Genomic DNA, 72,089 nt, shown 5'->3' on the forward strand with positions numbered 1-72,089 from the left:
AATCATGCAAGGTAGAGTTATCATTCTTGTGCACTGCACTCCTCCTCAATGAGGTCTATCCACCTATGAAGTTTCAAGTTGATAACTCAAATACTTTTAGAGATATGCTCCGGACAAAAATGTCGGACAGAAGGAGACTATTTCTATATCCTCCGCCGAAAATTTTCGGCGGGGGATAATCAAAACATTCCACTCATGTTATATAAATAAGGATATATGCAAAATAAATATTTTTGCACCCATTACATTATTTAGTAAGGGCTATCTTGGCAAATTTAACATTATTTAGGCTGTCAACACAGATAATAAGTGTCTAGCTTTAGCTTATTGGCCACACAGTGTTCAACAATTTTAAAACATTTACTAAACCTTCATGAAAATTTGCACAAACCTGGAGATGTGTTGCTTTATAATAATTATTTGCATCAATATGATGCAGATAACCTAAAAGTTTACAATTATGTGTGTGTCATCATTATGCCTAGTGCATTATTAAATACAATGTAGTACTGGAATATACCAGTGCCCTTTCTTACAATACAATAGAAGCATAGATAATGCATTCTGTTGTAAATAAGTAAGTAAGGTGTTTTTTCCCCTCCTTTAATCTTGTAATAAAAACAATAATTTACAGAATGTGCAAAGTCCATACCAGTATAACTAAATAATTTTAAAATAAACCATAAATCATATGATGAACTCGAGACATTTGTTTACATATTTTAGAGTAGTAAACTAGTATATTCTTGTTCAGTTAACCAGTCTTTTCTACATCAGTTAACTAGTTCAATAAATTAGTCTTTTCTAGATCAATTAGCAACTTAATTCTTGTTTAGTTAACTTGTCTAATTAAGACCAGTTGACCAGTTTACTTAAAACTAGTTTATTCTAGACAAGATAACTATTATATTCAAAATTAGTTAAATTTATATTTTAAACCTGTTAACTTGGATACTATAATTACATTAGTTAACTGTTATATAGTAGACAAGTTAACTAGTATATTGTTGACTAGTTTATTGTATTTCAGTTAACTAGTATATTGTTGACTAGTTAACCAGTTTATTGTATATCAGTTAACTTGTATACTCAACATCACTAATTCCGCGTCATCATTTATCTCACGGTAATGGCATATTTTCATGTGACCATTGTTATAATTGGTCAGAATTGACATATTTTATTCAAACACCTTAACAACAAAGTTTTTGTGCAAAATAATTTAAATCTATAGATTTTTACGTAAAACTGAACAACATTTTACAAACTTCTGCAAAAAACAACAATAGTCCATTAAATTTGTGCATATGTCTGAAACAATCATCATTTTCTAAATGTTCTTGTTTGTTGAAAAAATAAATTTTGAGTTACAATGTAAAAATACTTTTAATATTTAAAATTATGCAAAATAACTTAAAGAAATTTTAACTGAAACATGAAAAAACTGAAATAAAACACCATTATCGCGAGGTAAATGATGACATACTGTTTTCAAAATGGCCGACACATGGTTTACATCTGAAAAAATTAAAACTAATATTGATTGAATATATTGTTGTTACCTTGTGTCATATAGCAGAAAAATGACTAAATGATACAGTTTATGACAGTTTTTGTAGTGTAAGTTTATTTTTTGTGTTCTTTACTGTTTTAAAGTGTTAAGTACCGTGAACTAAGAGGAGCACAGTATATATATATTATAACAATACACTAATATATTGTAGAATACTTAACTGGTATACTCAAGACCAGTTTACTAGACAAACATGTATATAATCTGAGAAAACAACAGAATTTATTCACAAAACAAAACAACTATAAAGACAATATCTTGGGGAAGTAAAACAGGCATATAAATAAATGAGGACAAACTAAGATTGCATATTACCTACAAAATAAAATTACATCTTGATTTGCATGAATATACTGATTTAATACATAAAATCAAATGTAGGAAACCAAACTGCAAAATTCTCTCCTTATAAACATCATTAGCATAAAATGACAGTGATTCTTCCTATATTATACGATTGCTGTTTAATTCTAGTGTTGAACCTTGAAATCAACGTTTGCATTACACAAGCAAAAATGCACACAAGACTTTAATATTAGTATTCATTTAAACCAAATTAAAGTATATAGATATGTTCAATATTAAAATTAACGCTAGAAAAGTGTGATATTGAGTTTTAGTCAACATTTTATCAATCTAGGTATGATATCAGATAACTTTTATTGTTTCGCATCTGATTTGTCTTGTTTTTCTATCAATCAAAACACATATCTGGTCATATCTTGTCCGTCCAGCTAACTGGCCTTACCAGATAACTTATCAGTAATGACCAACATCTATGTAAGTGACCAGATACTGACCCTACATGATATTGTTAAAATGATATCAAAATATGAGCCGCGTCACGACAAAACCAACGTAATGCGTTTGCGACCAGCATGGATCCAGACCAGCCTGCGCATCCACGCAGTCTGATCAGGATCCATGCTGTTCGCTTACAAACCCTATTACAAGTAGAGAAACTGATAGCGAACAGCATGGATCCTGATCAGACTGCGCGGATGCGCAGGCTGGTCTGGATCCATGCTGGTCGCAAACGCATTATGTTGGTTTTGTCGTGACGCGGCTCATATAGACAAGACAATCATAAGTTAATTTTGACTGATGACAGATGTACATACACATGAACTACAATATAATTAGGGGTGTCACGTTTAAACGGGTATGGTCGTTTTTTTAGCTAAAAACTGGATAGTAAATTCAACAACCGGTAACCGAGGTTAGTATTTGAAAGAGGAGAAAAACTTTTAAATTGATTTTCACGATAACATTAGTTTATTATAACAAGATATGACAATTTGTCTGTAATTTAGTTGTACTAAACAACATATTTTTTTTCCCGATCTGACAGATTACGTTACGACCCTATCAGAAAATGATCATTTTGAGTACATAAAATGCGAACAAAATGTCAAATCTTTTCATAAAAAATCAAATTTAATGCTGAAAATCTAAGACTAAGAATTATATCAGTATGGTCGGTTAAACACGGTTATCTGGTCTCCATTTAAATGGTTAGCATTTTTTCTAACCGTGACACCCCTACATATAATGGAGATCTTGCACATTTGAGAAATTCATGAATTAAAGGAACTCCACTCAAGGTCCAAAACCCTAAAAACATAAAATTTGAAATTGTTACATAGATCAACAAGCAAACTTAAAAGAGAGTACAAATATGCAAAAACTAATACAGAAATATACCCATAATTAAACTGAACGTCACATTTACTGCAATTATTATCTGACTTTAAGTAACTCATTAAATGACCTTAGTGCAGTAACAGGTTAAGTCCTAAATCTAATAGGAGTTACCCAGTTACTGCACTAAGGTGACAAAATTTAATTCTTTTTATAATTTCTGTGTAGATTTGCATGATAAAAAGGATTGTTCTGGAAAAATGGAGTAAACGAATGATCTGAACTTTCATCAAATTTTGCACATATCTCAAAGAAATATTTCTCTTCAAAACCTCAGTGGAGTCCCTTTAAATTCAAAAACAGCTTGTTATATTTAAAACTATGCATCTTATTCAAATAGTTACACTGACAACAACTTCAATCCAAGTCGGTCTTTTGCAGTTTTAAAGTAAACTAATTTGCATTTATATTGACAATAATGCATTTTGCTTCATTTAGAAAGCATAAAAATTACCATTCAAACAATTGAGCATTAAACCAACGTTTAATCTTGTCAGATATCTAAACAAACTTTATAAAAAATATGCAATATTTAAGAAATAGGATATCCCAAACTGTGATCAATAAAACCAATGTTTGGAGTTTGGATGCGATAATTATAACACGCGTGTATCCTAAAATACCCCACAGATTTGAGTATATTATTTTGATTCTAACACAACATAAACAAATAAATTTTGTCATATCTGATTTTTAAGCTTAAAATTACTGGGTGATATTCTTTTCCAGGATGATAGATCAAAACAACACCATGTGATGTCACATTTGGCTACATAGTAAAAAGTTTACGCGAGGTACAATAAATATCTTACTGAATACCTTAGGGCATTATTTTAATATAATTAAGAGACAGTCACTAGATTACATCTATAATTACTTTCTTAACATTTTTTTTGACAATTGACATTGCTTTGCTTTGAATGCTGAATGGATTTCAATTGTGAATAACCTAATACGGAGCCCGTCAAATTGCACAACCATGCACTGGTACTATTGTCTGATACAGGCAAAACTACGGGTGTAACAGTTAACAAAAACGTTAACTGTTTAAATGGTGGCCAAACAATTGTGTAAAATGTTAAACCCCTTGTACTAGAAGAATTCTCTTCTCTTGGCGCTTGCAATGTCTTGTTTGGAGCTTTCAAAATGTTTTAGTCAGTGCAATATGATTTTAGACACAAAATTATACTAAGTTACTAACACTAACAGTTCATTTTTTAACTTAACATGTATAACTTTATAAGCTTGGTTCACACTTTTTTACATGTATAAAAAAATTGTAAGGTTTTACTCTTAATACTATAGACTTACACTTAAAAGCAAAAAAATATCTAAAAAGAAATCACATAATAAACAAAGATTTTAACTTAACTCAAAGACAGATAAAGCGAGGTTAATTTCTATGCAAGCAGTTGTTCCTTTCAAGTCTATAAGGAACTTGAAATGTTTCAAAATGAAACAAAACATTGAATCGGGACTTCGAGTGGAGAGCATTCTGGGAGATTACGTCACGGGTCAGACTGCGTCATTTTATCTGAAAATCTCTGACTTCATAAATCCACAAACAATTGCAACTTCCTCTCACTGGCAAATTAAGGAAGGTATCACAAAATTTACTTCAACCACATTTGCCCAATCACCGAAATAACCCCCCCCCCCATTTATATCGCATAATTACCCCATTTGCCCTATCTGGCACCAACATGGAGTGGGGCAAAAAATTGCCCCAATATTTATTTTCCTGATAAAAATGCAGTCTTAAAAAAATTTGTCACAACATACATTGAAATGTCAACATTATCCAAATTGAAACGAAAATCCTCCTGGGAAGCCCCCACCTGCCCCTGAACCGCCTCCAAAGCTAAACTGTTGGCCGCCTCCCCCTCCGAAGAAAGACTGGAATATCAGATTTGGGTCTATATCTGAAACACAAAGAAAAAAACATTTTAATTAATCATCTTTACGTAAAAAAATTATTATTTACAGCATATTGAATGATTACATGTACAGGTTCAATACTGAACTTATTGAAGTTTTTTCAGTAAATATCACCTCATATTCACCAGCTAAATAGTCCATATTTGTATATTATATCCTATTATACTAAATAAAATTAAGTATATATTTTTAAGGGAATATATATTAAAGTTTTCAGAAAGAATATAAGGCCTTGAAAAAACAATCAAGCCTTCGCATCTTTTCTGCAGTCTACACCTCTTTTTGATCTTATTTTGCAGATTTGTGTCATTGATGTGTTAATAAGCTAATCAGAATGGCCGTTTCATAAACACTTAACAATGCCTCCCTTACATCAAACTTGAAAGAATTTAAAACATGAATATGAAAAATTTTAACAAAAAAAAAGATTATGTGACACTCATCAAAATTGCAGTTACCGTGGAAACCTCCATGCCCCATGCCGTCTAAATCTTCGATATCATGCCCAGCATCGTATCTTTGCCGTTTCTTCTGGTCGGATAACACAGAGTATGCTTCACCAACTTCTTTAAACTTCGTTTCTTCCTGTTTCTGTACCTCCGGTGTATCATGTGAATGCCGGTCTGTAACCGAGTAGAGAACATACAAATTAATTCCGCCATTTCATGATTTACACCTGCTTATTTTTAAGTTTTTCTGATACTATGTTCCATTTCCATGTTTACTTTGACTTTCTTTACAAATTAGTCCCGCCATATCGGGATTTAAACGTGGATTTGTTCCATTTCAATGTTTTTTTGTTGTTTTTTTGAAGAGTTTATTGCTTATGGGTTTTAAAAAAGGAATATTTTTTTTTGCTTGATTTTGAATCGCACCAACAAGGTATAGGTCATATGGTCTGTAACTGACTAGAGAACAAACAAATTTTTCTGTCACTTTGTTCATTTTTTTCCATGCTTTTTTTAAAGAGTTTATTGCTTAAAAGTTTTAAAATCTTTTTTTTTTTTTTGCTTGATTTTACATCGCACCAGCACAGTATAGGTCATAAGGCCATGAACCGGCACCCAAGTAGAACCACCAATGTTCCTTAAGTTTATAATGATAAAATAAAGAAATGAGCAATTACAAAGTGTCTTAGTCAAATTATATCTATGTGCAGTCTGGCGTGGCTCTTCAATTTTCTCACAGACACATCAATAAAGATATTACATATCAAATATCAAAACGAAAATAAAGCTATTTTTGTACAAAAGGCAGGTATGTATTTAATAATGAAAACGGATTTAGAAAATATGTCATGCTTATCACCTGATGAAAGGAGCGTTGAAAGTTAAATAAATTAGACTGAAGGTTGTAGATTCGGAAGCTGAACGCGAGATCAAAATTAATGGTGATAGGGGTGGATGGAAATGTTAGCAAGGAAAAGTTTGCAATATTTACCAGGATGGTGAACTAGAGCACGTTTTCTGTAAGCTTTTTTCACTTCATCGTCAGATGCTGTTTTGCCGACACCAAGTATTTTATAATAGTCCTTTCTCTTGCTTTTCTTTAACTCTAACTTTGCATCTTGTAATAATCGCTTATTTTCTGCAAAAAAGATAAATGAAAAAAATGCATTGATCCATTGTAACTGACGATGTGTGGGGGCAGTCTGTTGGTAAAATACTCCTAAAATGTTCCTGGACTATGTTTTGGACATATTCCCACGTTAAAAAAGGTCGAGATTTCCCCTTTTCTTTATCCACTATCAAAACCTTTGTGGGGAAGGAATAACCAAGCTTACAAATCCCTGGTACATAACCACTTTGCCTAACATCCACATCGTTTTTGATCACTATGCAACTGTTAAAGACAGGGCATCCCCTAATACAACAAATATAAATACAGTAGAACTTCTATGAGTCGAACTTCGATTAGTCGATTTTCTCGATGTGTCGAAGAAAAATGAAAGTCCCGATTCTTCCCCCTATATATTCCTTATAAAAACCTATTCATGAGTCGAGATTTTATGTGTCGAATTTTTCGATGTGTCGAAGTTTTTTCGTGGTCCATATAAAGTAAATCTAGTGTAATTTACCACAAATAAGTCGAAGTTGTTCGATTATTTTGACACCTTCGATCTCGAGACATTTTTCACACCTTATCTGGCTGCGAAGACGATTTTCAATCAACCTGTGTGACAGGTGTTTATTACACAGCCGTGTGTTCAAACAGCCTTTGTTTGCGATAAAATGTGTGATAAAATGCTTTAATCGTTACTATTTTAATTGCCATAGTGGTATTTGAAAGTAAACGGTAAGAACTACTTTCATTTGAAAGCATCAGGACCCGGTGTCGCGTGAGAATAACACGCGTAATATTTAATATAAGCTGGTTTAGTTATCGCCCTTTCGTATTGTTACGCCTTTTGTAACTCTATTGTATACGTATAATTAGTCGTGAAAAAAGTTATTTAACATTCTATATTTATCATTGTAAAATGTGAAATATCAGAATTATGATGGAAAAATATAAAATGGGTTTTGTTATAGATCTTATAATTAGGACTAGTCACGGGTCGAAATTTTGTCATGGAATTGAGAGCAATTCATGAGTCGAAGTCCCGATGTGTCGAAGTTTTTACGCAAATCCCTTCAACTTCGACTTACCGAAGTTCTACTGTATAAAAATTCCCAAAATATACCAAAGTTACAAATATAATTATATCTTTAAATATACACTACCTCTAGTTTTATCTAATTGGCAAATCTTCTCATAGTCCCTCACTGCCTCCTCAAACATTTCTGCATCCATGTAACTGAAAATATTCAATCATTTCAAATATCAAATATAACTGCACTCTGTATGCATGTATGTATTACATCCAAATTTTAACAAGGACCTTTTTCAAAACAAGACCTGTGCCCACACAGCACACTCTATTTTATCTAACTACTGGATAGCAAATCAAAAGTAAAAGTAGAAACAGGGTCAGAATTTGCACATGTGCTTGCTAGCCTTACCTGCCCTTGATAGTGAACAAATGTTTGAAGTGTAAACCTTAAATGTTTTAAAGGGACTCCACTGAAGTTTATTGACATGATAGGACTGAAAATATTTTTTTTGAGATCAATGTTTCATAATGAGTACAAAATGTCAGATCATTCGCTTCCTCCAAATCGGCTAAAAATAGCACAAAATAATAATTTTCAAATTTTTTTGAGTATATTTCTTTACTATCTTTAATATAGTTCTCTTTAAAGTGCCCCACCAAGCTGATATAATAATTTCGTACGAATTTCAAATTTTATGTTTTTAGGCTTTTGGACTTCAGTGGAGTTCCTTTAATAATTTTTGAGCTCTCCCTATTGAGCAATGCAGACAGATTGTACAAGAAAATGACTGTGATTCAGTAGGTCTTAGACACAAGATCCTTGGGTTGAAAGGGCTGACATTAATATTCTGAGATAATATCTTAAAGGAACGTAACCTTAGGCCCAAAAGCCTAAAAATTTCAAATTTGCATTTTTTACATAGATCATATGGGGCACTAAAAAGGGCAAATGTGCAAATGTAATTTGGAGCTATATTTGGAAATAAATAAAAAAATTGTATTTTACGCAATTTTTTAGTCTGATTAGAACGTAAATCGTTTAATTTTCAATTTCGGGTCAGGCTGGTCTGGATTTATGCTGGTCGCAAACACATTATGTTGGTTTTGTTATGGCGCGGCTCATATACCCATGATGTATATTTTAATACCTTTTTGCCCTCCTCATGTAAGCTTTTAAATATGTATCATCTAATTCTATTGCCTTTGTACAATCTTCTATAGCCTGGTCAGATTTATCTATCTGTAATAAAGAAAGTACAACAGTCCTGGTCAGATTTATCTATCTGTAATAAAGAAAGTGCATTGGTCAGATTTATCTATCTGTAATAAATAAAGTGCACTGGTAAGATTGATCTATCTGTAATAAAGAAAGTGCACTGGTCAGATTTATCTATCTGTAATAAAGAAAGTGCACTGGTCAGATTTATCTATCTGTAATAAAGAAAGTGCACTGGTCAGATTTATCTATCTGTAATAAAGAAAGTGCACTGGTCAGATTTATTTATCTGTAATAAAGAAAGTGCAACAGTCTTCACAAGCTTTTAAAACATCTATGAAATTTCATCCAAATCAGCAATATGGCTCTTAAAAACAACATATTAGGTGTCTGAATGTATAAACAACTTTTCAAATTTTAGTTATGATAAGATAATCTGTCCTACAAGCTGAACATACAATTTTTTTTTTTGAAATTTGAGAGTTGTTCAAAGCACTTGCTGGGATTTAAGCCCACAATGTTGAGGGGCCAGTGATCATAAATCAAGTGCTTTAACACATGAATATTGGTATCATATGAAGTTGGCACCCACTGAATACCTGACCAAGTGTTACCAGTAAGATTAACTATGTTGAAATTTTTCCATTTAAAATGACTACTGTTACGAAACTTAGTTTAACCCTAAGTACAAAAATAACAGCAAAGACCAAATAAAGAACACTCACTTTTGTGCACACTGTTGCTCTATTGCAGTACAGTTTCGAGTTTGTAAATTTATTATTTGGGTCTATAGTGAGGGCTGCTGTGTATATATTGAAAGCTTCCTGAAACTTGCCAGCTCGAAATTCTTTGTTTCCTTCTTCTTTCTTTGCCATCAGCTGCTTGGCTTTCTGAAAACAAGTTAACAAATTCAACTTAATTTTCTGGAACACGTTTACAAATTTAACTTGGTTTGCTTAACAATATAACAAATTAAAATAAGTTTTCTGAAAAATGTAAATAAATTCAACTTAAATTTCACAAATTCAACTTAATCATAGTGCATGATCAGACTACAGGGACATGCAGACTGGTCTGGCTCTATTTTGGCACTAAATGCAATATACTTTTGGTTCTAGCATATTAAATGTTAAACTTACTCTGTATGTGTCTTTGGCCTTTTGGTGGTCAGGGGCCAGTCGTAAAACTTGCTGGAAGTGCTGGAAAGCTTTCTCCATGTTGTCTTGGTAATATAAACACATTCCACGCACGTATAGTGCATCAGCGTTCATCGATTCACGCCGTAAAATGTCGCTGTAATTTGAGAAAATTGTAACAATAAAGGTATTTAAACAAGAGGGCCATGATGGCCCTAAGGTCGCTCACCTGTATATAGGCCCCCCCCCCCCAACGTTGCAGGGCCAATTTAACCCAAGGGCTTTTATTTGCACAAACTTGGTAGACACCCATAAGAAGATGTTTCATGCTAATTATCTAAGCTCTAGCTCATTGGGCTTTCTAAAAGAAGATTTTTTTTTAAGTTTTTACTATACACATATAGTTAAAAACAATGACACCCCTGGGGCCGGGCCAGTTTTGACCCCAGGGCTTTTATTTGAACAAACTTTGTAGACACTTACTAGAAGATGTTTCATGCTTAATATCTAAACTCTAGCTATTTGGGTTTTTTTCAAAGAAGATTTTAAGTTTATGCTACACACATATAAAGAAAATCAATGACCCCCGGGGCAGGGCCAATTTTGACACCAGGTCTTTTATTTGAACAGACTTTGTAGACACTCACTAAAAGATGTTTCATGCTTAATATCTTAACTCTAGCTATTGAGGTTTTTTCAAAGAAGATTTTTTAAGTTTTTGCTATACACATATAAGGAAAATCAATGACCCCCGGGGCAGTGCCAATTTTGACCCCAGGGCTTTTATTTGAACAAACTTGGTAGACACATATTAGAACATGTTTGATGCTAAATATCTTAGCCATAGCTCTTTGAGTTCTTTAAAAGAAGATTTTTTAATTTTTTACCTTAGCATATAGGGAAAATCAATGAACCCCGGGGCGGGGCCAATTTTGACCCCAGGGCTTTTATGTGAACAAACTTGGTAGACACTTATTAGAACATGTTTCATGCTAAATATCTTAGCTCTAACTCTTTTGGTTCTTTAAAAGAAGATTTTTTTAAAGTTTTTACTATATGCATATAGGGAAAATCAATGACCCCCTGGGGCGGAGCCAATTTTGACCCCAGGGCTTTTATTTGAACAAACTTGGTAGACACCTATTAGAACATGTTTGATGCTCAATATCTTAGCCATAGCTCTTTGAGTTCTTTAAAAGAAGATTTTTTAAGTTTTTACTATATGCATATAGGGAAAATCAATGACCCCCGGGGCGGGGCCAATTTTGACCCCAGGGCTTTTATTTGAACAAACTTGGTAGACACCCATTAGAACATGTTTCATGCTAAATGTCTTAGCTCTAGCTCTTTGGGTTCTTTAAAAGAAGATTTTTTAAGTTTTTACTATATGCATATAGGGAAAGTCAATGACCCCCCGGGGCGGGGCCAATTTTGACCCAAGGGCTTTTGTTTGAACAAACTTGGTAGACACTCACTAGAAGATGTTTCATGCCAAATATCTAAGCTCTAGCTCTTATGGTTTTTTAAAAGAAGATATTTAAAGTTTTTTCTTTCGGTTGCCATGGCAACCAGAGTTCTGCATGGAATTGAATTCTTTGAACAATTTTTAAAGGTGACCACCAAAGGAACATTCCTGTGAAGTTTGGATGAAATTGGCTTAGTGGTTTATGAGGAGATGTCATTTAAAGTAAAAGTTTACGGACGGACGCCGGACGGATGCCGGACGAAAAGCGATCACAAAAGCTCACCCTGTCACTTTGTGACAGGTGAGCGAAAAATCAGTGGGCATGCTGGCATTAACTTGGTCACATCGACATTGTTAAGGTCTTATGACTAAATGTAATTCCAAATTTACAAAATACTTTATGGAAACAATTTTTAAAGAAGCAATTTTGGCTTTAAATATATATAACAACCACTTTAGCTGACTAAATTCAAATACAAATACAGTAAGTCTTTATTGGTAAACAGGGCTCATCCGGAAGGGCGATTTAGGCGAAAACTTCGCCTTGTTTATTCCCATTTCGCTCTCCCCATTGATCAAAGAGAAGTCAACTTCGCCAATAAAATCTTAAATCCCAAAGAGTAATTACTTGGCGATGTAAAGAGCAGAGATTGTATCTCTGCCTACTGCTAATCAGAGCGTCGCTTTATACTACGCTTATACCTGTATGCAAAGCGATAGACCGCCTACTTTAAACAGTAAGTAATGAGAGCATCGGCCCAAGATGGGTATAATTGTGTGACAGTTTTGCGAGTTTTATATGGGATTAGGCGATAATTATACATTGTTTCTTCCCGATTATCTAAACACATGCAATCTTCCCTAATTGATATACACAATGCTCTTCGATGGCAGTGTTTAACCCAAGTAAAGGCGAGGTGCTATAGAGTTTTCATGGCTACCAAAGAACTGTTATTCATTAATGATCAGCGACCAGATTAAAAACTTAATCATATTTTTGAATGATTTCAGCCCGTTAACATCAAGTTTTACTGCAAAATTGTTATGTCGCTCACGCCATGGCTACAGGGCGTAATGCCCAAACTTAGCAGTAAAAGAAAGTTAGAAGAAGATTCTGATACACCAATTACAGATTTATATTACTTAATATATAAATCCCTGCACCAACGCGAAAATTTAAGAAAGCCAATTCACAAAAATCTTACGATTGGTTATGTTGTAGACAGTGAGGGAGTTTGGCATTGTTCTGTGTGTAGAAATGCAAAATTTGACACAGCTTAAGCACGTAGGAATGACATCCCGACTAAAACTATGAATCATGATCGTCATGCTACATAAAAGTTGTACATATCGGTCGTATATCATGTGATGTATGTAACAACAAAATTTGTCCGGAAAGAAGTGTTCTTATTGTTTCAATGTATGTATTTGTTTTTTATGCCTGAATATGATGCTCAAATTAAGATTTATCAATATTGTAAGTTTCAAAAGTCATTGATTATAAAGATAATACCGAATTTAACATTTCACGAAAATAAAGGGAGGTAATTAGAAATTTATTTTCTATAATGTCTCAGTCAAATTTATCAATAAGAAATAAATGTATATATTTTAGTGATTAAATATAATGTGCACAAATATTTGCAGTACATTTTTTACATATTCTTTGATGTTTGAAAATTGTTTTATAAGAATAATTATATGCATATATAAAATTTCACTTAAATGTGTTATTACCGTACTCGACAGCGAAAGCTGCATTTTGTGCCCAAAAAGGCGGATGGACCCTCATAAAGCATAGACTACATACATACATATGATATTACAACATTCAGTATACATGTATATATACATATATTTATAATAATAAAATTAATTAATAAACTGTGGAAATGTTAGAAGTGTTGTTAATTATATTAACATAATGTTATTTATTATAGTTAAAGGATGTATAGCCATGCATGTTAATGCATACATATTGGGTTGTTTCCCACCTCCCTAATTTTCACGAGGAAGTCACTTCTCCCTAAAATTTCCCCCCAGGATGAGCCCTGGTAAAGGAAAATGCTAAAAGGGTGCTTGTTTTTGGACACAATTATCCTTCTTTAAACTATTATTATTCTTTTTTCGAAATATCAAGTTTCAAAGAATACTTCTTATTAAAAGAACATTTATTAGCTTAATATGGTATTTACAAATAGCGACTTTCTGAAAACAAGTGTTTATTTACTTTAGATAAAAAATTTCAACCATAAATCAATAAATGTTTCAATTAAAACAGTCTCTTATCAAATAACAGGAGGAAGTCAAACTTACTTGGCTATTTCCTGGGCTTCCTGATATCGGCCTAGTAAAGTAAGAAGTTCAGATTTTCGTATTTTGTACTTGCTACATGTGGCAGACTGTTGTAAACATTGGTCTATACAATAAAGTGCCTGGAAAAAAAACGCACATGAGCCGCGTCATGACAAAACCAACATAGTGCGTTTGCGACCAGCATGTATCCAGACCCGCCTGCGCATTCACGCAGTCTGATCAGGATCCATGCTTACAAACCCTATTACAAGTAGAGAAACTGATAGCGAACAGCATGGATCCTGATCAGACTGCGCGCATGTGCAGGCTGGTCTGGATCCATGCTGGTCGCAAACCCATTATGTTGGTTTTGTCATGACGTGGCTGTCATGATTTTACAGATATACAATGAATTAATAATGGATAAAATTATTCAAAAGCTTTTTTGTTTGGTGTTGAAATGATAAAGATTTCAAGTTAAACTTACACTGTAAAGTGCATATGGCAACTTTTCAGCTTAAAGCAACATGCCGCCAGATTCATGCTCATTTTCATGAAAATTTTGAAAATGTTTTTATAAGTAAAATATTGTGAAGTAACCAAAAGGAAGCAATTTATACATTACAAACAGCACACAACCCAAAATTACCAAAATGAGGTCAAAATATTCGGAAATAGCCTTTACTGCGTTAGTAACGCTGTAGATAAATGCTTATACATACTTGAAAATCTATCATTAATTGCATAAACATGTAAATTATACTAAAGTCTTGAATCTTTTTACTTTTCCTAAAGTCTTAGTACATTTTTATCAAGTTTGATTTTATTGAAATATTCTTGCTCATCTGCAGGCAAGCAGCTTTAACTGGTGGAAAAAAAAGAAAATTATTCCAATTGTGAAAATTGACCCAAAATTAAAAAGCTTTGCAACACTTTTTACTCAAACTGGGCGGTGAAAAGCAAAAACATGCGATTGTTTATTTATTTCGGCATATAAACCTTATTCTAACACGACCCGCATTTTTCCCCATTGAATATAGAAGAACCGAAAGTGTGTGTTATTATGCTATAAAATCACTGTTTGACGTTCTATATTTAGACATGTGACTATTCATTATACACGTGACGTAACCACTAAAAATGTGACTCGCTGACAATAAGTACAGCAGCATTTATTGGTTGACGTCGTGTTAGAATCGAAATAATATATCCAAATCGGTGATTTTATTGCTTGATAACATCACTGTTTGTCGTTCGGATGCGTATCATTATTTCACTCGGGCTACGCCCTCGTGATATAATTCCCCGCATCCGAACTCCAAACAGTGATGTTATTGAGCAATAAAATCACAGTTTTGGGATATATTATTTCTTAAATAATCTATCAGTTTTTAAGTGTCAAAGCTGATCTACAAGAGAAATTTAAATTTTATGTTTTCAGACTTTTGGACCTCAGTGGGGTCCCTTTTAAGTCTCAAAAGAAAAACCTAAGAGGAATAATTTTGTTCAGCATTATTTTTCTAATAACCATTAATAAGCAAATGCTAGAAAATTCAGTCCAATAGAAGGAAAAATCGTTTTATAAAGTTATAAAAAAATCTGATATACAGTGATACAAAAATATATACCTTTCTAAAATCTTTTTTTTCATAATCGACTTCAGCCATTTGTTCAAATTTTTGCAAACTTTCTGCTATATGGAGCTGTAATTAGAATAAAACACTAATTAAATTTAAGTGAAAGTAACAATTTTAAAATATTCAAAACAAAAATATGTGACCTGGATAAAAAAAGGGATCCCTGATGTGTCCAAGGGAAAATCCCTAGTCAGAGGTCAATGTTGTCAAAGGCGACCAGAAAAGTCTGAAATTATGTAAAACAACAATAAATTTCCTTTTCAAAAATTGAAGCAGATTTGCATGCAAAAACCATACAATATAAGTAGCTATTTGAGAAGTACACACATACAGATGTGCTACACTGTTTTTACATTGTACATGTAACATCCTGACTGCCCATTAAAATCGAACACAACATACCCTCAACAACAAAAATAACCTGCACCGTCCGGGAATCAAACCTGGGTCACCCAATTTATAGTCCTACCTATTGAGCTAACTGGACAGTTCCACTCTGACATGCTGCCACACAAATTAAATTATTCAAATATAAAGAAAGGACTTGTTATTAAGAAAATAATACATATATTATGTTTATACCTCTTTTTTGGCCACTAAATTATCACTTTCAAGTTGTAGAGCTGTGTTGTATGATCGTATCGCTGCTTGAGGGTCTCCTAGAGCAATATGGCACTTCCCTTCACGTATATGACCCTAGAACAAAAATTATATATTAACTTAAACTGAATGAACAATTTCTTTTTACTAGTTTCCTTCAAAAATGAAAGTATCACAAATTAAACCAAGAAGTTTTTATCAACATTTGAAATACTAATTGTAGGCTCATCTACTTAAATTCAAATGCTAATACAAACCAATTTTTTTGAAGACCAAGTCTAAGGCTTACTAGAATAGTTTTAGTTACTATAAAGTTGTCACTAGGGGTGTAACAATACAGCAAAAACCGTATTGCAATATATTGCCATTTTGCTGAAGCGTATTGCAATATATTGCAATATGTATTGTCTTGTATATGTTTTGATGTAAAGATGGAGTAACATTTATATATTATTATTATATGTATATATTTTTAGTAGAAACTTAATAAAAATGTAAGGAATAAATAGAAAGTAAAGTGTCACACAATTTGATAAACAAAACTAGTCGCGTGTGACCTTTCACATCTGGGCCGCTTATGTAAATTATGCGGCCGCTTATTGACTTTTAAGTGTACTAGTTGTCGGATACTTTTATCTTACGTTGGCACCAACAAAATTGGCCAATTAAAGATTTTATGTGAAATTTGTACAAAATTAGAAGGCAATTAATTGAAAATTATGATTTTTATAAAATACCGGTTTTCCAAAAATCGTACCGCGGTACTAAAATTTATTTTTTCATATTGCAATATATCGGTATACCGGTAAACCGTTACACCCTTAGTTGTCACAAGATATAAGTACATATTACATTTTTCTTCTTTCTTTAAACACATTTACATTATTATTTTGAAATTATAATACATTGTTAAGGCCCATTACCAATACAAAGAGGTTATTTTTTCGTTTGAGTAAATATGGAAAATATTTTCATGAAAAAATGATAAAATTCCATAATGGACCATATATTTTTATGAAGCGCAACTATAGTTTGTATTGTACTTGGCAGGGTTGTCATTAGGAGGTGGCTGTAACCTATATCGACTGTCTCAATGCATTTTGGGCTGCCTCATAACTTAAAAAATACTCCTTGTTGTACATGATAAAGTTCATAAATAAAATGACCAACTCAATTTCAAAAAGGACTGTCTCAAAAACCTCGAATGACAATCCTTCCTTTGAAGATTACAGTCTCAATTATCCACTATATAAACATGCATATTCCTTTTTATAAACAATGGCAAGTAGATTTCATAAACTGACCTTTACAAATTTGTCGTCTATTTTAATGGCTTGTCTAGCATCGTCTAGTGCTTCCTCAAATTTATACATCATCATATAGCATGCTGACCTGTTCCCATAATATGCTGCACATGTTGGACATAAACCTATAAATAGAGCATTACACATAAACCTATAAATAGCGCATTACAAATAAATCTATAAATAGAACATTACACATAAACCTAATATAGCATTACACATAAACCTATAGAGCATTACACATAAACCTATAGAGCATTACACATAAACCTAATATAGCATTACACATAAACCTATAGAGCATTACACATAAACATATAAATAGAGCATTACACATAAACCTGTAAATAGAGCATTACACATTAACCTATGAATAGAGCATAACACATAAACCTGTAAATAGAACATTACACATAAACCTATAAATAGAGCATTACACATAAACCTATAAATAGAGCATTAAGCATAAACCTATAAAGCATTACACATAAACCTATAAAAAGAGCATTACACACAAACCTATAAATGGAGCATTACACATTAACCTATAGAGCATTACACATAGACCTATAAATACAGCATTGCATATAACCTATAAATAGAGCATAACACATAAACCTATAAATAGAGCATTACACATAAACCTATAGAGAAATACACCTTAACCTACAGAGCATTACACATAAACCTATAAATAGAGCATTACAAATAAACCTATAAAAAAGAGTATTACACATAAACCTATAGAGCATTACATACAAACCTATAAATAGATAAGAGCATTATATATTAACCTATATATAGAGCATTACACATAGACCTATAGATAGAGCATTACACATAAACCTATATAGATAGAGCATTACACATAAACCTATAGAGCATTACACATAAACCTATAAAAAGAGCATTACACATAAACCTATAAAAAGAGCATTGCACAAAGGTTTTAACCATAAAGGCACATTATGCTCCAGAAATGCTTTTATATTTTCTTTATTCTCAAGAGCTTTTTATTTCTGTTTTTGTTTCTGAAAAGTAACTTGAGTACCTAATCATTTTTTGCTCGTGACCTGTTGCCTTTCCCGGCAAAAAATACAGTGACAATGTTTTATTATTTTGAATGGATAGCTGGATAGCATCCTCACATGAACAAATCCCAATCCCCAGTGGATGAGCTACATGTCAGTTGGTGAGCTACTAACAATAACTAACACTGTCAGATGGAAGCCTGGCCTAGCTCTTTACTATTTACATAGGCTATGCAGTCTGCGTTGGTCAGTTGGTTAAAATCAGCAAGGCATTGACAACAAAATTAGACCCTATTGTCAAGCAATGTATACTTCAGTGCCTGCAGTGCTTTGATTTGTTGAGCAGCATGTAAAACCTACATTAGTGTAAATATATGACTTACTTATTGCCTGAGTATAACATGAGATAGCCTCTGTGTAGTTTTTCTCTTTGTAATGTGTATTTCCCAGCTCCTTCATTTCCTCTGGTGTACGGATGACAAGTTGTCTGTAATTTAATAAGGAATATGATCAATGTTGATCTCTGGATGTTCTAGGTAAAATTCATTTTTTTCATTTTAAACTGCTAATACTGAGAAGAAAGGTCAAGATAATAACAAGGAATTTGCAATGGGCTTACACAAATTCTACATACTATGTTTGCAGACTTTTAAGTGACATAATGCTCAATTTTTTCATTGCCAAGGTCAGCTGAATTGACTATATATGAGTAACGATTTTGAAGATTGAATTATGATGGTGTAAGGCAGAAATCGCCCACTATCCCTGGTAGATATCTGTTTTTTTTGTTTTTTAAAAATTAGCAAGATTTAATTTTTCAATAATAAACTTAAGACACATAATCCCACTTAAATGCCTCAGGGCTCGAGCTAGTGGGCGATTCGGGCGAAATAGTCGCCGACATCCTACATGAAAGCGAAGATGAAGTCGCCCGATTTTATTGATCCATTATTGAAAATTACCAACAATAACAATAACTGTGAATAACATGTTGTGTGTGTTTGCTTTGTTTACCCTCGCCGCCGGAAAAAGGGACTGTCATGCATCCCAATCAACGCGAAATGTCATTAATCCGTTTGTTTACCAACATGTCATAAAAGTCCAATTAACAGACACTCGAGGAACAATTAGACTCAGCCCATGGCGAGATTACCGATACGTGCGAGAAACCAATCGTAATTCACGTTTTAATTGAGGCGACATTTTTAAACCAATCATTAAATCGCTAACATATAACTACCCGTAACAATTATTTCTGATGGTCGGATCAAACGTCAAAGAGGACCGCTCGACATAATATTATAACTGTAACGGTAATTTTAAATAAAAGTTATGATAACCTTTTTTGTCGACGAGTTAAATTTGATAAAATTGACGGCGTATTACACTGTATTTATTACAAATGAAGTTAAATTAAAGATCGTTTCTTTCGTTATCTACTTTCATTTTCTTTACATAAGTGAATATGAATATAATCAGGGCTCGACATTAACGGTTGTCCGACTGCCCGGGACAACTAAAAGTTTGGTCCGGGCAAGTTATTTTGAAAAGCACTTGTCCGACAGGGCAAGTGAAAATAAAAAGCATCATTGACAAAATGCATGTACAAAATGAATAGAAATAACATCTTTTCATTTATAAACATCTTTAAAACAAAATACACCATGAATCATTATCAATAATGTGAATATACTACGGTCATGTACATTTGTTGATGTAGGAAACGGAAGGAAAAATATGAGCATGCGCCGCGGTAAGGTAATTCCCCGTTCTAATAATAGACTATATCTAATTTTGTACAAGGTAATTCCCGGGTTATGCTGTTGTTTAAATTTTGATGTTTGCATGTAAAGATATCATTAAAAATATGTAAATAATCATATTGATCTTTAAATATAATTGTTGAATAAAGTTTTTGCATTTAAAATGATTTATTGTTTAATCTAATATAACAACATTATGAACACAACGAAGACTCGTTTACGGCTGTTGACTTGATGATTGAACAGCTGCTGAACGCATTGCAGGGAATTACCTTACCGCGGCGCATGCTCATATTTTTCCTTCCGTTTCTTACATCAACAAATGTACATGACCGAAGTATATTCACATTGAATAAACAGATGAACCGATGTTTTAGAAAAACTACTAAATACAAAAAATGTTTGTGTCTAACTAACAATCAATTTCATAAACAAAATGTCCAGTTTATTACCTAAAACAAGAAGTATTTAATAATGTATGAGCTTGTTTGTTTTTCTGATTTATACATTTTTACCATTTTTAGGTCAGGACAAGTAAGTCTTGGGTCAGGGCAAGTAGTTTTAAAAACTACTTGCCCGACAGGACAACCTGATTCAAAAGTTAATGTCTAGGCCTGATAATGTCCGGCGCAAGCTTTTTAATAGTAAATCAGAAGGAAATAACTGTTAATCCACCCATGATATGATCCATGATAGGAATCAACTATGACTTTTTTATCTTCATTTAATGCAATGGTTGCATTACATGATACTCATTCTTATTACTTGTTTCTAACTACTTTTAAATTAAAATTGAATATTCTGTTGTAACACAAATCCAATTCATTTAATAAGATATGTACAGTGAGTCAACATAATTGCGATAACATACAACAAACATCGATAAATGAATCTCCTCACTTCTCCCTAAAGTCTCCCCACTTCTCCCTAAAGCAGCTGGAGGGAGAAGTGACTTCTCCCTAAATTTTGAACCTAGCTTGAGCCCTGTGTCTCTCTCAATGTTAAGTAATCAACTTTTCAATCTACCATCTCTAATCACAACTGGTGCATATGTAAAATTTTACCCCCCCCCCCCCTAATTTATGGTCACCTTAGGTCTATGCAGACCTGTAAATATTCGTGACTTTATCCGATTCGATATCAATTCCATTTTTTAAATATCGGATATCGAATGCACACATATTTCTAGCTAAAGAGACTTCAGCAAACAGGTTTTATAGTACTGATAGACCAAACGTCAAAATAAAAGCGACATATAAAGTTATGGAAGCCAGAACTAACATATTTCAAACATTTTTTTTCTAAAACGAAAACGGAAATCAACACCAGAGTTACCTCCCAGTGTCTCTAACAAATGCTGCTGAATTTCACTGTAATCTCGCATGTCTGCTAAGTGAGGGTCAAGAACCCCCAATTTTGATTTTTAAATGGGAAAATGCCAAGAAATTTTTTGTAAGTGTTTCTTAGTAAAAATCAGGATTACATATGTTAAACTTTAATAAGCCCATCCTTAAAAAAATGTATGTTTGCAGTAACGCGACCGACTCACAAAATTTGCCCCTTCTCAAATTTTTTTCATGGTCTGGATAAAAAAAAAAAATTTCTCAGAAAATTATGCCTTGTGCTTTGTTTTCGTTCTTTTATAGGTTAATAGAAGAAATAAAATGTAGTTCTTATTAAATTAGAATTCAGTTATCAATTTATTAATTGTTACCAGATTATCAAAGCATAATAATTATATTGTCTTCCATGTTTATTTGGGAAGTACAGTTCAATAAAAAAAAAAAAAAAAAAAAAAAAAATCGACCTACCTACCCACCTTGAAAATTCTGGGTCGGGTTACTGCAAACATTTTTTTAAGGATGGCCTAATCATTCTGGTTCTAAACACTATAATTTGTCAATTAAACCCCGCCTTACTAATGGAACTGCAAGGACGGGATTAAGCATAATCTGTAACTACGTAATAGCAACAACAACAACAAAAGTAAAATGGAAAAGGCTTTAAACATTATATAGTTACTAGTCATTAGTTGTCATTAAAAGTTATGATGATAGAACAGAAACAAATTGTTCACTTTTCATATTTTATTCATTTTTTTTGCGTGTGTTTAAATATAACTACATATTAAAACAAATTAAAAAAGACTTGAAAGCTTAATTTTGCCTGGCAATCGATATATCGCTGTATCTCTGATAATTCATTACCGATAATTATATTGATACAAAAGTCCTTATCGATGACACCCCTATGAGGCACTGTGAAACAAAATTTTAAAATTTGTAATTTACGACAAAATTTACCATAGCTGATGTAAACAAGTTCTTTAACACATTTCTTTGCATCATCGGCAACTTAGTATCACACAGGTCATTGATATTATAAGCGTCTTGAAATTTTATTCGAACATGAGGACTGACTTTTATTCAGCCAGGACCGATGGACTTTTGCACAGACTGATTATTAATTGACATGATAAACAACCTGTTAATCCGTTATAACATTGCTGATTGATGACCGCTGTGTTTTTTTATTTATCATCATCTCCAATTCTGCATGCACTACACAAAATTGTAAACCACTGATAGGGATGGGAATTACAAGCACCACGATTTTATGGCACAACGGCGAGATTGATTTGGAGATAATGGCAAAGTGGGAGCGCAGCAGTTAAAGTGCCTGTGAAAAGCCCTGAGCCATTGTAAGGGCCCATAAGGAAAATCACCGTCTTCCTACATATTAACATAATCAAGTTGGACTAGGAAGTAATGAAAAGTATTTTCTGATTACCAAAAAAATAAAAATAAACATAGTGAGTCTAAGAGTGTAAGTTAAATGTGGACAGTATAATTGTCAAATATGACTACTACGGCAGGTATCAATCACTGGTCAGTGGCTAGCCGTACGGGCCCGTACGGCTAGCCAAAAGTTCTAGCCGTACGTGAGTCACGTACGACTAGCCTGGACACACTGTATTGGCTAGCCGTACGGCACTTTTCAAAATTATATGGAAGTCGAAAATGCATATGTTATTTTGTGTCTTTAAACGACGATTTTAATCAAATCTCCGCATTTGTCCTAGTGTCTTCACTTTAACAAAGATGCTCCGCAATTTTGCACGTACAAAAAATGAATACGAGTAAGAGTTGTATAATCTATCTTAATAACATTAAGTGTCAAAGTTGCATGTTATAACGTCCTTATAATTTTCATGCTTATGATTTGTATAAAAGATGAATTGTTAAATCTGTTAATTAAGCACATGGATCGAATAAATAATGATCGGAGGGGAATAAATAAATAAATAAAAAGAGTATTAAAAAAACGGTGAAAAGGAAAAATAATTTAATAATGCAAACTTTCCTTAATGATGGACGATGGACAAACTTCTATACCGTCGGTAATTGACGCAATTATCAGAGCCCGACAACACTTATTTTCGGTGTTTTTTTTTTTTTTTTTTTTTTCAATTTAAAAATTAAACTTAATGAAACAAAAAAGGATTATTATCAAAATTTTGTAAACCATTTCAATTGATGTTATTTAACTGCAACCAAACGCTATTTTTCTCGACGTCTTGAGATGACAAAGTACACGTACATTTTTAACTGTCGCCAACACGTCGATTAATCTCTAAAAAGTAAACATTCTTGACTAAAATCCTCGCTTAAAGTCATAATTAACATATGCACTTTCGCCTTCCATATATTTTTGAAAAGTGCCGTACGGCTAGCCAATACAGTTTGTCCTGGCTAGTCGTACGTGACTCACGTACGGCTAGAACTTTTGGCTAGCCATACGGGCCCGTACGGCTAGCCACTTCCTTTGTGAAAATGGTGAAATGGTTTGTTGTTTAACAAGCATTTAGTTCACAACTGACGATTTTGAGAAATTTCGGCAATATCCGGTTATCTGCCCCCCGGGGCAGATAACTTCATCCAAAAATCATGATCTCGTGGACGCTTGTTTTTTCCGTGAATTTCATTGGTTGAGGTCACTTCCAAGGAAGGGCATTAATTGTTACTATAAATTTCGCTGTTTCCTGCAAGATTTATTTTCCATAAATTTAAGCATGTCAGTACATGTGTACATTACATATCTTGAAAGATTCATTCACTATAAAATAAAATCTTTTCACAACACTTGCAAAATGTTTCATATTTATTATAATTTTCTTTGGCTTTATTTTAAAGTGGAAACAATCATGAAAATGTAATTGAACGTTTTGTCATCCGTGTAACTTAAATTACTGATAAATTCATTTTTACGTGACTATACAGCAGTATAGACAGTTAGATATGTAAGGGCTACCAAAAGGGTAATATCATCTAATCACACGCATGTAGTTATATATAATCCGGTTTTCCTTCCCGGGGCAGATGCGTACTGAGCATTAATGTAGTGATAGTTTTTAATTAGAGTTAATAACGTTCAGTCCGTATGAAGTAATTCACACACAGTATCCCCCCAAAAACATTGCCAAGCCCCATTTTTTAAAGCATGAAGGCCCCCGAAGAAAACCCTCTTCCCGGGGAATACTTCCCCTTTAGTAGCATTTTAATATTGTTAGTAATTTATTTCGTCGCTATATATATACTCCGGTTATCAGTCCCGGGGCAGATACGTTCTAGGTATTACTTGTATGAAGCCTAGTACGTATCTGCCCCGGGACTGATAACCGGAGTATATATATAGCGACGAAATAATTTACTAACAATATTTAAATGCTACTAAAGGGAAGTTTTCCCCGGGAAGAGGTTTTCTTCGGGGCCATCATGCTTTAAAAAATGGGGCTTGGCAATGTTTTGGGGAAGTGTCTTAATAAGCATTTATAAAAGGAATGAATTTATTTTTACTGTCATTAAAAAGTAACATTATGAAAGCCTAGTACGTATCTGCCCCGGGACTGATAACCGGAGTATATATATAGCGACGAAATAATTTACTTACAATAATTAAATGCTACTAAAGGGGAAAGTATTCCCCGGAAGAGGGTTTTCTTCGGGGGCCATCATGCTTTAAAAAATGGGGCTTGGCAATGTTTTGGGGGGTACTGTCTTAATAAGCTAATTTATAAAAGGAATGAATTTATTTTTACTGACATTAAAGTAACATTATGAAAGCCTAGTACGTATCTGCCCCGGGACTGATAACCGGAGTATATATATAGCGACGAAATAAATTACTAACAATAATTAAATGCTACTTAAGGGGAAGTATTCCCCGGGAAGAGGGTTTTCTTCGGGGGCCATCATGCTTTAAAAAATGGGGCTTGGCAATGTTTTGGGGGTACTGTCTTAATAAGCATAAAAGGAATGATTTTTTACTAACATTAAAGTAACACTATGAAAGCCTAGTACGTATCTGCCCCGGGACTGATAACCGGAGTATGTATATCGGCGATATAATTATATGCATTAGGCTATATAATACGGAATGAACGATGAACTGAAACGATGTTAAAAGTATATAATTATGTACAAGTTCATTACGTCTGCTATTTTAAAACGGTATGATGAAATTATATGAGCAGTATCAATGTATAAGTTAATTCTGTTGGCTATTTTAATACGGAATGAACGATATAATGAAATGATATAAGCAGTATCAATGTATAACTTCATTCCGTCAGTTATTTTTTACGGAATGAATGATATACTGAAGTGATTTTAGCTGTCTAAATGTAGGAGTTCATTCCGTAGAGGATATTTATTATGTAAAAACCCGTTATGAACCCCTTGCTAGATGATGCTAACTACGCAAGCGCATGGTAGGTAAATATTTTATTTTTTTGCGCATGCGGGTGTGATATGTTTTAAGCGCCTGAATGATCCAGATCAGTAGGGCTGACCACACGACTGTCATAAAAATACAGATAAGAATGTTTCTGCCCCGGGGGGCAGATAACCGGATATTGCCGAAATTTCATGAATCAAAATAGAAACGGAGAATCATAAACTTTGATTCTCATGTAAAACCTGTTAAAAAGTTATTACACTTATTTGAAAGCGAAAGCGATATCGAACTTTCTGGAAAACCATCTTGTCGTTCTTTGGCAAGTTTAACAGGGTCAAATATTTAGACACAATTATGAAATTAACGGAATTTAGTCCGATCGGTTAAAACAGTAGGTAGAGGATTGTATGTGTAACTGAATACTAACTCATCCTGTTCCATAACTTCTTCCATTTCTTCACTTTTTTCGTCATCAGAATTCATTTTTTATTTGATGTTTCCAAACACATGAAAAGACACTTGACGGGTTACAGTATATTTATTCAATTTCTTTGCGTTTCTAATCACTTCACAGTGTAGCAGTCTCCAAGGTATTTTGATGTAGCGAAAAGATATAAAAGTACCAGAAAGAGAGGAAACAGATAAAAATGCAAAAACACGTGACATTAATATATTAAATTTAGGCCAGGCACTCACATTGATATTACCATAGACTTACATTAAATGAAATGGTCCATAATCCTACCTTAAAATTGAGTTTTCATGCTCAAGAGGTGATTTTTCTAGCAGAATGAAATGCCTAACACATGAAAATGTTCCTGTTATATAGCCTCATATATAGGGGTAGCCAACCAAATTTTTGCAAAATTTCTTTGAAGAGGATTTCATTGAAATTTTCTGCTGATCACAGGACCGACATACACTTTTTATAACAAACTCCACAGCGGTTACGTCACGCTTTGCTACTTTAACTGATCAGGGGAAGTAACCGCTGCGGGGAGTATGTTTTTATAAATGCAAATATCCAAGTAAAAAATTATCATAGAGACTCATGAAATATTTCATTTTCTTCAGAAAACAATGTAGTATTGAATGAATGAAGTTAAAGCTTAATGAGGGTCCATCCGCCCTTTCGGGCACAAAATGCAGCTTGCGCTGTCGAGTACGGACCCCGGACATGTCACCAGTCATGTCCTTAAATAGTTAATTTTGAAGCACAAAGTGGTGATAATTTACCTCCATGCAATTTCCACGGAGTATGAGCCAAAGATATGAATTTTGAGCCAAAAGTAGGTCACTGTACGGCGGTCAATGAGAACCTAAATGTACAGTAACCTGTGACAATAGGAAAGGTGGTTAGCCCTGAAAAGGGCTGTTTGCGCCAGCTATAGGCCTGCCTTTCAAGCCGTCTAACCGTGCTAGGGGCTCACGCACCCTAGCACACCGTCCTCGTCGACCCAATCGCCTACTTTGTAGGGCCACTCCCCTCGGCATTAGTCAGGACACCGGCAGCTGGTCCGCAGTTGTTGACGAAGTAGTGGTTTTTAACGCCCACGGAGGCTTCAGTTTAAGTTGTCTACCAGCCAAGCTGTAAATCTTCTGCCGATGCCCTGTGCCTTCTCAGCGACGTGCACGCTCCGAGGGGAAGTGAGAAGACAATGTAGTATTACCTTCTAAATTAGTGAAAATGGGGTATTTTTAAGTATAAAAACTAATTTACAATGTAGTATTACTTTCTAAATTAGTGAAAATGGGGTATTTTTAAGTATAAAAACTAATTTACAATGTAGTATTACTTTCTAAATTAGTTTTTATACTTAAAAATACCCCATTTTCATCCAATCACCTAATGTCCAATTGAATCATATGGTTTTCCCTGCACTTTTTACAGCCAATCGCTGGCCTTGTTACAATGTGATACTCTGACCTAAATCAAAGCACAGAAGGCGCTGCATTTGTTTTGGTCTCAGAATGTCAGAAAGGTGAAGGTTGTGAGATTATAAACCAATTTGTTTTTGTATAGTGCCAGCTATGCTGTTTCCAGTGTTACTACTGTAGTAAATTGGCGATAATGCTAATTGCAACATTGATATTCAATTCAATGTTTATTTGGCTTAAACAATTAGAAAAAAAAAACCAAAAAAAGCATGAGTTGCCATAACTGGGATTTGAACCCCAGACCTCTCGCTTCCTTAACGATCGTGTAACCCCTGGACCAAGGGGAAGTTATAAGAAATCAGCCTGAAGCAAATCACATTATTCTAAGTTAGGGTTTTGTAATCCTTATTAATTTCGAGATATTTTGTTCACGGTAAACCTGTTGTAAATAATCATGGAGCTTAATTTTAACATGTATATCTGTGAAATAATTTAGCAAAAATTTGCTCACATGTATACAATATTTCACAACTCTTTATGTAATACGCGCTGAAGTGTGGCTAAAAAGCGCTTTGGTTACGTGGATTAAATTATTGTGTGCCGTTACATATGGTAGAAATTGATTATCGATCGTAGACTGCCTAAATTCGCCCCTAACCTAGAGTCAACATCCTTATTTTATTTTTCTGAAAGTCTAAATAACAAATGTTCTTTAAGCCGATCACAATAATCCGAAGCTTTACGGAAATAGCTGAGCAAATTTCATTGATTAAAATGATATTCATCCGCGTAACAAAATTATTTGAATATATCACCCGTAATTTGCGGAAATGATAAAGAATAACACAATATTAGATATCTTCGACCAATCGGGAACTATTTGTTCTACTGAGAAGGTTTGAAAATTAATGCGCCTGTCATTTGACAATCTTTACGCAGTGATCTCCACTTAATTTACTTATAAAGGGAAGTAACCGCTTCGAGGAGTTCGTGACAGACTACTTGCGGATTGTGCAAATAAGCATATCAGGTTCTGAAATTTCTCTATTATTATTTGTTTGGTCTGACGACCCAAACAAATAAAAACTAAGAAATGTAATATATATTTAATATTCTACTCTGTTCACAAAAAGGAAAGAAAAACTGCAAAAACAACTTACTGTTGATTTATGAATAATGAAATTTTGTATACATACGCCATAAAGGCCCCATTTTCTGCAACCTACCTATGTACATACGTTCTTATATATACCAAGTAAAAAGTACAAATTGATGAAAAAATAATAATAAATCAAAGCACAGAAGGCGCTGAATTTGTTTGGGTCTCAGAATGTCAGAAAGGTGAAGGTTGTGTGATTATAAACCAATTTGTTTTTGTATAGTGCCACCAATGATTTCCATTGTTTTAACTGTAGTAAATTGGCTATAAGACTTATTTCAACACTGATATTTAATTCAATGCTTATTTGACTTAAACAATGTAAAAATAAATGATTTGACCTTAAATGGGATTTGAACTCCAGACCTCTCGATTCCTAAGCGAGCGTGCAAACCCCTCGGCCATGGTGAAATTATATGTAAACGGCCTGAAGAAAACCATATTATTCTAAATAAGGGTTTGTAACTCTTATTATTTCGACGCTAAACCTGTTGTTTAACACAGATGTAAATAATCATGGAACTTACTATAAGCATGTAAATCTATAAAGAATAAAACAATATTAGAAATCTTCGACCATTCGGGAACTAATTTGCTTGAAAATTAATGTCATTTGACAATCTTTACGCAGTGATCTCCCCTGAATTTTTCGGCGTTAAAGTACATATAAAGGGAAGTAACCGCTTCAAAAAAGCGGACTACTTTCGGCATTTGCAATTAACAGCATCAGAGTCTGAAATTTCGCTATCTTTATTTGTTTGGTCTGACGACCCAAACAAATAAAAATGGCGAACAAAATTCAACGGTTATATTAAAAGGGATGGGAACTACAACATTGTATAACAAGAGCATATTTGATACAAATTGTAAGTTAAATAAAAAAAAAAGAAGCGCGCTATGTGGCCAATTATAACAAAAAAAAAGTCACAAGTATTTCATCAGTTCTTTGAACAAATCAAATTCGTACCCTTTCTATGTAGTAAATGATAGATGCATATACGTATAAGCATTTTTTTTATTTTTAACGTGTTACAGATGTAAGGTGTAAACATTTTAACGTCCAACAACAACAGCAACCACTAGGATTTTATCTTTTGGTTTATGCTAGTTTGCACTTTAAATATGTCTATATTCATCCCATAACCTATACATTATTATAGTAATAAAGATTTTTGACGGATTATATGGTCCAATATAAACAGTTCTATTGCAAACAACTATTTATAGACCTTTTTACAGTACGATTTTTCCATAGCAACGTATGTTGCATTTCGCGCATGCGCATTCTGCGTAGGGCAAAAGCGCAATAACGATAGCATACATTAGCGCACTTAAAGTCTTTTAAAAGGTGTGATTTCAAGTTATGTCACCGCGAAAAATAAATTTTGGATGAATTAAACGGTAAGTATTAAAACGAATGAATTGATAATTATAATATACAAATATTAGCGGACTTATAATTCAACGACCAAAAGTCCTCTGTTGTCAAGGAATCATTTAGGTGACTTTTTCATCAGTAAATTAAATTAAAACAGGCAGGGTGTTAAAGATCACATTTTATTACCCATGTATTACATAATATTACATAATACAAAATTGGTATTCCTTTGAAAATGGATTGGTAATGGCAGTAAGTGTCAAACACATTGACACGTGACCGGTTGTTATTTGCCAGCTACTTAACAATATCATTCAACCGGGTCGAATGATATACCATGACATAGTTAATTACTTAAAATAATGAAGATGATTTATCGTAATTTGAGTAATTTTTATTTATATCAATCTCATCAATGTTTATTGATTTTTAGAAGTGACAAATAGTGTACGTGACGTGCATTTCCATGCGTTACAAGGAACCGGACAAAATGTGTTATTCCACCACCATCTTAACTTCACAAGAGTTTGAAAAATTATTTAAATATATTATGTGGTTTAAAAAAGTTCTGTTTGGCATCTCAGTCAAGTTGGATAAAGGATAAAAGTAGCTAAACTGAAAACTAGAAATGCATTATATCACGTGATATTTAACCTCGATTTTAAATTTTGATAAAATTTATATAAAAATATCTATATTAAAATATTTTTTAATATGGACGTTTTCAACAACAACAATTAAATTGACTTCTTTATTTGCTAATATATATATTTCCACATATTTTTACAACAATAATCTCAATGTCAGGTCAGTGATCGAAAGGGGGAATTCTTAAACAATCGTCTTTTCCATGCCTTTTTGCGGCAATCTTGGCCACAAAGCTATGAAGGCATCTTTTATGTTTCTGTTAAAAGCTATTTTATATGATTTTCTAATTTTTACCTTAAACAAACTCGGAATTGTCTATGAATTTCTACTTCATTTCTATGTCGGGCATGGCTGTTTTTGCCCTACGCAAATTGCACATGCGCGAAAAAATACTACTTCCGGTCATTTTGTTCATAGCAACGGGCCGCGTCAAAAAAAAGAGGAAATTTCTTCATATATTGACAGCAGCTATATACATGATATAAGCGCCACGATAATCCGATAAAAAAACAATGCTATACAAACTTGCAGCTACTGTATTATAATACAACATATGCATAGCAACAGTCTTTTGGAGAAAATATTTTTATTTGTGTACAAACATACTCTGTACATATTAAATCTGATTTGACGTTTTAATTTGGGAAGAATTGAAGCCTTTTTTTTTTTTAAAGTTAATGGCTTAGTGTTGTTATTTTTTTCTGGTCCTCCGGGGTCATTGATGCCAGCGCTATTAAGTGTTGAGAATTGAGTTCTGCTCAAGCCGGTGCTAGGGGCGTGAGGGATGTTGCACTTATCCATTATCCCTCATGTACAGACTCAATCAAACGGAGTCTGCAATTTTCATGTAATTTTGTCGTGATTACTTCTTCCGAGGGGTCACTTTGTTTCCAGATATTTTTACTTACGTATTGTTGCAGACATTGCGATATATATATATATATCTTTATAACATTTCATTTGATATAAAAGATATTTCTTAACAAGTAACACGATATTTATTAAATCATGCATTTTAAAGCTCTATTTAAAGTTATCCGACGGTGATGTTGTAGGAACATATTGCACGTGTTTTATCAACCAATACGATGTTAATCACGTGCATTAATCAAACCAATTGTTTAAGTTCCCCGACAGTGAGTTATTATGCACGAGGTATTAATGTAATCATGTTTACATGATTTTGTTGTCATGCTTAATTGTAAAGGCTGGACATTCTTGCTATAAATAGGGTCATATTATATACTACTTGTGGTGAATTGAAATAAATCAGCAAGACCGATTGTTAAATTTACAAAATTGGATTATAGTTGTGATTGATTATTAAGTAAAATTGTTTAAATGAATTAATACTTAGTATGTTAAGTAAAATTAATTGAAATAAATTAAAATTCAAACGGAAATGCGTTTTCTTTCTAATGTCTTGGATTATAAAATAAAGTTAAAAGCAAAATCACGACACGTATTGCTGTATGCTCTTCAGAGGCTACACCGTACCGTTTATTTTAGAAATTGAACGAAAATAAAGTGAATATTTGTATTATATGAGCATATTTTCCATAATTATTTTTAAATATTGATAAAAACAACATAAATGTATCATTTGGAAATTATAATGAAATGTTGCTTGAGAAAAAAAATGTCGATAAAGTTCAATGTGATGAAGAAAGTACATTTATATGACGAATAATAATATTTTGTTTTTAGAACTTTTAATTATCCGCTTTATAAATTATATGAATTATTCCATCATGTTCGTTACACTAGCCAACAAATTTCTATTATAATTCTTCCGTGGTTGGTTTCTTGTTATTTTAAATATTAAATCCTATCAAGGTAATTATTCATTGTATTACATATCTTTCATTATAAGCCAATTCACTTTAAGATTGAACGTTCTTTTCGGAACCGTAAACAAAATATATAATACAAATTCAATAAATCAATAACACGAGTTCAGATCAAAGAACGGGTACGTGGATATCCCCATCTTGTTAGCAAATAGATGTTACTATTAATGAACGGGCAAACTCCTCGTGCTAGTTGTGGATCGGTTATGTATTTAGATATAGAGCACAGTGTACAATTTGGACGGCAATTGTACTGCATTAAAAAAAAAACATGTCAAAAGAAAGAATTACCTTGTCATTTAATTATTCATTTGTTTGTTTTTTTCTCCTCAATTTTTTTTATATAAAATATTTGATAAACACTATTTGTTGTTCCAGAATATTTTGACTATTTTCTTTTATTTTCAAGTATTCTTCCCATTTGTACAATGTACCTGATTTCACAGTTATATTTAATTGTTGAAAATGATCGATGTATTATATAGACACTGCAATAATGTACTTTAAGTCTTTTATAAGTACATATTTTGATATTGGTGTATTTAGGTTAATTGCAGTTAAATGTATGCCCTAGATGACCAACAGAATATTGATTTAAATGAAAAAAAAAAGTTTTTATATATTGTCATTGTCATTCTATTGATTATATATATTAATCTAGCAAATCGTATCCTTTCCTTAATCCGCGAGTGAATGTACTTTCATTTTTTATGAAACATGTACATTCAATAAGGCCAAGAGTATGTACTATATTTGTTACATGTACTTCTTTTTTACATGATTGTGTTTCAATCAAACATTATAGGCTTGTCAGGTATATAAAAAGTATAATGTTTTTTCTTCTTTTTTTTCAAGAAAACAAAATGAGTTAAATCGTATACATTATACTTGCAAAGTGCGATACCCACACTCCAGAGCATGCCCATTGATTGGCTCATTTTTGCCGGGTTTTACTTTTTGTGCCAACAGTGAAAGTGATAGCGATAGAAATATCATATTCAGATGTTCGTTCATTGGTTATTTTTTTCTCGGGTTTCATATAGTGACAACAGGGAATGTATGATACAAAAGAGAAAGAACATCAAACACTCGGCAATCTGCTTTATACTCGGGGGATGGGGGGGGGGGAGGTCTAAGCCCCTCGTACTCTTGTCTCGATGATCTTTCTATTACATACCTAACCAATAAGTAAATATAGAACTTTTTTGAAAAATAATCACTTTAGCACTGAAAAAGACGGTTAATTAAGACTGTTTGAAAATTGCAAAAGGGAATAGACAATTAAGACATGAAACCACAAAAATATTACCGAACGTGTAGAGATATTCTGATGATGCCGAAATATCTCTGTACATGTGCATGTATTCAATTACAAAGACAATGTTTCGACTGTAGGGAAAAATTAAATATATTGTCGCGTTTACTTGTAATACAAGCATCTACATGTAAAAACAAAATTAAAATGCCTGTCCTTTACAGAAAATTGAAATAAAAATCATGTCATTCCAAGTCAATACTTTAAATGGGTTATGGAATCAGTGTGATGGCTATTCGTTTACCTCTTTGTATGCTTATTGGAATATGTTCCCGTGTTTTGACCGGAAGTGATGTAAAATACGTTATGCACGCGAGTCTGACCGGATACACTTGTACAAATAATCAAGTATTATTTGACGTAACGAGTTTGCGAAGTGCAGTGAGTTGTGCCGCTAAATGCACGGAGACCACTACATGCTATGGAGTGTTCCATAGACGCCAAGACATGCGTTGTATAGGATGTATGGAAGAATTTATTGTTAGTACAGAGACACCAATGTTGAACGGTACAAGATACTACAGGCGCCAAAGTAAACACACCTTTATTGTCTAATAAATTGCTATAAACAAGAGCAAAACAAGAGTAATAATTGTAATAATAATAATAATAATAATAATAGTTATAATAATAATAATAAAAACTACCTAAAATATAAAATGAATGTGTGATGAATGAATGAATGAATAGTTTAATGAATGAATGAATGAATGAATAAATAAATAAATAAATAAATAAATAGATAAATAAATAGATAAATAAATAAATAAATAAATAAATAAATAAAACGTGAATCAAGTTGAGCCGGACACAAGAAATTCTATCTGTACATCTATAGCATTTTGATTGTTTTGAACTCAATGGATTCATTTGAGAAATTTGATTTAAGATATTTATGTACTCGATTTATGTAAACAAAACAGCTTGTTTTTAGAATTGAAAACTGCGATCATTTTCAAAGAAATATATACAAGTAGCAGTAAATCACTTTTTATATTTCCAATTACGTAACACATATATACTATCTATATACAATATGTATTTTCTTATTTTATAATTTACAGCATACAAGATAATTGATACGAAACTATCTTGGAATGAGTCTAAGGTAACTATCCTTTTTATTTTCAAAATTTCTTTTAATATTAATTTATCCAAATATTGCGTCATTTTTGCTATGTTTATTTATTTATTTTCCTATTAAAAAGTAAGGTATAAAAATGTTGTTTTTATTTAATTTCGATCCAGTAAATCAATTTGTTAAAAGCAATTAATACTCAAATGATTTGTCATATAAAAATCATGAAAGCGGTAAACGGAATTTAGACGCAAATAATTAAAGGAGAACGATTATTTCTTAGCCATCAGGCTATTTTTGGCAATATTGTCAATTGATATTGGACGTTTCTTTAAAATTGCAGCAAAGATGTGGAGATATTGGAGGGCATTTAGCATACATTAAATCTCAAGAGGAACAACTCTTCATAGAAGCGTACATAACTCACGGTTTGTGATTAAAACATTTACAGGGTATTTCATTCTGAAATTATAAGAAACTTTTTAAAGGAATATAATTGTTTTTGTCAATTAAAAATTGTTATTTTTTATTATACCGAACCATCATTTTAATGTTTTTTTTTCACCGCGGTCAGGGGGGAAACTAGAACATTACGTTTCCTTGAGTCTATTTAGATTACTCTCCCGTGAGGGAATATTGCAAATATATTGACCGGTTAATATTCATTTCAAGGATAACGCCATCATGTGACTTCATATAAAAAGTGAGGTACATGTATATTAAATACAGTTATCTCCTTATGTTGACGTTTATGGGTTTTTTCGGACAAAGATATACTGACCGAGGGCAAAAGTCACAGGTCACAGATCAATATAATTTCTATTACGTCAAAAAATCTTTACACCGACGGAAACTCTTTAATGATTCGACAAATTGAAAAAAATGTAAAAAATTATATATATATAAAACTGAGGAGGGGAGAGGACCGCTCAACAAACGCAGTCTACAACATGTACGACTCGCTTTATTTCACTTTTTTGATTCATGCAAATCTACCCGATCAGACAAAATAACTACACAATACTATCAGATATATTAAAAGTAAAGCTTATCTGTATTAATGTTATATTTTGCTGTCAATATCCATGTTATATAGCTATTCATACTTGGCACGAGTGGGTTCAGGTTATTAAGTTAGGGGGAGTAGTAGCAGGCGCAGGATGGTCCACGATTTTCTTTAATTATTGTTTACATTATGTATTTTTTCATGTCAATTTAAGACCTCAAAACACGTGAATAGGGAACTTCATACTTAAATAACTGAACGCTTTTTCATTGAATTCTAATTTATTTCCATTGTTTGGGACATTAAGGAGTAGGTTGGGGTCGACAGGTGCTCCCCCACCCAATGAATCTGCTAGTGCTTGGGCTAGTTTAACGAACAGGCGCACAAACTCCGCTGCTACAATGTTTTAAAACAATAATGCATGTTAATCATTGGAAAAAATAAAATAAAGCTTTAGATGCTTATTATTTATTCATTAACTTTTCTCTGCAAATATTTTTTTACCCTTAAGACTGAGGTACGGCACAAGATATTTTATCACACGTGATCAGTTTCACTGCATCTAAATGACAGTATCCCAACGCAGGGTCACAGTCTTTTTTTAAGAAATCGTTAAAAAGCATCTCTTTGTGCGGCATAGGCATTGGCAAGCCTGATTTCTATGGAGTTGTGGTTTACAAACATTGTAGGACCATGGGCCATATTTATTTTTCTGCTGTCTTCACTAAAATTATCAAATGGTTTAAAGAGACTATGACCCAATTAATGTAAGGTATACCGCATGCTTTCCTCTTTTGACTTCATCTGACGGACTGAATGGAAGGCTCTATGATGGACAGTTTTTAAAGCCTCTTTGGGACTGAATTGTCTTAATATTCGTCTTCTGCCTTGCTTCGTCGGGCCCTTGTACTGGATTTTCTTTTTGCTCTGCCTACCTTTAAGGTATCGAGTACTTTAGTAATGGTCATTAGGCTGTACCCATTTGTACATATTTACACGATATTTTGTGTTTTATTTATTTCGTCTAATGTAACCTTGAACATTGTTAGAATTTCACTATGCGGGGATTATCTTTATTTACCCTGTCGTGTCATATAGGAACATATTGGGGCTACGAGTAAGGTTTGGTACGCCTTAAACCAGTTTAAACTCCCAAGTGGTGTTACTATCACAATCCGTTCCAAGGCGGTACCCCTGAATGTTTGCATGTTTTGTGATATCTACCTTATTAAATTGTCGTTAACGGTAAGTATTTTCTCAACCCACCCCTTATCACATTTTTGACCCCCGTTTTTCACCCTTATAGCCCTTGTCCCTTTAATTCCCATATGGCCCATTAAAGTATTTATTAATTCACACATAACGTGTCCCTCTCCTCCTTTCGGTGCCCTTATGTTCACTACTGGTTTTCGTTTGGCGCCTTTGGGTGCTCTGATGTGGAAGCTTTGGTATGTCGGGGGCTGCGTCATGTGAACGTTGCCTTCGTCTTGTTGATCCATCGTCTCGTGTTTTATCCATAGTGATACATAAATGCCAGAGCGTTCAATTCATAATAAAACTGTTTATTTATGATAGGGCGGATTATTTCGCTATTCAAAAATTTGCATCATGCATTTAGTATGGTTTATGTTTTACAGATATTCGAAAAACTCTGTGGTTAGGTGGTCGAAATTCAGGAAATACGGGAGAGTTTTTCTGGCAAGACGGTGATCCCGTTTCTGATGGTTTCACAAACTGGAGAGATGGACATCCCTTAACGATATGCTCGAGTGAACAATGCATGATTCTTTTCTATGTGAACCAGGAATGGGTTTGGCAAGATATGCCTTGCGGTCCAAGCGGGGTGAATCGTTACGGCTTATGTGAGTTTGACTGACATCAAAATGAAATAATGAAGCTGTTACATTTATTCTGATACTATAAAGCTATAGCCTATTTGAATTAAGTATTGTATGCATAGAAATTACTGGAATTGCAATTATATATACGATGGTAAAACAATAGTCTTTTGTCTGACTGACATGTTTCTTTGTTACTGAAAACAACTGTTTTATCTTAGTTTCTAGCTTCTCTTATATGTCACTCGTTACACATAAAGTTAATGCTATACTTATAAGCCAATCCAAGTTGCTTAATTTGTGTTTTATATTCAAACTGTGGAAAAGTTAATTGGAATATTTCAATAAAAATGTAACAAAAAGGTTATTCTTTTTTTTATAGACGACCTAGTTTGTTGCAAAAACAAATAATTTTTTCTACTTTACATTTACATTTACTTTACAGTATACATATACAAAACGTGTATGCTCCGCCTCGTATTGAACATGTTGCTTGGTCCTTATATTGCTGTAAAGACGACCCTCCAGACTAACGGAAAGGCCAATCTGCAACGGAATCAGACAAATGGTGATTTAACGGTTGGCTCAGGGAAATTGTGATTTTTACGAAGATTTATACAGTTTGGAGGGTCTGTTTTACAGTTTACAGTAATATAAGAGCTAAAGCCATTCAACATCATCCTGAAGATATCCGCGTGGCATTGTCGCTTTTTGAGCCAGCGATTTTTTTTCTTTCGCTATATAAAGTGTATAAATTTTCACCATTTCCCGAACCATTCGTTAAAACATCATTTGTCTAATTTCGTTGCGTGATCGGAAATTACTTAGTTTAATCATATTTTATTGCTTTTTCACTTTGCGCGTTGCGTTGTCGATAGCAAAAAACACAACCAATACCGTTATCGTCTTTTCGTGTTGTCGTCTTGTCGCTAGCGACACGCGCTAAACGGCGCGTTTCCTTCTGTCGTCTTGTCGTCCTGTCTCTAGCGAAGCACGCCAAACGGCGCATTGTAGTGCGGCGCGTTGTCGCTATGTCGCCCTGTCGCTTGGCTTATTAGCCAATCCTTCAATTTGAGCCGAGCGACATTGTGACATCGCAACTACACGCCGCACGACAACACGCCGTTTGGCGTGCATCGTTAGCGACAAGACGACAAGACGAAAGTCCGACAACGCGCCTTTTGGGGACAACGCGACGCACAAAGGCGTTGCAAATCAGCCACCATAGAGAAGGGTCAGATCAAAAGTTTTTACAACATTAGAGGGTTGGCCCTTCCCACATTGTCCTAATGATAGTAAAAAGATATGTAATTGGAATTCAATAAAGGGTATATATTAGCGATCAATATGATATCATTTGAGAAATAGAATTTGATTATAAAAATAGTTTAAAAACTGACAAATCTTGTATTAAGAAAAAGTAAGAAAAAAAAGAAAAGAAAAAAAGAAATAACTAAAGAATGAATAAATGAATGAATGGATAAATGAATGAATGAATGAATGAATGAATGAATGAATGAATAATCATCATGTAGTTCCTGTCCCCAGTATTTATATATTCGTTATGAACAACAATTTAAAAACTTTTATACATAAAACGTCATAAATGAAACGGGCCGCATGTAATATCAAGTATTACATTCAGGTTATAACTAAACAATTGAGTTTATTCTTCCTAAGATCACTTTAGATACCCTTAAAATGCGTTGACAAATAAGTCGTTTGCAAAATAAATAAATGTTAAGTACCTCGAATCTTACTTACTATTTCAGCATAACAAACCTTTTTAGGATAAGGTTAGGTATCCTCATTAAAAAAGTAAATGTTTGTATTTTTAAATGCGTTGACAAATAAGTCCCTTGCAAATTGAATGAATGTTAAGTACCTCATCTTACATCTCACATCATACTTACTATTTCAGCATAACAAACCTTTTTGATAATTAGGTTAGGTATCCTTAGTAAAAAGTACATGCTTGTATTTTATAGCAATATATTATAGATTGTCACAGAGCTTTGTCACAGCATTATGTTTTAAGCTTAATAATATCCTGAATTTCTTCCACTTTTGAAATTCAAATGCGTCTCATTTTGAGCTACTCAAAATTAATGAAATGCAATTTCAATTTTGATATCGCGTTTGAAAAAACACCTTCCATATTGTCATTATTTTTTAAAATTAAAAGAAAAGTATAAACGGAATAGTTTTCATTGCATTTTTAGGAACTAGACCATTGATGTCAACAATGTCAGCATATTATTAAAAAGGTTGTAATGCAAATTTGAGAAATCATCGCCATGCTGTTTAAACTATGCATTACATTTTAAAACAGTGGTACTTCGCATGGGCCAGGTATGATCTCTTAGCAAAAGTTTAAACGGTGACACTAAATGATCTGTTAACAAAAGTCAAATTTAGTAAACACTTCTTTTCGATACATTAGCAACAGTTAAAGGTTAATAAAATGACTAAAGTTATACAAATGTACATCATAGTTTGTATTCTCTCTAACATAGATTCGACAAGTTTTCTTGTGTTTTTTTTAAAATGATTTTACTTTCCAAACCGTTATAAAAGCACTGAACACCACCAACTTTAAAAAAAGTGCTAAAATAGTGTGTTTTAAATCGCATAAGAACTGACAAGAAAGCCTGTAAGAAGAAAAAAGCTCTTAGCATCTTAATGTTTAAAATTAGAGATGGCAGATAATTCTCCTTAAATTTAAAAGAAATATTTCGAGATGTCAAACTAATTTTGAGAATATCGCCAAAAAGGCTATGCACTGAAATGTTTGTTATTGCATATTTGTTCTAGAAAAGTATTGCACTAATCACAATAAAATATAAACAATGTTTATTTTAACAAGACGGGGGCTATTGACAAGTCTATTGACAAGTATATTGTAGACTTTAAATAATTTGCTTATTCAGTTTGTATACAATTATATTAAACGAAGTTCCCATGTGGCTGAGGGGTTGCTTGTCGGGGTTGAAACATCAGAATTAAAGCCAACGTTTATTCCTACGTGTTTGTAATTTGGCTCGAATAATTGCAGTCTATGCATCTCTTAGCTCCAGCAGGTGAGTTGCTGTGAGGTTAGTAACACCCAACGTTTGCCTAAATCATCTTTCATGTGTCAACGCCATATGTCGTTTACGGTATTGGTGTGCCATAAAACCAAACAAACAAACAAACTAAGCGAAATGTTTAAGTAAAGCGCCTGTCTATTCAATTATTTGATGACGAGGTTATGACCACACGCCATTATTAATTGTAAATACAATGACAATGGGAATATCACTCTGGAGCAATGAAAACAAAAGTACAAAAGGTGAAAATTTACATAATAAATATGCAATATCCTCCAGCCATCCCTTGCCCTAGCACCGGCTTTATCAGAACTAGTAATTAATTTTAAATATTAGATGAAATGACCAAAATCAAACGAGAAACGGGTTTTACTGTCTGCATATCTTCCTTATTTTATCCTTGTAACGATAAAGCATTTACCCATTTTGAGTAAAAACAAAGTGTTACATTCTTCAGTTATAAAAGCAAAATGTTAACCAATGGCACATCAATCGAGGAAAGTTTGTATATTTTATGTTTTCATCCTATTTCCAGCCTATCGTAATATTACTTACCAAATAAGCAAAATGTGTAAATGATAATGGATTCCTAATGATTTATATATTCAAACTAAATCATGAAAACGATTACATAATACTATATTTTGTATCATATAATTTACATTTCAATATGAATGCGGTATACCCATTTGTCATTTTTGGTCGTTAGAAATCAAATCAATTTCCTACAAATGTACGTTCCACATGTCATAACACTAAAGATTCTGATTATAGCTAATGTGTTTGCATTTATCATCCTTGAGATCTGTTTCATGTGTGAAAGTAGAACATTATTGCTCCAAATTTCCCGACTAACCTGTTTTATTTCACCATAGATCCATCATAAGGAAGGATATTTATTACCATAATATTTTTTTTTCTGATGAAAATTGCTTTAGATCGATACAGTGCGTTATGAAGCAATATCTATAATCATATTGGTTTGTCTTTTATACAACTCAATGTAAAAACACAAATGATGGGTAAGATAACGGCCTATTAGACCGAATTTCTGGGATATATTGCTCTCGAGGAAAAATCGCAATGTAAGAGTATCTAAGCCATAAAAATGATTTAGCGTGGCAAGATATTATAGAAGTCATTAATGAAAAACATATAATGTGATGGTATACTGTATTCCATTTTCGTCGAATGTGAAGGCCTGCATTTGAAAATTCCTGGCTGTCTGTATCCCCAAACACTGTCTTGAACAGCGTTTATGCTTTATATTTACCCTGTTGGCTTGGCTGTGGTTGTTTCGAGGGCTGCCTTCTATGAAAGTCGCCTTGCCTTGTTAATCTTTTGTTCTTACTCTTTTTTAAATAGTCATCAAGACTCATGCAAATTAACAGTTTTTAGTCGTGTATCTATTTTTTTCTTTGCTATTTACATATCTCTAGTTATACAATCATTCCTTCTGGGTCATACATTACTCTTTCTTCTGTTCAAAAGTGTTTTTGAATCAACATTATCGTGTGAATAAAATTAGAGTCAAAACATTTTCAAAAAGGAATTATAATTAAGTGCTGTTTTAACACAATATCAATGCTCTGAGAAATAAACCATTTTAATGTCTTAGCTTGATAGTGTCAAGAATTGAAAAACACAGAAATATGAATAACCTAAATTATACCGTAAACCTCGTTTTGAAAATTACATTTGTAATTACATTTTATTAGGAAAATTTGTGTAAGTATGATTGTAAATACAACTAAATACAACAGGAGTACCAATTATTTATGAGGAATTAAGAATGTGATGTTACTAAGTTCTCATACGACGAAGCTTTGAAATTTGAATTTTTCTAAGATTTTGTCACAAAAGTTTTTAGAATTAAATTTATATGTTTGTAAATTCATGTGCCTTAACTGAAAGAAAAGACATAAACATGGATTTTAACAGTTTAACATATTTGAGAACAAACTAACATAGACAGAAGAAACAAGATACAAAAATAAGACCACTTTTCTTTTAAAGCCACATTATCCCTCGGAAATGAATAAATATTTTCATCTTTAGAAAGGGCAAACATCAGTTTAATAACGTTTAAATAATGGATTCAGAACATGTTAGATGCTTATCAACTGAAAGAAAAAGCGTCCAATGTTATATTATTTGTCATGAAAAAAGCAAAATGTAAACAAAGGAGTATTTTGACTTCCATACAAAATAACAAATTTCACTGTAACTGCACTATCTGCCAAAAGGCAACATAGGCAAAAGATGGTTAATGTTATTGACTAATAAGTAATATTTTAGAAACTAAAGCAGGACTTCAAAAATAAAATAAAAAAGTTTTTGATGAAAAAAATAATGCATTTCTGGGGAATTATGAGCCACTAATGACAGAAAATAAGTTTTGGTAAAGTTTTGGTGTTACTCAAGTATTTGATCGATGTTCATCACTTAACTTTATTGTTATTAGAAGACTAACAGATACAGTGAACAAGTAAAATTGCATTCTTTGTTCGAGAATTTTGCCCTTGAAATAGTTTTACAAGTCAAGTAATGCCAGACCTGTGTTTTGTTTCTCATTAACTCTGTATATTTATGTACCAATGGTAATTGTTGTTTAACTTCAACTTAATTAAGCCAGGCAAGAAACATGTAATATATGATATAATGCCAAAATGGTTTCATATTATTATTGTATACAAACTATAGGAAGCTTACTACAACGTTTTAAAATGTTTTTTTTTTATCTTTTACCAATCAAAATCATTATTGTTTTATTATACTAACTGAACCTTTAAATAAAATTGCATGAAAATTCAATTTAATTTAAGAAATGTTTATTTCTTAATTTAATAACTCACTATTATTGTATTTATACAATGTATGTGTTTTAAGCGATTTGCTTAACTGTTGATGCAACCTGTAAAAAACTAAGATATAATTAAATTGTTTGTATTTGATCATTTTTGTGATATATTTACCATGATATAGCATGCATGTCAACAGCAAAACAACAAAGACTAAATTATGCTGCAAACAAACAATATTGACAAAACCCGGATTACAAATTATCTTTAAGGATCGGAAATATTACCTCTCTGAATACCGGGCATTTTTTTCTCTCTAGCTCTATAACCACATGATATTTTCTCATGCTCCGTTAAAGTAAAGGAAGGGCGACATTCAATAAACACAGACCCACAAGCAAGGAGTCGTTAAAGTAAATCCCAGATACTTTGCTTGACCTATTCGTTGGGCATAGAAAAAAATCACCAATAAAGTCAAAATTCAAAAAATGATCCCAATAATTTCCCCATAAACAAGTGACCGTCCACGCCCCCCCCCCCCACAGTGAGGCAGGCTCTGTTTAGTTGTGCCTGTTCATGGATGGTACTATAAAATGAAGGATAATTGTAGTGAACGTTAGAAACAAATAACATTTATGCAACATTTTTACCTAAAGTGCATATTCAAACTTCTATAAAGCTAACTTATAGTCTGCTACGTATGAATGAACGTTATTTTACAAACAGCGTTGCCTTATCTTTCAAATTATACTTTAAATAGAATTAAATTGTACCTTACTACAAACTTAAAGACGTTTCAAATCATGTTAAAATTAGTAAGTAAATCCTAAATTATAAACACAACAATAAGGATTTAGCTACACTTGCTTTGCATGGCTACTACATACGTACATTTACGTACATGTATATACACCAAAAGGAGATACAAAACAAAAATTGTCGGAATATTAAAATACGTATAGAAGTCATTTTCTATTTATACATGTAGTTTGTCTGATTAAATTGTGTCAAACAGCGACAGAAAGAATTATTAGAAATAGAAATTTAACCTGAATGTTCGCCTATGTTTCCCTATTATACAACGTAAACGAAATAAAGAGGAAAATGTATTATAAGGCTTACTCTTTTATCTTTTTGCAAATTCAACATCAACAACATGAGAAGGGAAATCTGTTTTAAGGCTTTCTCGCATTTTATCTAATAGTCAACGTAGACGTATAGTTATGGAAATGCAAACTTGTTCTGACAGACTTTGACAAACATAATTTTGTAGTTCAGTGAGGCCAGAAATACAATTCCAAATATTTTAAAATCTTTTACGCAAGAGGTGTACCAATTTTACATCATTATTCAACAATATTTGATACAAGTTCAATATATTAAATGAAACAGTTTTCATTATTGGCTCCTACAGTAAAGACTGCAACAATTTAATTTACCCCTACCCATCCAAAATCACACCTGAAATATATGAACAATGTGCAGGGTACTGCATACTCCCTCCGATTCCATTCGACCCACACAATGCAATCAAATGCCTAAATCAATTGTCAGTCATGCATTTACTAAGTTTTTTTATTTGTATGGCGCCAAAAATGGAAAACAGAAAATGTGTTTTTTAAAATGTGCACCTAAATGCACCAGACGCCATCATATAATATGCAGACTTTTTAAAATAAACAATATCCAGGGGCTTACAACATATATTGCACGAACATTAGAATGAGGTTATTATGCTGCTGGATACGTTGAACGATTTTTGTCCGCAAACTTTTCATTTCATTAAGACATCGTTTCAGGTCTAAGTGTTGAATAACAGAAACAGTCCATGTTACAAACTTTTCCAGAATCACCCCTAAGATTATGAAAAACATACCTTTACAGTTTTTAAGTTTCATAAAGCATTTTATTGGATAGAAACATGTTATAATAGAATAATTTTGCAGCTGTGGACAGCTTTAAAATATTCATGGCTCAAATATTGTAAACACGTTATTGCAATACAAATTGAACATATGTTATCGTGTATAGACTATATTTGTTTGATTTTATCAAAACAAACTTATCGTGATAGATGCAGTTCCAATTAATTCTACTTGAATATCATAACTGACAAATGATAATCGGTGTATTCATGCAGTATCATTATTAAAGTTTTTTTTCAGCCGATTCGAGTGCAACGCGTTGCAAATTATCTCTGTGTAGCGGAGTTGGTAAAAATTGATCCAGACCTACATACAGTTATACAATATCTTTATAAAGTATTTTCCGTCCCTTCATGTAAAAACTCAGTGGAGTCCCTTAAATATTATAAAACATTTTTTCATTGAAGAACCAATACATGTTACAATTGTATTGTTAATTCAAGTCGTCAAATTATGCACTATATGTCTGGCTAACGTCGAATGTAATTTTGTAAGTGGATGCTATACTAGCATTGCTAATTTACATTTTGATATCAAAACTGACGTTTATGGGGAAATCTGTCATTGCATTGCCTGTTTACATCGTTTCATTTTACATGCTATTCCCTAAAATGATGGAGTGCTTTTATGAATAAGAAAATGAAATATGCCTTATGTGGGAATGAAAAAACATTGTGCGATCAATGCAGTATTAACACACACTTCCAGCATATAAAAAAGTCAAATCAAACGAATTTCTTACCAATGATTATATCTTTTACATTATTATACAAAATTTGATTTCTGATGAACACTTGCCTATGTCATGTACACAGTGTAAACGATATACATTACATTTACATTTCGTTTTGCCAAAAGGCTATTTGAGCTGAAATAAAGTGAGCAGAAGTGAATAATTATTTTTGTATGGAAGATAAAATCACATTGTGTTAGTTTTTCAACTAACTCCACTGAGGTTTTATGAGATGACGGTACTGGACATATTTGTCCGAGATTTGTAAACCATTGATGTAGGTCTTGACCAATAATTTGTGTGCAAATGCTAAGATCATAAACACGCTCCGATTTTCCAGAATGATAATTTTATTTTGCAAAATGACCCAAAATGAATAGCGCTGCAACGCTTTTAACTCAAATTGGACTAAGAAACGCACAATTAGGAGCTTGATTGGTGCATGTTTTTATGCTTTTGTCCTCAGTGGAGCTATTTTTAAGGAGAACAACTTATGACATGTTCAAAATCCATTATTTACAACATTTTAAACAGAACAATGAAAGAAATATTAAGATGAAGCTAAATCTTGTGACATTGAAATCGTGGGTTCCTGTGGTCTCAAAAGTATTGTTATGTTGTGAGGGAGTGTAAAACAAGGTTTGAAATAAATTTGATTAACTTTAGAAGGAAAATGTGGAACAACACGGAAACAAAACTAATACTTTCACGATAGTGAAGCAACGTCAACAATGCTGCAATTTATTTTCATTGTGCGTATTAAAGATCACATTTCAAGTGTCCCATATTTAGTTTTCACCCGATTGACTGAAAAATGAGAAGCGGAAAGAAACAAGAATTACATCTACAAGGACAATTATTCTACAAGTAATTGGTTTACAACATTTCGTGTTTCTAACATTGCAAACACAAATTATTCCATAAATCGTCGACAATTGTGGAACTTTAACATTGTCACTACTAAATCATTGTAATAACGTCAGAAGCAGAAGTCTCGTTGCAAATGCTAATAAATGCTTATAAACTCCGTGATCATATTGTTAACATCGTGACGTGATTTCTATGGTATTTTTAAACTACTTAAATTACAAGTACAATTATTTTAAGATTTTCCCTATATTATCAGAAAACGTTTTCAGCTAGATATGTTAATGTTAATATGCAAGAATAACATTATGAAGTGATTTTATTGTAGAATTCCATTTACTCAAATTGCAGATATTATCTGTTTAGCGTTGGAAAGAAACTTTTTAATCAGCTGATTTGAATGTTATCAATGAACAATTTACGCTAGATCGTTTTGTTTTTGCTAAGGAGTGTTTCTATGTAACTTGAAGATATACTGTCCGACCAATATTGTGCATTTCGCCATTAAATCTGCACAAATATGTCATTGCATTGCCTGATTGCATCGTTTCTGATAACTCGACTAATTCAGTAATGATATATTTTTTGTGTTAAAAAACGAAATTATTTTGTTCCCTACAAAAAATGATCGTTGCAATATATATACACATATATGATCGGCTTTACAACATCACTATTTTAATAAAGTAATAATTTCGAACAAATTTATTTCAGAGCAACGAGAAAATCACATTCAAGGGCCCGACGAAGCAAGGCAGAAGCGGAACATTATACAATTCAGTCCCAAAGGGCTTTAAGAATTGTCCATCATATAGTCCCCCACTTGGTCCATCAGATGTGATCAAAAGAGGAAAGTGTAAAGTCCAACTATAAAAGGGTTGAATATTAAGCATGCGGTTGTCTTAAAATAGAAGGGTCATAACCTTAATTAATAAAAACATTTAATAATTTTAGTAAGACAGCAGAAAAATTACCATGACCCAAGATCTTACGAAGTTTGTAAATCACATTCATTTAAAAGTCAGACTTGCTAATCCCTAGTCGCAGAAGGGTTGTTAAATCAGTAATTAATTTTGAAATTACGATAGTTTTATCACTACTTAATGCAGCATTTTATCTTCAATATCATAAAGTTTGAATCAATGTGGAACATAACAACACCAAGTAACATTATTTTACAGTGATAAGTTTAATAGACATATATTTCTATAGCAATCAATTCCTAAGATTGCTATAACTTTTACGAGGGCTGTCCCACAACGTTGTGGACAATTACTGTTAAACAAACATCTAACACCCGGGTCTAAAATAACTTTGCACAAGTATCTCAAAGAATTTGAAGTAAATTAAGAAATCTTTAAAATTTAATATATAAAATCGCCATTTTACAACATTATCACATCATCTTGATAACAGGTTAAATGGTCAATGAAGTTTAAATCAGTCCATTTTTATGCCATTTAAATTACCGGTATATCTAAGTTAAACGCTATATGAGATAAGTTCATATGAATCGAAATACGTCTATCTTAACATTATTTCTACTTTATACACTGATCATATAAGCACAGTAAAAACACTGTAGCATAATAAATCAACGCCAATGATTTTTTTATTAAAGTTTTGTTTCCGTCTGTGAGCCGCGTACTCTTGAATCTAATTTCCACTTTCCTTTAATTATCACATTCTCTGAAAACACACTAATTTCAAAGCATCAGGTTATATTTTTATGATTATATATTAACTTGATTTTAGCTTTTATAACAAAATACGCTATATTTAAACATTCCTCGTATCATGTGAAATGTTTTTATCCATTCATATTTTCCATGTCATGTCTATTTTTGTCTCTAATTTTTACAAAATTGAATACTTTAATCAATGTACACTTCGACCTTGTTTAATCAAGTATAAGATTACAAGTGTAGATTCAAAAGAGAAGAGATAAATAATATTGGCATAAAATAATTATTTTCAAAACAAATATCATTAACTGTAACAGCCTTTGAAGATTTTACAGCCTACTTAACTTAAAATCAATTAAAGATTATTAAAAGGCATGGGGTCAAACGAGTGGGTATTGTTGTCACAATAGAGAATGTGGAATTGAAAAAACTGTAAAATAACGAAGGAAATTGTTGAACGACAAGAATCATTTTAGAAAAACTTCAAAAATATTTGTCATGGTCATACGTAAAAGAAAACTCTGTGGTAGTTATTTTGTGATAGAGTAAATGTTGCCTGCAAGAAGTTTATCAATATGCTATTTCTAATGGGAAACCATTACCTACCACTACAATAAAAAGTATTGTAAGTTATAAAGTTAAATCTGTAAAGCAGGTACAGAACAAATACAGATGCCTATTTTCGAAAAGTAAATATGAGATAATTTCAAAAATACTTTTAAATATAAACAAAGAAATAATAACTGTACGTTTTTAGTTGTTTTTATAACTCAGCAATCAGCAGCGATTATTAAAGACTGCTTTGCATGTACAATTACAATTACTCCGATTTGTGTTTACAAAATTAAAATGAATCGCACCCTAGGTCAAATATACCATAATCAAATGAACTACTCGCAAGCCCAAATTCTGCTACAGTCTTAAAATGTAGAGCTACAGTAACTACTGTTCAGATAGTAAACTGCAACAGTTGTGCAGTTTTTCATTGCAGTACAGTTATTAATTATAACTGAAGCAACTTTATTTTATTCATTTAAGACTTGAACTAGCAGGTAGACGAAACCTCATCAAGGGTTATCATTTAATTTATCATATGCAACATGTTTCATTTGTTATTCGCCGTAGACAAGTGAGAAGGCTTTTATACGGGGGCATTAAAGGCAACAGGAAATGTTCAATACGGTTAAAACAGTATATACTTTAATACCGGATCAATGCGTTTTTTAATAAACAATTACTTGAAAAAAACCCGGAAATTTAAACTTATATCAAACAAACTTAATAGAGCCACCCATAAGTAGTAGGGGAACGGTTGTAAATATCTTTTAAGTTTGGATATATTTTAACAACTTTCAAATATACAATCGGACATAAAGTGAAAGGGAAAAGAAGAAGCATCAACAATTGAAGCATTTCGTTTAACCCTTTCCCTCATGAGCATTTTGTAAAAAATGGCCGTTTTCATTGAAAAGCCTCCTGTCACAAGTTCAAACTGCTATGAAACTATGAAAATTGATTCAATACTAATCAAACTTGGCACAAATGACTGGACCATTGCCTTTTTAAGGAAATGCTCAGTCATAAATTTCCTGTTACCATGGCAACGAGGTGACATCTTAAAATTGTAAAAAATCACTATTTTTGCGTTGATGTTTTCCATCAAAATTGATTTGAAAGTGGTGCAACATCTAAATGGATTGAGATAGAGTCAAAGGCTTTTCAGCGTTGGTTACACATTTTGATCGACCTGGGGTCATTCTTTTAGCCTCTCACAAGTCCAAAATTTTCTTGGCGATGACGGGGGACTAACGCCCCCTTTCGAACCCCCAAACAGAAGGGGGCATATCCCCCTTCTGGCAACCCCCTGATGTACCTTTTTGATAGGGGCCGGCGCCGAAAAACGTGATAAGTATTTTAGCAACATTTCCCAAACGAAAAACAGTGTTTTTGGCCTAAATAGGGCAATTTTTTATTGTTTGATGCCTCAAAAGGGGGGTGGGTCAGTGTCGAAAAGCCGTCAAAACACGTCTATATGAAGTAAAGGGTAAACAAAAAATGATGAAAAACCTTGGAATGACCCAAAATCTAGTTTTTTCATGTTAACACGTAGCCTTTCACGTTATTTTGGTGAAAAATTGTTGTTTTGTAGCATTTTCTTATTACCAAAAAATGATGAAAAACCTTGGAATTACCTAAAATCTAGTTTTTCCAATTAAACATGTGACCTTTCACCTAATTTTTGTGAAAAATTGTTGTTTTGTAGCAATTTTAATTTTTTTTAATTAATAAAGCATGAAAATAATTAAATTTGCAATGTGATTTCTACCTTTTTTTAACTTTTCTTTTAACATTTTGTTTAACATTTTTATCGCTCATCTAAATTATTAACACAGACATGTTTAATAGTATTATTTGTTCGAAAATATTCTCCGTGAAATAGTTTAACATGTCAAGTTATGCAAGACCTATGTTTTGTTTCTTACTAACACTTTATCTTTATGTATCAATGTTAATTGTTGTTAACGTTCAACTTAATTAAGCTAGACAAGGAGCATTTTTCTAAATGCTATGATGCCAAAATGGTTTCATATTACAGATGTATACAGAAAATAAAAGACACTTACTTCAATGTTTTAAAATATGTGAAAAGAAAGCAAAATATTTTTTACTTGTTTGCAGCCAATCAAAATCATTGTTGATTAAATTTATTAATTAAACCTTTCAATACAATTACATGGAAATCCAATCTATGTGTGTTGTAATTTGATTAACTTACATTTTATTAAAAGCGTTTAAAGTGTTATTTCTTACTTGTTGATGCAAACAATATGTCTCACCTGTAACAAAATAAGAGATATTATATATTTTATGCATTTACTCATTTTTTCTGATATTTGTACCATGACATAGCATGAATGTTCAAGGCAATCCAACACAAAACAAGAAATAACGTTATCAAAATCCGGAGGACAATTAGAAAAAATGGAAAACAAGATCACCAAGGAAAGGCGGGCTTCATCGAACGCAACCCCAATACGACCCAGCAACACAGGATCACCGGTTAGGAGCCAAAAGACCGGTGGCACGTAATATCAATTATTACATTCCGGTTATTACTAAACAGATGAATTCATTCTCCTTAAGATCATTTTAGATTCCCCAATTTTATCGTTGCTATTTCACGAATAACCTTATTTAGCTAGCTAATCTATTTATATAAAAGTAGAGACATTATCAAGTTTTCCGTCTTTGATTTGATTTAGTGTCGAAAACATTGAAAATTAAATAGGGTAATGTAAGAAGGAACCAATTTATAGAAGGTTCTGTGGAAACATCCCTGACATGATTGATTTTTAATAGCAATAGTTGACTGATTGTTTTGCTTTTTGACTTAGCAAAATTACGCTTTGGTTTAACAGTCGACAAATATTTTTTAGCGTATGAAATGACCCTTGATGGTAGGAATTGTTTATTATATAATAAATCTTTAGCACGAAAGATAGGTTAATTCGTAGCTCAAAGTAAAGCATGTTTTTAACCGGGATCTTTATATGCATTTTTGAAAGAAATCTCAATAATAAAATATTGTATCAACTTTTTTCTATAATTTACTTGTTCCTCGTTTCTGTCCGGTCCCCTGCTGTCTCACATTCTGATGGATAGTGTTGAGGCTACGTTCCATTACTGTTAATTTCACTTGTTGACCTTCACTTTCATATTCAATTATAGATAGTTATAAATAGCATTTTTTTTTATAAATGGTGTATTTATTTTAATGCCAGTGACATGATCAATTAATTAGGCTAATATCTTTTCAGTTGCTTTGAAATCAATATTTTTAATACTAACCAAAATTTTTAGAGATAAAAAAATCTCTAGTTTAATTAAAAAACGCATTCAGGAGAACGTTTTTAATTAAATTTACTTCTATAAAAGTCGTGACTTTCTAAGTAAATTTTAAAGAAACCTACAAATAAGTCGCTTGTTTTAAGCTTTATAATATTCTGAATTTCTTCCACTTTTGAAATTCAAATGCTTTCATTTTGATCTAAAATTAAATGACAGGTAATTTTAATTATGATATCGCGTTTGAAAAACACCTTCCAAATTGTCATTATATTAATTAAAATTAAAGGTCAGGTATAACGGAATAGTTTTCATTTCATTTTCAGGAACCAGACCATTGATGTCAACAATGTCAGCATATTATTAAATAGGTTGTAATGCACATTTAAGAAATCATCACAATGCTGTTCAAACTATGCATCATATTTTAAAACCTTGGTATTTTTCATGGGCCAGGTATGATCTCTTAACAAAAGTTAAACGGTGACACTAAAATGATCTTGTAACAAAAATGAAAATGGTTCGAAACATTTTCTTTCGATACATTCACAACAGTTAAAGTTTAATAAAGAGACTAAAGTTATACAAATGTATATCTTAGTTTGTATTCTCTCGAAAATAGACTCGATCAGTTTGCCATTTCTAGTTTGCTTTAAAATGTTTTTATTTTCCAAACTGTAAGAAAAGCATTCCACACCATCAACTTTAGAAATGTGCTAAAATATTGGGTTTTAAATTGCATAAGAACTGACAAGAAAAGCTATAAGGAGAAAAAAAGCTCTTAAAATTTTAATGTTTCAAATAAGAGATGGCAGATAATCCTTCTAATATTTAGAAGAAATATTTCAAAATGTCAAAATAGTTTTAGAATATTGCCAAAGAGGCTATGTACTGAAATGTTTGTCATTGCATGTTTGTTGTAGAAGGGAAATGCACTCATCTACAATAACGTATGAACAATGTTTATTTAAACAAGACGGGCTGTTGACATGTATATTGTAGAATTAAAATAATTTGCATATTGAATTTGTATATAATATCATTGAATGAAGTCCCCATGTGGCTGAGAGGTTCCTGTAAGGTTGAAACATCACAATTGCAGCTACCGTTTATCCCTACGTGATCGTAAAAGGTGATGCATCTCTTAGCTCCAGCAGGTGAGTTGGTTTTAGCCCTGTGTTGTTTTGAGGTTTGTAACACCCGAGGTTTGCCAAATCATCTTTCCTGTTAATAGTTACCAAATAAGCAAAAAGTGTAAATGATAATGGATTTCTAATGATTTATATATTCGAACTAAATCATGAAAACGATTACATAATACGACATTTATATAACATAAGTTGCATTCCAATATGAATGCGGTATACACATAGGTCATTTTTGGTCCTTGAAAATCAAATCAATTTCCTCCACATGTCATAACACTAAAGTTTCTGATTATAGCTAATCTGTTTGCATTTATCATCCTTGAGATCTGTTTCATGTGGACAAGTGGAACATTATTGTTCCAAATTCCCCGACTAACCTGTTTTATTTCACCAATATCCATCATAAGGAAACAAATTTATTACCATGATATTTTTTTCTGAAGAAAATTGCCTCAGATCGATACAATACGTTATGAAGTAATATCTATAATCATATTGTCTTTCATACAACTCGATGTAAAAACACAAATGATGGGTAAGATAATGGCCTATTAGACCGAATTTCTGGGATATATTGCTCTCGTGGCAAAATCGCAATATAAGAGTATCTAAGCCATAAAACTGATTTAGCGTGACAATATATGAACGCAGACATAAATGAAAAACATATATAATGTGCTGGTATACTGTATTCCATTTTCGTCGAATGTGACGGCCTAAATTTGAAAATTCCTGGCTGTCTGTTTCCCCAACACTGTTTTCAATTAAGCGCTGTTTTAATACAGGAACAATGCTCTGAGCGTTGTGTTAAAAGAAATAAGTGTTTGACAGTATGTGTATAGAATTGAGAAACACATAAATATGAATTACATATACCTCAATTATACCGTAAAACTCGCTTTGAAAATTACCTTTGCTATTACTGTTGTTGGAAAAATTGTATAAGAATGATTGTAATTACAACAAAAGTGTCAATTATTAATGAGGAATTAAAAAATATGATGCTACTAAGTTGCCATGCGATGAGGCTTTGAAACTTTCCGTATGATAAAGTTTCTTATATATTACAAAATATGAAAAATGATAAAGTTGTCTTGTAATGTTTGAAGCCAAATGCACTTTGTAAATAAAGTTTCGAAGTTGCGGTTCTTCTATCTAAAATATCCAATCTTTCAAATGTCTCAGTAGATCAAGTTTTGAAATAGAAAACAAAAAGTTACATACACTGAAATAATCATTCAGTTTGCTTATCTGCAAATTGTTTTAAGATTTTATGTCACAAAAGTTTTTAAAATAAAATTTATGTTTCTGTTCAACTTATGTGTATCATTTGAAAGACATAATCAAGTTCTATATCAGTTTAACATATCAAGAATAATCAAACAAAAAAGAAATAAAGCAAGATACACAAAAAAGAAGACTCAACTTTCTTTTAAGCAGAAAAGTTTCGTATTGTTATGATTTTACTCTAATATTTGATCGATCTTCATCACTTACCTTTATTGTTAATAGAAGACTAACAGACACAGTGAACAAGTAAAATTGCATTCTTTGTTTGAAAACTTTGCCCTTGAAATAGTTTTACAAGTCAAGTAATGCCAGACCTGTGTCATGATTCTCATTAACCCTGTATATTTATATACCATTTGTAATTGTTGTTTAACTTCAACTTAATTTAGCCAGACAAGAAACATGTACTAAATGATATAATGCCAAAATTGTTTCTTACTATTGTTGTAATAATATTGTTAAACATAATTAAAGGAAGCTTACTGCAATGTTCTTAAAATGTTTTTGATGTCTTTTATATTCGCATACAACCAATCAAAATCATTATTGTTTTATTATACTAACTAAACTTTTCAATAAAATTGCATGAAAATTCAATTTAATTGAAGAAATATGTTTTCTTAATTTTAATTACTGACTATAATTGTATTTATACAATGTATGTGTTTTAAGCGATTTGCTTAACTGTTGATGCAAAACATTTGTGACCTGTAAAAAGCTAAGATAGAATTAAATTGTTTGCATTTGATCATTTTTGTGATATATTTACCATGATATAGCATGAATGTCAACAGCAAAACAACAAACAAATAAATAACGTATTGACAAAACCCTGATTACAAACTATTTTCAAGGATCAGAAATATTACATCTCTGAATACCGGACATTTTTTCTCTCTAGCTCTATAGCTACGTGCCATTTTCTCATGTTTAGTTATAGTAAAGGAGAAGCGGTCTTCAATGAACACACGGCCACCAGCAAGGAACCGTTTAAGTAGATGCCAGATACTTTGCTTGAGCTATCCGTAATATGAAAATAAATCAACAAGAAAGGCGAAATGCAAAGAACAATCCCATTAGTTTCCCAAAATTTCTCGGGTATAACAGAGACACCGTTAGAATAAATTAAAATAGATTCCCTGTAAAAGAACGCCCAAAAACGATAAAACTTGATAACAGTTACTGTAACACTATTCAGCAATAAAATCCTCTATACGGAACAAAAAAATAAATTTAACCTGAATGTTCGCCTATGTTTCCCTATTATACAACGCCAACGACATAAGAGGGAAATGTATTATAAGGCTTACTCTTTTATCTTTTTGCAAATTCAACATCAACAACATGAGAAGGGAAATCTGTTTTAAGGCTTTCTCGCATTTTATCTAATAGACAATGTAGACGTATAGTTATGGAAATGCAAACTTGTTCTGACAGGTTTTTACAAACATAATTTTGTAGTTTAGTGAGGCCAGAAACACTTTTCCAAATATTTAAAAAAAAAATGTGCAAGCGGTGTACTAATTTTACATCATTATTCAAGGATATTTGATACACGTTTAATATATTACATGTAACAGTTATCATTCTTGGCTCCTAAAGTAAAGTGTGGCAACAATTCATACTTTAACCCCTACCAACCAAAAATCACACCTGAAATATATGAACAATTTTCTTGAAGGTGCAGGGCACTGCATAATCCCTTCGATTACATTGTACCCACACAGTACAATCAAATACCAAATCAATTGTCAGTCATGCAGTTACTAAGTTTTTTAATTGTTTGATGCCAAAATGGAATACGGAAATGTGTATCTTAAAATGTGCACCTAAAATGCACCAGACGCCATCATATAATATGCAGGCTTTTTGAAAGAAACAATATGCAAGAGTTTAGAACAGGTAATGCACGAACATTAGAATAAAGTGAACTTTTATTATACTGCTGTATACGTTGGACACTTTTGTCCGCAAACGTTTCATTTCATTAAGACATGCTTTTCAGGAGTGTTGAATAACTGAAACAAACCATGTTACAAACTTTTCCTGAATCTCTCTAAGATTATTAAAAGCATGCTTTTACCGTTTTTAAATTTTAAGTAACTATTTTATTGGATATAAACCTGTTATAATAAGAATTCTTTTGCACCTGTGGACAGCCCTAAAATTATTTGTTGCTCAAATATTGTAAATACATTCTTGCAGTACTAATTGAACATATGTTATCATCTCTGTACTAAATTTGGTTAATTTTTATCAAACTTATCGCAATTGATACATTTCCAATTATTCCTTCTTGATTATCATGATTGACAGATAATAACATGTAGTATAATATTAAAGGAACTCCACTAAGGTTTTGTGGCACTGAGTTTTTGGGGCCGATTCGAGTGAAAAGCGTTACATGGGGTCCATGTGCCAATAAAAATAGCGGTAGCGGAGTGGGTAAATGATGTAGAATTGTGCACAGACTAAGATACAGTTATGCAAAATCTTTAAAAAAAACTATTTTCGTCCCTTTATGTAAAAAACTCAGTTGAGTCCCTGAAAGATTATAAAACATTTTCTTCATTCAAGAACCAATGCATGCTACATTTGTATTGTTAATATAAGTCGTCACATTATGCAATAGATGTCTGGCTAAACGTCGGATGTAATTTTGTAAGTGGATGCTATACTAGCAAATATTGCATTGCTAATTTACATTTTGATATCAAAACTGACATTTATGAGGAAATCTGTCTTTGCATTGCCTTTTTACATCGTTTCATTTTACATGCTATTCCCCTAAAATGATGGAGTACTTTCTACGAATAAGAAAATAAAATACGCCTTATATGGGAATAATAAAACATTAGATCGGAACTTTTATCAGTCCATATAAAATTAAGATTACAGTTAAAATAAAGACAAACACAAATTAGGTAAACAGAAATCAAGCTTACAATGTAATTCTAAACATACAGATTGAATATGTTTTTTTTTTACTTTTAAAAGCATACTTTTTGCACTCTTAAACCTTTCCTTTTTCCATTTGCCGTTTTTGAAAGGTGTTATTATATTTAGACAACTTTATCCTTATCGTAGAACATACCGAATTGCTAAATTCAAGATTGTGCGATCAATGAAGTATTAACACACACTTCCAGCATATAAAAAAGTCAAATCAAACAAATTTCTTACCAATGGTTATATCTTTTACATAATTATACAAAATTTGATTTCTGATGAACACTTGCCTATGTCATGTACACAGTGTAAACGATATACATTACATTTACATTTCGTTTTGCTAAAAGGCTATTTAAGCTGAAATAAAGTGAACAGAAGTGATTAATTATTTTTGTATGGTAGATAAACTCCAATTGTGCTAGTTTTTTAATGGAACTCCATTGAGGATTTTTTGAGGTGACGATACTGGACATATTTGTCCGAGATTTGTATATTATTTGATGCAGGTCTGGATCGATAACTTATGTGCCAATGTTAAGATCATAACCACTCCCTGGTTTTCCAGAATGATAACTTTTATTTTGCAAAATGACCCGAAATGAATAGCGTTGCAACGCTTGTAACTAAAATTGGACGAAGAAACGCACAATTAGGTGCTTGATTAATGCAAGAATTTCATATGTTATGTGTTTATGCTTTTGTCCTCAGTGGGGTTCTTTTTAAGGAGAAAAACTTATGACATGTACAAAATCCATTATTTACAACATTTCAAACAGAACAATGAAAGAAATATGTTAATCTAAGATGAAGCTAAAATCGATAGTTATCTTATGACATCAAAATCGTGGGTTCCTCTGGTCTCAGAAGTATTGTTTTGTTGTGAGGGAGTGTAAAACAAGGTTTGAAATAAATTCAATTAACTTTAGAAGGAAAGAGTTGAACAACACGGAAACAAAACTAATACTTTCACAATAGTGAAACAACGTCAATTTGTTTTCATTGTGCGTATTATAAAGATCACATTTCAAGTCTCATATTTAGTTTTTACCGTTTGATTGTAAAATGAGAAGTAAATTAACTAGAATTCCTCTACAAGGAAAGTTAATCAACAAGTAATTATTTTACAACAATTATTGTTTCTAACATTGCAAACACAAATTAGCCCATAAATCGTCGACAACTGTGGGACTAGAACAATAGTGCAGAATATTATGTCTCGTTGCAAATGCTATTAAACACTATGAACTCTCATGTTCACATTGTAAACACCGTGACGTAATTACTATGGTACTTTTAAACTAATTGAATTGAAAGCAAGTACAATTTTTTTAATAATTCCCCGATATTGTCAGAAAACGGTTTCAACTAGATGATTTTAATGTCAGTATGCCAGAATGGCACTGTAAAGTGCTTTTAATGTAGACTGCCATTTACTCAAATTGCAGATATTAATTGTTTTTAGCTTTTAAAACAAAATATTTAATTAACTTTGATTTGGCAATTATTATCATCGGACAATTTATGCTTTGCTGAGAAGAAGTATAACTATGTAACTGGAAGATTTACTGTCTCATTGATATTAGGCATTTCTCTATGCGCATATACGTCATTGCATTGCCTGACTACATGGTCTCCGATTTCATGCGATTCCTCGCTTAATTCAGTAATGATATTTTTGTGTTAGAAAAAAAACCCGAAAACATTTTGTTTCTTGTTGAAATATATGTATGATCGGGTTTATGTAACAATAGAATTAGTTTTAAAAATCAATAACTTCGAACAAAATTATTGAGTTCATCAGAAAATAACTTAACTGATTCTAATCGATGTGGGTTCACTCACAGTTTGAATCAATACAGTACGTTTTTTTTCTCATTGTTTCCTCCTTTTATCACATCAAACAGTAAAGTAATGCCAGATATATGTTTTGTTTTGAATTAACTTCTTGTAACATGTATGTATTATTATAAGCGTTCTCTTTAATTAGGTTGGACAAGACCATGAAATTAATGTAAAACAATGTTGTCTGATTATTATACATACTTTTATATATTTTAGTTAAGAAATGAACGTATCTAATAGGTAAGAAGTTGTTAAGTCTTTTTCATACTTTGTAATATGTGTGATATTTTCAATACAAGTAACACATTTCTCATAGTGATACTATATATGTGCACTATTTCAGTGATTGGCGAGCAAATATTATTCTATGTTTTCAGTAATAAAAAATGGATATAGAAATGCAGATCCTACCATAGCGATTTAACAGTATTAAAAAGTTGAAAGCTCTCTGTTTAAAGACGGTCTGTGACTGAGAAACAATGCCAAGGGCAACATCTTTCACAAAATATGAAAAACAAGATAATCAAGGAGGTGCAGCGTTCAACGAACGCAACCCTCACACAATCCAGCAACACAGGCAAGGAGCACAACAGGGTACTTACACTTCCTTTGCAGCTCACTGAATACACTCACGCTACTTAAGTAAGTAAGCGATGATGAAACATTTTACCGATGCGCAGGAGAGTACAAGACGCCAAACATCTGTACGACAGGGCACAATGCAAAGCACAGACGGGGTGACTACTTTATGAACACATAATAGGAAACAATAGAAACTGACAAGGTAATTAATAAGACGATCAATTTATAGGCATACTAAAGTTCGGGGATGTAGGAGGAGACTTGAGGGTGGGGAAAGGGGGGGGGGCGAAATTAAATAATAGAAAAATATAAAACTAGACGAAAAGTGAAGGTACTTACGTAGACGAGAAAACAACAAAAAGGGACACAAAAGTGTCGCCATATTAGTATGAAACAAAAAAGAGGAAAATCAGAGGGGCGCCGACTTGAAACGGTCAGCAAAATAAGAACTGCTGCGGATTTAAACTAGTTAATGGTGCAATAAATATGAAAAATAACAAGATTAATAAGGAAAAGTAGCGCTCAATGAGCGCAACCCCCACACGACCCAGTACACATGACCACCGGCAAGGAGCCCAGTAGGACCCCAAACAAAAACAGGACAGGGCACAAGGTAAGACACGAACTCACTCTTAGGCCCAAGAAATGAACCCCCAGTGCGATGCTAAATTCTAATAGTGGTTATGGTTACAGAAGGTGAAATAAGTAAAACACAGACATAATTATGTAGAAACATCAAAGAAACCCCCAAAAAAGTATTTGAATCAATGTTCTCGATTATCAGAGAAACATAACAACACCAAGACACACTACTTCACAGTGTTACACAGATGTTGGCACATAATTTGATTACTTTAATATAAATATAAATTTTATTTATACAGCAATCAATTCCTAGGATTGCTATAATTCACACAAGGGTTGTCGTGGACAATCACTGTTAACCAAAAATCTAACACCCGGACAAAAATAACTTAACTAGTGTATCTCCACTAATTTGAAGTAAATTAAGAAATTTAAGAGTTTTGATGCATAAAATGTCATTTTACAACCTTATCACACAACATCTTTAAAACATGGAAAATGGCCAATGAAGTTAAAAATCAGCCTATTTTTTATACAGTATAACTAACGCTGGATGAGATAATTTCATGGAAATCGCAAGACCATAATTATATGTTAACAGTATTTTTACTTCATACCCTTGGATAAGCACAATAAAAAAAGCCTAGCATCACAAATCAACACCATGTTTTACGTTTTGTTTCCGTCTGTGTGCCTTTGAAGATTTTAAGGGCGTGCGTAACCTAAGATTAATCAAAAATTTATAAAAAGGCATGGGGTCAAACGAATAAGTTTCCTTGCTACAATACAGAGGGTAGTGTTGTTAAAACAACAAAAATCACTTCAGAAACCCTTTAAAAATCAAACTCTGTGGTTAAAAAGGTTAATCAGCATGTCAATACTAAAAAAAAGAATAGTACCTACCATAAATCATGAGATAATTTCCAAAATACTTTTTTAACAATGTTAACAAAGAAATGACAATTGTGATGATCAATCGATTTTTTGTCGATGTTGACAATAATGTTTTTAACTCCGATCCTCCATTGAAAAAACGGCCAATAGATTTCAAAACATTGCGTGTCATATACTATTGCAATTACTCAGATTCGTTTTTACAAAATTAGCAATGGTCAAATAATCTATCGCTGCAAGAATATTAAGCAGTCAAATGATCTACTCGGAAGAACAGATTCTGGTTTAGAACTACTGTTTAGACAATAAACTTCATTTTTTTTTCATTTATTATAGGCGAGAACTCGAAATAGCTGGTACGTGAATCTTCACCAATGGTCAATTTGGCAATAATTTTGTCGTATGCAACATGTTTCATTTAATTATGTTACAGTGTTATTCTTTGTAGACGAGTGAGAAAGCGATGATATGGAGGTAACATTAGACAACAGGAAATGTTAAATACGGGAAAAACAGTTTAATATATGAAGTTTAACCCAATGCAAATCTGATTGAAAATAGTTAGGTAAAACGGAAAATGTATTTTGTTTCAAGCATTCGACTGTATTCATCAAACAAACTTGATATTATTGAACAATCAATAAATAAGAGGAACGGTTAACAACTTTCAAATGTACAAGCAAACGAAACTATTTGTATACAAGAATCATCAAAAAGTCAGCAAAATAAACCTTTGTGTTGATAAAACCGAAAGTAAACTTTTTTTTAAACTTTTTGATTGATGTGTTTATTGCTCACCTAAAATGTTAACACTATTAGACAGGTTTAATCGTATTTTTTGTTCGAGAATTTTCTCCTTGAAATAGTTTTACATGTCAAGTAATGCCAGACCTATGTTTTGTTTCTAATTAACCCTGTATCTTTATGTACCAATGGTAATTGTTGTTAACGTTTAACTTAATTAAGCTAGACAAGAAACATGCAATAGATGCTATACTGCCAAACTGGTTTCATATTATCGTTGTATACAGAACTATAGGAAGCTTTATAAATTGTGCAAAAACACATCTTAAAATTCGTCAGCAACCAAATAAAAAAAACATCGTTAAACCAAGAAACATGTACTAAATAATTAAATATAATGATGCCTAAATGGTTTTCACTGATGTAGGTTTTGTGTTGTGTGTGTTTTTGTTTATTGTTAAGGGTTTTCGTTGTTCTTTTGTAAGGGGTGGGGGTTCTATGGCAACAAAAACACAAATTGCCATAGAAGAACAATAAAGTGCTGCTACTTGAAATACCTTCAACAAAACATTCCTACAGTGTTCAATATTTGTTCAAGATACTGTAACATTTTGTAATAAAGCTTTTTTCCGTGATTGTTATATGTAATAAACAGAATATAATATTCGTGTACATTCAATTCTTAATTTATGGAAGTAATTGAATAAAATAAAATTATACACTACGTTCAATACATTATTCAGTATTGAACCTACATTCATTTTATATCTTTTATTTATGTTATTTTTGTGCATCATAGCAAAAGCAATGTCTTGTTTTGTAGCTATATTTACATAGATATACAATAGAACAATTTAGCAGCTGTTGACAGTATAAAATTGTTTTCAGATGAAAAAGAAATGTTAACACGGCTGTTACAATTTTACAGCTTTTGATTTCCGTTGTAATAGTTTAAAAATCTCCATATGATATCAGATTATATTATTCAATCGTGTCTAGACAAGTATTCTAGAAAATACAATTGATTTTTGTTTTGTTCTTTTTACCATGCTTGTGCGCTGATAATCGACATTACATACATGAGTAATTATAAATTACACCCTTCTTTTACAGTTTTTGTTTCTCGTTGCAGCGTTACTATAATCGTATTGGAATATCAAGAATCAATAACATAAACATTACGAACAAACACATTGTCAAACAAATACAATTCTATTATGATTTTATAAACAATTAGCCGCTATTTTCAGAAATTGTAAGGACTTTTTATGTTAACCTTTAAATGCCAATATACATGATTTTTAGTATAGGTTAGTGTTTAATAATATGTATTAACAAAAATAATTGGTCAAGCCTGCCTCAGGCAGGCGACCAATTATTTTTGTTAATGCATATTATTAAACATTAACCTATTTAATGATCAACATTATTTTTTTCAACCAAAAACAAGGCATTTCACTAAATCACTGATAGCTCCACCCTTTCGCTCTACAAGTTGTCTACACCTTGTCAAGTTTCTAACACGTCACATTTAGATAAGCTAAATAAATGGCCCTGTCAGCAAATAATCAGGCACATTTTTTACTGAAATGTCACAGAATTTATACCTTTATCTACAGTAAGACTATCATGTCTCTATAGAATATCTGGGAGAAAAAAAACAGCGAGGAAAATGATGCAATAAGGTAAAAACAATGGAGTTAATGAAATGTGTACATCCTTTATAAATAAATGGAAAATGTGAGAAAATACATTAGATTAATAATTTATACAAATTCGTTATTAGCTTAAAGTTATTCACTAACATTTAAAATCCCTATTGATTTGCTCATTTGAGAAGTAGTTTTTCTGTGTGTCAATCTAGGTTTACAGGTGGAGGGGTCCATTTACAAAGAGTTTTCCAGTTCAAAAAATGTAATCATTGTATTCTTAATATCAAGGATTGTTAATGCAGTTCATTTCCTATCAACTGAAAGAAAATTATGTTTTGGTTACTTTTTTCTTAGAAAAAAAAAAGAAGTTTAAAACAGTCAGCAATTTATAACAGACATTTTTCTTAGAGTTAAAAGGATATAAAAAAAAGTTACTATGTAATCATTTGTCTCTGCATGCCCCACATGTTTATTATCTAATGTAATAAATTAATTGATTGTATCCTCACATTTTAGAAAACACCTGACCTCGCTTAATTGTTTTTTACGTTGGCATTGTTTTGCTAACCTAGATATTTTACAATTCAGAGTGCAAATCACACCTCTAACTCCTCCCTAATATAATGCATTATTGAAATTTGTTAGACTGGTTAGACGACAGATTAAGTAAATTTTATTTAGTTAGTACACATTAACGAAAGTTAGACTTAGCAGAAAATTGAAAAATACTACAATGTGATTGGACAAAAAATAATGTTGATCATTAATATAATATATAGACCATCAAGTATAGGTTAGTGTTTAATAATACATATTAACAAAAATAATTGGTCAAGCCTGCCGCAGGCTTTTTTCAACCAAAAACAAGGCATTTCTCTAAATCACCGATAGCTCCGCCCTTTCGCTCTAAAAGATGTCTACACCTTGTCAAGTTTCTAACATGTCACATTTAGGAAAGCTAAATAAATGGCCTTTTCAACATATAATGAGGCACATTTTTTACTGAAATGTCACAGAATTTATACCTTTATCTACAGTAAGACTATCATGTTTCTATAAAATATCTAGAAAGAAACAGCGAGGAAAAATGCAATAAGTTAAAAACAATGGAGTTAATGAAATGTGTAAATCCTTTTTAAGATAAATGGAAAATGTGAGACAAATTCGTTGTTAGCTTCAAGTTATTCACTAACATTTAAAATCCCTATTGATTTGCTCATTTGAAAAACAGTTGACCTTTTTTCTGTTTTTCACGTGGAGGGGTCCATTTACAATGAGTTTTCCAGCCAAAAATGTAAACATTGTATTCTTAATATCAAAGATTGTTAATGCAGTTACTATCGACTGAAAGAAAATAATGTTTTAGTTACTTTTCTAGAAAATATAAAGTTTAAATCAGTCAGCAATTTATAACAGACATTTTTCGTAGAGTTAAAAGGATATAAAAAAATTACTATGTAACCATTTGTCTCTGCGTGCCCCACATGTATTATGTATGTAATAAATTAATTGATTGTATCCTCACATTTAGAAAACCTGACCTCGCTTATTTTTTTACGTTGGCATTGTTTTGCTAACCTTAGATATTTGACAATTTCAGAGTGCAAACCACACCTCTAACTTCTCCCTAATATATTGCATTACTGAAATTTGTTAGACTGGTTAGACGATGGATTAAGTTAATACACATTAACCAAAGTTAAACTTAGCAGAAATTTGAAAAATACTACAATGTGATTGGACAAAAAATAAGGAACTGAAAAGTTAACGCTGCAATATTTGTCCGCCATCACCATTGAACAAATACATTATATCAATCGGGTATATTTATGTAATTGAATGATATATTGAGTAATAAAACATACATATTATGCATTTCTGCATTACAAAATGACGCTTATCTGCAAATATGACATTGTATCGTCTATATGTTTATATGGTTCCATATTACATTAAAGATCCTGTATGTTTTAATTAAGGTTGTAACCACACTTATTAAAAATTTTATATATGTATATACTAATGCTTCTAAAACAATTTTCGAACATCGAATATGTAAAATATGTACTGCAAATATTTGTCCACAATGTCATTGAATAAAGAGCATTGTTTTGCGATACAATCATCACATTTATTGGTGCTTCGTTTGTGTCATATTTCAATATAATATTATTTAAATTGTATAACATGAAAATATACAATAAACATATACAAACGCAGTGAAAGATTTCATGGATTGGAAAACAAGTCAAGAATGACTTATGTAAATTTGTTTCCAAGAATCATGGTCCTGAATGTTCGGGTATAACATTGTGATTAATCATATCTCAAAATTTGACTTTGCAAAAAATTGCTAAAATCTTTCTCATTGCTTTTTTATGTTTCAATATAAATGCGAAAAGCTGTTAAATAAGAGAAAAAATAAATTATAAAAAAGATAAAAAGCAATTTTGTTCCTAGAAATGTTATAAGTTAGATTAATTAAAAATGCATAAACTTACTTTTCTCAAAATAAATAAATAATATTGCATGTCACATATAATGGCAAATTGACATAATGTCATAGTAAACAATTAACTAAAATTCAATATATCAAAATCTCTATTGCTGTAAAATATACAACGCTTTTATCGTCAACATATAAGCATATAAGTAGAGAAAAAACAAACTCAGATATATGAATAGAGCATTTTTGCAGGAGTAATGCGATGTTTCAAACAGATAAAAGTAAAATTCAATACATCTGAAGATTCTCTCTTAAGATTTACGCCGGTTATATCAAATGAATATTTTTGTATATTCTTTGTTTATTTGTTTATATGACAAGAAATAAATGACAATATTATCCCTTTTTATAATTTTGTTCAACATACTCTTAATATACTAATTAATACCATCAGAAAAGTTGATAAATGTATGTGTTAAATGCATACAAATCTTTTCAGTACTTAGAAACATTCCAGTATTATGAATCATTTGTTTTTTTAAATTAACAATGACACTACCTACCATTCCATCTATTTAATATGCTAGATCAAAGCTATGGAATAAGTAAGTAATTTTTGGAGACTCTATAATTAAGCCTGATAATGCGAGATAATGAGTTATTGAAAGGTGCAACATATTTCATGCCCCTAGGACCGCTTTAAGCAGCATACCAGCTTGAACAAATTAAACTATAAGGATAGTGATACCGATGGACGAGAAAATAAATCAAAACAAAATTTTCACAGCTGCAACAAAACACTAAACACCTGCATATGTTTAGTCCTTAATTAAGAATGATGTTGGTATTTCAATGAAATAACCCTTCTTGTCTATATTTAATGAGGAAGCTTTCTACATCACGCGAAATATGTTAATCGCAACAAAACATCAAAATGGTTTTATTGTTTTAAAGACCAATTAATGTAAAGGATTGCGAAAGGATTATGCATTGTAGCTTGAGAATGTATATTGTAGGGTAGAAGATGTTTTGAACAAAAACGTAGTTATGAAATTACAAAATAAAAATAGCTGTAAACTATAAGTATTTCTGTAAGTTAAATCATATCTACATCTATTAGTTTGTTTTAAAGTGAGAACATTGGCATGTATAACAGAACAGTGTGTGATACATTGCTGATTATTTATGTATGACGATAACAATGTGAATGTGTAGAGACAAATTAAGTCAGACACATTATCAAGCTTGAAGGCTTCATTGACGTATGTAACAGCTTTTCAATGTAAAGACTATAACGGTATGTAACGTCATTTTTGTCTAAAATGTTATGTTAACAACATATGGTCTACTGTATACTGTAAAGTTTAATACATCAGCTATGATTCTAAGTATAGTTCTATTTTTACAATAATTGATTGTTGTTATAATCATACTAAAACAACATACTAGTAGTTGCTATAACATTTCAAGTCTTAAATGTATATTTATTGAATGAGCAATAATCGCTCAATTAAATTTTGAAACTAAAATACAATTAACATCATACGATTCTTAGATATTATACAATTTAATTGTCAAAATCTGCTTGTTTTAGTTTCAATACAACTTATTCATCGCATTTTAAATATACTCTTACACAATATAAGATTTACATGATTTTATGTGTGCAGATACAAAAATATTAATAGTTGAAACTTTAAGCCCCCTAAGGCGGCATATAGTAATCGCAATGTCCATCCGTCCTTCCTGTTATATTAACCGCGCTTCATCTCCATCACCATCGTGAGAATCAATCAATGAAACTTCAAAGGATTACTTGTCACCATGCCTAGTTGTGCATAGTATCTTGAATTTCTGCTGATTTGTTTTCACTGTTTGATTAACCCAATGTCAAATTCTTGATAAAATCTTGATAACAAGTTATGTGTAACACGTCATGTTCTTCAGCTCATTCACATACTAAGTCAAACATGACCAGTGATTCCAGTATTTTCTGGATACTAGCGAGTACTTTTAGAAAACATTGTTAAATTTTTAGAGATTTCAACTTTAAAATATTCACTGAAATTATACTTTTTTTATCATGCCTCCTTTTGCATTTACACCATTGACCAATTGTTATCGAGCTCTGTCTGATAAGAAGTTAATCAAAATAGAAAAGGAAACTATTTTATTACCAATGGCCTGCAAATGAGTAATTTAAAAAACTTTTCATTGTTTTTACAGCTTGAAATTATTTATTGAGAAGGTGATTTAACATTTAGTAAAATATAATTAAATAGCCTTCTGCTCATAGTCAAATTGTCAATACTATGGAGTCACAAGGGTGATTCATTATTATAGTTGTAATGAGGCGGAAAGTAATAAACAAATAAGGGTCAAATAGAGACAAAGGACAAGAATCGCTTAAGAGGTGTATCTTATTTCTGATAGTAATACATTTTTTGTTTTAAAAACGTTTTGATTTGAACAACTAAAACATTATACATGTTAAAACGCCACGCAAGAACAGTGCTCATACTAAAGACTCTTCCATTAAGTCAGATAATTATTTTTAACCCGAGAGACTGTAAAGTGAGAAGCGTAAAATAAATAGAATTTCCTCTACAAAGCTAATCGATCAAGTAATTGCATTATATTATCATTATTCTTAACACCTTAGAAACAATTTATTTCATAATTCTTTAACAATTCTGCAGCGCAGACATTAAAAGAAATATAATATAATAATTTACGTCATAGCAGAATAATATTGCAGATTTTGATTCTTGTTGCAACAGTAATAAAGGTTATCGTGTTTACATTGTTGACATTATGATGTTTTTTGTTTCTACAATACTTCTAATAGAATGATATGAATAAACTATCAGTGGTATAAACTATTATAGAGTTTATTAATATTTACAGGGAACTTGAGTATTAAATGTCAATATACAAGCATTGTACTGTGGAGATATTACAATGTGTTTGCATTCCATGTAAACTTAAAAAAAGCAGATTTTAAATGATTGATCGTTTTGATTTTTAAACCTTGATGTTCCTACATGTTATTATTTGCTATTATTATTTGACAATTTACACTAACTTTTGTTTCCCTCCACAAGGATGAAATTATGTAACTTGAACATTATACGTCTGATAGAACAATGATTTTATGTATTTCCTAATCACAACTGACACTCATGAGCAAATAAGTCTCTTTGCGAAGTCTGTTTGAATTGTCTGATAAAACATTGAATGATTACGTAAAGATTGGCATAAATAAGGAATTGCAATTGTTCTTGGAAGATTGGATCAATGTATTGTTAACATATTTGTTGATTCTTTTATTGTTTCCTTTTTTTCAGTTTCATTTTAGATACATTTTATTTTCTTTAATGGTTTTTAGACGTCGACATGTATGTATTATAATGGGCATTCAACTTGACTAATTAAACAAGCTTAAACAATTGAAAAGAGTTTCTTATAAAAATACATGATCAACTCTATCACAGGTGTTTTTGTTAAGAAAAATGCCGTTTGCATTTATATCATAACTGATTTTTGTATGTACTAAAGAGCATCTTTGATATATGAAAGGATGTGCAAATTCGTTAAACATCAATGTAAAGAACATTATGGTACTGTTTATAGATATTTTGAAAGAAGTTTTAGGAGTCATATTGCTTATAGACATTTCATACGTTTTCACAAAAGAATTTTTACCAAATCATAACAGAGGCTCCTCACAGACTTTGAATGTTTTATATTGTTCTACTCACATTCATCGCTTTTCAAGTTCCAGAGTATTCCTCTGGTATTCAAGCAGTTAAGAAATGTCAGACATGTGTTGTGATTAATTAACGTGTTCTTTGTTGTAATACGAAAGAAATTGTTATTCAAGTTTAACATAATTAAGATAGACAATTCGCTGTTCTAAATTTTATACTGCCAAGACCTGAGACATTATACATATTAATATCTTTTGATTATTGTTAAGAATAACAATGAATCTCAAATAATCTGTTTTATTCTGCAATTTTGTATAACGCTATGTATTTGATGTCTGTAGTTTACAAAATTATATTTTGTATTTTGGAAAAAAATGTTTTACCAAATACCTATATGTTCTGAAGAGCGGGTAGTGAATTTCGCAAATGTAAATTCAAAACCTTCTTCAATAGCAGTATATTGTTTGGTTCCGCAACATTTTAATCAGTTAACTTCAATGTTAATTTGTGTTGAATTTGAGAATCGCACTTTAAAGTTATGGAAACATCATGATTTTATCGTAAATAAAGTTTACAAAAATTATAGGATATATCTTCATATCATTTAATAAATATCTTGCGTAAAATCACATATCTCATTTACATTTCTAAAGATAAAAGCACACATGTATATGTTTATATAATACATTGAATAAGTTAAAGTTAAATTTATTTGCAATTATGTTTGTATATCCTTTAGCATACAAAATGCATAAATAACTTAATCTGTGCTAAAGCAGATGTATTCTATGTTAATTACGATGTTAATAGAGAAAATCAAGTCAGACATTTCATCACACTCCGATGCTACTCTATGGCTCATTTTGGAACATTTTATAGCTAAGGATATTGGAATTGCACGGTAAAGCACGATGTTATCTCCTGAAAATTAACGCAGTTGTGCTCTGCAATTCTTATATAACTTTGTTGTTTTCATGGTATCCAAGGGATTGCACATTTTCCAGATTTTTATATTTCATACGGCAAGTGTCAAGGACGTGACTTTGACATCTGTAAAAAGCCTCCCCGTACTTCACTTCAGTGTTCTTATAAATATCTGCTCTTTATGGATCATTGATTCCAGTAGGGCTGAATCTCATTCTGTAGCTTGTGCTATATTA

General features: G+C 32.0%; 2 protein-coding genes across 2 annotated transcripts; one reads left to right on the plus strand and one right to left on the minus strand.

Moving 5' to 3' along the window:
• Nucleotides 1-4,396: 4,396 nt before the first annotated feature.
• On the minus strand, nucleotides 4,397-26,551 carry LOC132741244 (dnaJ homolog subfamily C member 7-like). Its single transcript, XM_060729370.1, has 13 exons — nucleotides 26,416-26,551; nucleotides 18,873-18,976; nucleotides 17,459-17,583; nucleotides 16,137-16,250; nucleotides 15,546-15,620; nucleotides 13,939-14,057; nucleotides 10,161-10,314; nucleotides 9,747-9,911; nucleotides 8,954-9,045; nucleotides 7,936-8,009; nucleotides 6,653-6,799; nucleotides 5,671-5,835; nucleotides 4,397-5,196 (listed from the first exon to the last, which is right to left on the minus strand). Exons 1-13 carry the CDS (start codon nucleotides 26,469-26,471, stop codon nucleotides 5,072-5,074), a joined length of 1,515 nt encoding a protein of 504 aa, XP_060585353.1. The 5' UTR covers nucleotides 26,472-26,551; the 3' UTR covers nucleotides 4,397-5,071.
• A 7,872-nt stretch (nucleotides 26,552-34,423) lies between these two features.
• Nucleotides 34,424-38,260, plus strand: LOC132741247 (ladderlectin-like). The gene is made up of 4 exons (XM_060729373.1): nucleotides 34,424-34,748; nucleotides 35,281-35,324; nucleotides 35,638-35,722; nucleotides 37,938-38,260. The coding sequence occupies exons 1-4, from the start codon at nucleotides 34,424-34,426 to the stop codon at nucleotides 38,174-38,176; spliced, it is 693 nt and encodes a 230-aa protein (XP_060585356.1). The 3' UTR covers nucleotides 38,177-38,260.
• Nucleotides 38,261-72,089: the final 33,829 nt, after the last annotated feature.

Source organism: Ruditapes philippinarum, unplaced genomic scaffold, assembly GCF_026571515.1.
Source record: "Ruditapes philippinarum isolate M1 unplaced genomic scaffold, ASM2657151v2 ctg1524_1_1_1_1, whole genome shotgun sequence".
NCBI classification, from domain to species: Eukaryota; Metazoa; Mollusca; class Bivalvia; order Venerida; family Veneridae; genus Ruditapes; species Ruditapes philippinarum.

Excerpts from the sequence above, each read along its gene's own strand:
- LOC132741244 (XM_060729370.1), bottom strand. The coding sequence starts at position 26,471 with ATGAATTCTGATGACGAAAAAAGTGAAGAAATGGAAGAAGTTATGGAA. Across the intron at positions 15,621-16,136 it reads ATTTAGTGGCCAAAAAAGAG|CTCCATATAGCAGAAAGTTT; the intron begins GTATAAACATAA and ends TTCTAATTACAG. Across the intron at positions 5,197-5,670 it reads GGGGCATGGAGGTTTCCACG|ATATAGACCCAAATCTGATA; the intron begins GTAACTGCAATT and ends TTTGTGTTTCAG.
- LOC132741247 (XM_060729373.1), top strand. The coding sequence starts at position 34,424 with ATGGGTTATGGAATCAGTGTGATGGCTATTCGTTTACCTCTTTGTATG. Across the intron at positions 34,749-35,280 it reads AAGATACTACAGGCGCCAAA|CATACAAGATAATTGATACG; the intron begins GTAAACACACCT and ends TATAATTTACAG. Across the intron at positions 35,723-37,937 it reads AGAAGCGTACATAACTCACG|ATATTCGAAAAACTCTGTGG; the intron begins GTTTGTGATTAA and ends TATGTTTTACAG.